This window comes from Ruditapes philippinarum, unplaced genomic scaffold, assembly GCF_026571515.1.
Source record: "Ruditapes philippinarum isolate M1 unplaced genomic scaffold, ASM2657151v2 ctg5232_1_1_1_1, whole genome shotgun sequence".
In the NCBI taxonomy this organism is placed as follows: domain Eukaryota; kingdom Metazoa; phylum Mollusca; class Bivalvia; order Venerida; family Veneridae; genus Ruditapes; species Ruditapes philippinarum.
The window spans coordinates 1-62,891 of NW_026862542.1; the positions used below are offsets into that span (position 1 = coordinate 1).

Genomic DNA, 62,891 nt, shown 5'->3' on the forward strand with positions numbered 1-62,891 from the left:
GACTTGTTAAGGATTAAGCGACAAGACGGAACATGATTCATTTTAATCCTTAAACTGAGAGACTTTTGAAGATTAATTTTGCATAATTATGTCTAAATGACCGAGCTGGACTGATGTTATTTGATTAATTCCCAGATTAATTGAAATACGTATAGAAATGAATAGTTTGACGCAATCAGGGCTGTAATTAAAAGCGTGACGCAACGCAGTTAGACCTGCGTGTATGATTTAATCAACATTGAAAAATACACATAATTAAATTATTAAAGTTTCTATTTGTTTGAAAAGATATGAAGCGATATCAGTTATACGGTGGCACAGAGGTGACATATGTGTGTGTTTTTATTTTTCTCGTGCGCACGAGATACCATGTCATGACCACGAGTCACTAAGTCGTGCGCACGAGATAATTAACTCGTGGGCAGGAGATACTCATGTCACCTCTATGCAACCGTAGTTATGTGTTGATGCGTTATAAAACGCTATATATATAGATCCTAGTTTTTTTATTTAATTGTATTCTTTATATTATTTAAGGACGTGGTACACGTACAGTATACTTCGCATACTGTCTGGGACAAAATGTATATTTTTGTCGCAGATACTGTATATCACATGTAATAACAACTAATGTTGGTTTGTTAGTATCAGCTTATACAATGTGTATAAGCATATTTTAATTTTTTTCAGGGCTGTTGTTTTTTTTTTGCCCGAGCTCAAATATACATCGAAATCCTTAGCTGACATTGTACATTCATTGTAAATAATATTGTAGAAGAACATAAGATATATGATACTTGATACTTTTATTTCCTCAATATTTGGATTGCTAAACATAAAAAATTTACAATTACATGTATATACTTTGTCATATTAACTTTCGTTGGTTGGTTAGTTACTTAATTAGTTAGTTACTTAATTAGTTAGTTAGTTAAAATTAGTTAGTTAGTTAGTTAGTTAGTTAGTTAGTTAGTTAGTTAGTTAGTTAGTTAGTTAGTTAGTTAGTTAGTTAGTTAGTTAGTTAGTTAGTTAGTTTAGTTAGTTAGTTAGTTAAGGAGGCTATTGTTATAATTACGTGCAACAATTCAACATTGCAACAGGTTAGTAATTTAATTCAATTCTAACAGTTTTACACCAAGGATTTATATTACAATCCGTGGTTACACACGCACGCACACACGCACGCACGCACACGCACGCACGCACGCACGCACGCACACGCACGCACGCACGCACGCACGCACACACACACACACACACACACACATTTACTTAATTTAACGCTCCATTATTCATGTACATTTCTGTATTAAAGTAAAAACATCTCAGGAGTTTAGAATATTTAAAAGTTTGACTGGCTGTCCAAGCAAAAAAATCTGTAACTGTATAGATGAGATGTATGTGCTGTACCTGAGATTTTCAATAACACCTTCTCATACTTTTTCACGCGTGTCTAGATTCTTAGGACAGAAGCATACCTGATGTTGCACAAAGTCTTCATATGTCACATGCGCGAGTTTTTTTTTGCAAAGGGAGAGTAATCGAGGGTGTTCATACTCAATATCGTGCAAGGATTATACCCCATTGGTAATATTGGTATTAACACTAGAAACTGCACTGTAATTGCAATAACCAAGTCTCTTTTCTTTGTTTCGATCACATATTATGTAATATTCGTTTCCATGAAGTTTTTGGTGGAAAAATACCGTCTATAACACATGCTCAAAATCGTATATCCGAAGAATACAATAAATGTCAGAAATATTTATCAAAATTTAAGTAGTGAAACAGTCTATTTTTGAATATCTGCTTTGCCAGGAAAGTGTTTGGTAGTCTACAGAGCTCACCTAGGAATTATAGCTTTCTCAGTCCGATAGAAGACTCTAGGGATATCATATCTAACGCACTCAATGCAAAATCAGTGCTAATTTGTCGGAAGAAAAATTAAATTAAGTTTCTTGCACGGTATCTTTCATTGAATTTTCTTCAAAAATAAAATATTATAGATGAGAAACGATCTTCAAAGCAAGTCCCGCCTAGAATTAAATAATATATTCAGACATATACAATGCTATTAGAGAGACATGTATATGGCATTCATTTTCTGATATTATAATTATTAGACAAATGCAAGAGGAAGCGATCGACAATTTGTCGCCCTAAAAACTGAATTGAACCACCTTTAACCAGTATATAGGAGAGATAGATTAAAAACGAACACAAGTTCAAATATCAACAGATGTTTCGCTTTCTTAGATAACATTTAAGTATGCTAATATTTTAAATAACGGATAACTGTAACTGTTTAGAATACAAAACCTTTTTTTTTAATGATGTTGTTGAATTGTTTGTTAAGGATTCAAGAGTGCTGTAAGGGAGAGAACTCTTGCAACACTGTTAAATTTCTTTTGTTTTTGTCACGATTCTTTCTATAAGATTCTATGAATCTACCCTTTTTACATTTAATTGTAATCAATTACTCGGAATATAAAATATGGTTTAACTTGAAATAAGATTGTTTAATTGTTAGATAACAGATATAAAAAAACGATTGTTGTATTGTTCTTATATCATATGTCAAAATGATTTGTTAGCGTTACATTTTACATTAAACAAATAAAGACAGGCGGTCCCTTTGTAATACAGATATGTGTATATCTACTGATTATATTGATACATTACAAAGTGGAAAGGAGAAGTAAATTTTAACACACTTATTTGAGGATGTCTCTTGCTCGTGATCCTCATTGTTTCGATATGCTTTGCTTGTGCGTGGGTGGTATTTTGTTGCAAAGTTCAGTTCGATACAAGTGTTTGCTTAATGAATGCACATACCGGGCTTCATCGCAATTAAAATCAATGATTAAACTTAATACTGCAATATACAACATACGTGTACATTTTTTGTACATTTGTACTTTCAATGGGAGGACTATATCAAGCTTATCGTTCCGTATATATCTTTATAATGTAATACGAGGTGTGTCAATATGTAATGCAATATGGTCAATAAATTTAACAAAAGAGCAAATATTTTACTTTCTTATTTCTTCCCTTCAAAATAATCTACAGATACTCGTATACAAAGTTTCGGAGCGAGTCGTTTAATCCAATTTTTAAATGCTTCAACATTGTCCTCCTTAGGTATACCTTTAAATTACAGCAAAGCCAAGCCCATTTCTACTCTTGTAGCGATGACCTGCAAGATGTTGTTGTTTTCTTTGTTTTTTTTTTCAGTCTAGAAAGAGGAAAAAGTCACAGGGTGCCAAGTCTGGAGAATATGGTGATGTTGAAGGACAGGCAATTGTTATTAACTGCAGTAGCTCCATTGTGTGCAGAAGCGTTGCTATGCAGAAAATACAGGCCTTTCATACATTATACCAATTGAAACTCGAACCTTATAGAACTGAGATGTAACAAAATGGCCTGTCCTTTATGACCAGGAATTCGGACAACAGTTCCACGGGTATTAAAAAAATAACGTACTACATGTAACTTTCAAAACACTTGTCAATCGCTTGACAATGCAAACATTTTCTGGTGGCCCATATTGTTACACTTGCAAACTGGCGTAAAATAGTGAAACTAGCTTTTTCATCACAAGTCACAATATTAGAAAATCGGCAAATGTCATATTTAGGAAACATTTTCAGCAATTTTCGAGAGTATTTAACTCGCTCCTTCTTCTGGTCAGGTGTTAGCAAATAGGTTATCCATCTGTTAGCAAATTAGGTATTCATTTGGCAGTAAATCGCCGATCTTTCAGAAAAAAATATCGTAGAATCGTTAGAGTGGACCCTTTGATATGCCTGCGATGTGGACTGGCTGGGTAAGTGAAAGTCTGGCATCTTTGTCAAGCTTGAATTAATGAATGTTTTTGTCAGTAACAATGAAGCGTTTTCTACCAAACTTACAGGCGTTTTGAGTTTAATAATATTTCATTGTATAAATGTATCATAAGAAACAATTTCACATTTTTACATACATAATGTACGTCCAAAAGGGTTGGCCAAAAGTTGTAACAACATTATCGCGGGCCCTTCAATGAAGCAATTTAGACGTTAAATTTAGTTTGAAGGCTTAGCCTCAATGTCTTGGCACTTACAACTGTCCAAATATTAATGATGAATATTTTTGTTTTTCGTAGCTGGGTGATGATGCAAACGCTACTGTACGTAGGTTGTGGGATTTACATGTTAATGAAAATATGCTTATAAATTAAGTGTGTGAGTGAGTGATTTAGTTTTTTATGTATGTATCTTTCTTTCTTTCTTTTATTATTGTTACAATTCATTCATTCATTCATTCTTCTTTTTATTAATATAATACAACAACTCATCATTATGTTAAATAAACCTTTAATAAGTTAAAACGTAGAAATCATTATCAAACACATTTGAAAAAGACACACATTGTAATATAAAAGCAGATTTTATACAGACCTATTTGGCTAATGAACTAATAATTAAACAATTATATTTCAGATCAGAACAGAACAAATATACAAATATATACATGAAAAAGATATACAATGTAACCCTTTCCCCCCTGTAATTTTATAATCATTGATAAAAAATGAGGCAGAAGTATAAGTAAATGATTACATGTATGTACACATCTGTTCAGATAAGGACTTTTGTATACATATGTATACATCATTGTAAATACTGGGAAGAAATTGTACAGGTCAATCATAAAGCAATTACTAACTGAAAAACAAAGCACAGCGTTTGTTTATAATAGTTAAAGTATAAAAAGCAATTTCAGATCAGCAAACTTAACTGATATGGGATTTTTTAGTTTCGAAAGTTTGATGAATATTCGTTTTTTATTGCTTTCCTTGCTTTTTTCATTGCATTTTTTAAAAATTATAATCGTGCCCAACACGAATCTTCACAGTAGTCCAAGGGACAATGACCGTTTCTGCATCTGTTTAAGCACCATTTATCGGCTGCTTCAGGAACTGGGTTCTTTTCCCGCCAAAATTGTTTTGCTTTACAATCATTATTCATAGAGTTGTTTATTGGAACAAGTGTCGCACCTCCTCTACACGTGTCATCGCAGTAATCCTTTGGACAATATCCATTCATACAGTTCCTCCTACACCAGTCGTCTGCTATCGGGTTATTTGACCTAAATAATGCAGTTGCTTTACAGTCTTTAACAATATCAGGAATAGGTACATGTCCAGTCGGCAAATTATTGCCGCCAAAACTGGGAACAATAGGTTGAAACGAGCCTGGTACCCCGCCGCTTCCACCATTATTAAAGTTAGGTGGGAGTGGCTTCTGTGTTGGGACAGGTTGAACAATCACGGGAGGTTTGTATGGTGAGTTGTTTCCTTTTATAGTTATGTCTGAACAACCATAGAACTGCTCTTGTGGCCCGCATCCCCGACAACAGTTAGACCCGTTACAACGTACGTTACTCGCTGTAATTATACAATGATATTATTATCATAATAATTATTAAATGAAACCACGGATTTATATAAATCCGTGATGAAACCAAGAAGAAAAGAAGCGGACTGTTATGGAAAAAAAGAAAAAAGTTAAAACAAAAAAGACGAATTATATTCATATACAGTAAACAACAGAAATCAGTAATGAGATAGTAAAATTAGGAACATTTACATACATATCTTAAGTGAAAATTATAGCCTATGATTTAGAAATCGAGTAAACGTCAATTAATATACTATTTATCATTCTTAATTTCTTAATCTTATAATATATACATTTAATCATAATTGCTGTTCATAATAAATGTATATAAATCGAGCAACTATTACCTGTGTTCCATTTCCATTGTAGAACACATTGTGAACACGTCAAGTCCTTTGGCAATCTTAGTTTTATCGAAACGATACCGAGCCCTTCCGGTACAATTGTTCTCGTTGAACCATCTAAATGTCGCAACAAGTATTTGTCCAGACATTCCTGTGTCGCTCGTTTCTTCGCGTCATTATTTGGACAGAGTTTAAATTCAAACCAACCGCCATGATTGACGGTGATTTCCACTTGGACCGTGATGACGTCACCTTGGTTATATGCGCGCGCAATAGTTCCTGTTGCGTACAATCCGCCAGCCTCATTTGGGCGATCACTATGGTAAGGATCTCCGCAAATACCGCATTTGCCATTGTTTCTATAAAATTGAACCTGTATATAGAAATGCGAGATTTTGTTAAGCATCATGGTTTACAATTCTATAAAATTGTACACATTAATTGATTTTATAGATCTAATAATTTTCCCTGTTTCCCAGAATTGACATTTTATGCACTAAATATTATGCACTTATTCATTAAATCGGTTTGAAACATTCAAAACATCTTTCATCATCAGACATTGACATTGATAATAATTAATATTCATTAATTTAATTGTTAATTTTCAACGCAGAGTTCGATTTTAACTTTAAAGGTTTATTTGATCTTTTCACTGATATATCTATAAAAAAAAACACACACATTTTCAAAAACAACATCACATTTCTACAATATTTCTGTGACCCTTTCAGTAAAGCTTATTGCACAAGAAGAAAAAAGGCAACAAAGTAAAACAAAAAGTAACTGTCATTAAGGAAATAATAAAAGTATGGCTTAGCATTTACACTTATTGTAAACAATAAGTTATATAAATAACAATATCAGTAATTTACATATCGAAATTTGTTGTGTTTTTTTTTTTGTTTTTTTTCATTGACCTTGCGATTAAAGAAATACACGTAGAATGTATTTTGACTATCAAGATTTAAGGATGAATTTATCAAAACTATTTAGTTTATTATCTTAAAGGTTTAAGTTCGATGAAAAAACAATTATTTGCAGAGGCACAACACGCATAGCTCTTGTTAGCTGCTTAGCTTAATGATATTTGCTTGTAAAAAATTTACCATATTCGAAATATTTACAAATTAGTAAATGCATACACATGATACATCAGAACAGTTGTTAGCTGCCCTTTCGTTTGTTGCCAACAGGTAGGTTTCATATTAACCAGGCAAAGAGGTTTAGCTTAAAATTGAAAAAGAAATATGTGAAATACTCACGCCAAATCCGCCACAAGATAATTGATGATCGTCGGCATTATGGGGAGTAGGGAACCCATACCTCCACATTGTAGAGCGCCCGGGAGGGCTGATCAAACGACCGTGGCCATTTACTTGTATAACCACGGCGTAAAGTATGATACAAAATGTCGAAATATACTCCATCTTCTATACTGAAATTGTAATGATAACATTCTTGTATAAACTCTTTCTTTTTCTTAAAGTCATCAGTGCGCATGCACTTAATTTTTAAAAAAATATATTATTTTTTCTATTCGACGTTTCTCACACAACGACATTTGAAAGATGAAAATGCAAAGCATAATTACCGTTGAAGGTAATCAAATCATCATTTTCTTAGTATTTTTGCATGTAGAAATAAAACCATAAACACCATTCTAAAATCGATGAATCAAATGCTTATAATTTATATTTTCGAATTAATGAGATTTCGATTTTTTGAACTTTTTAAAAAATAAATGCAATTGCTAAATTATTGTACACAATTTTTGTACACATTTTAATTTAAGAGAAAAGACTTCTCGACTTGAAACTGTATCTTTTTAAAGTAATATTAAGTTTTAATTAAGTTATTCTATATTTTCATAAATATTATTGGTACATTATTTCCCATTTAATTTGCTTAGTTTTGCGCAAGAGTGAAATTATTCTTTCGCCAGCACTTGTTTCACAAATATTTTTCATAAAAATTACCACGCAAATAAATTATTTGTAAAAATCCTTCTACTGTTTATTCTTCAGTTACGTTTAAAGCGTGTATATTTTTCTCTCTATGATAAAGTGTTTGCCGACAAGAGTTCCGTTTTTTATTAAGATAACCGGAAGTTTTGAGGGTATTTAAGGCAATCATACCTTTAACTTGTGACGCAGTTACACAATTTCATTGGATTAAATTAATCCAGCCCTTGTTAACAGAAGAAAAAACCGACAATGGAAATAAATGTTACGAATGCGATGTATGAACCCGCAGAACCCAAGGCTAAAGGTGTATGCCCATGTTTTACAGAAATTAACATTTTATGCTATCAAAGAAGAATAAATGTCACAATCGTTGATGAAAGCGTTTTAAATTGTACAGGTTCTTTTATCATTAGCCATTCATTTCTGTTTTGTAATTATTTTTTATAGTTTTTTTCAAAGATCTTTTTTAAATATTTTCCTTAATGTGCGATGTAGCAGGACCGCAACTTATAAAGCAGACTTCTTGAGCCATTTCCACTAATAGATATGACGTCATTACAATAACGTATAACACTTTAATTAATATTAAATATATCCTCGCAAAACAACAATAAAAAAGTTATATTTATAAAATGTCATAACGTAATTTGGTACGCCTGAGAAAACATTGTGCATGCATTATTTATAATTTTACATAAATATCACTTTGAAGTACAATGGGCACATTTTCCAAGAGTAGTTCGAATATTGAGAAATACATCATTTTAATATCAACATTAAATGTTTCTTGAAAACAAAATGTTGATATCTACCTGGAAATAAGTTAAGCACACCCCAGAAATTCAAAATTGGTTGTGATTGAAAGCACTGTCATGAGATGATGACTTATTTGAGCTAACAGATAGTAATTTGATAAGTAGTGATACCAATTTAGTAATCATAAATGAGTTTAGTTTATTCTTTACCAACTTATTGAAGCATAAGCAAATGTGTGGGTTTTTCAACCAAATGTAAGTGTTTATAAGTATGGTTTTGGAGCGTTTACAAAACATTTACTGGTGGATATTTTTGGTAAATGTTGACGATTACGTAACCTAAAATGTCATTATTAAGCCAAGTTTTTAATAACGTGTGTTACCATTACGTCCTCAACCCTTTTATTATACTACAGTAAGGTTTGAGTTCTTGTCCAATTGTTGCAGGTTAACTACAATTTTCCAATAAATTCAAAATTTCCTGTCAAAATCTTCCGTGGTTTGTTTTCATGTATGATAATAAATGCATGTACTAAAAACATAATATCATATTTCTGGTATAACAGATCTTCCATTACAGACCAATTCACTTTAATATATGCTATTTTAAAATTGGCGCCATTTTTGTTCTTCAAAATTTTCTTATGTAACACGAAGACGCTCCGGAATGAAAGTAAACGAATTGTAAAACTATATAACATTATGCTAGTTACACATGCAGACGGCGCAGAAGCAATCATAGTTCTGGCTTCCAAAACTTTATAAGCCGCTTTTTTAACATTTTTGTTTTTCATCAGATGCGGCATTCACGTCATGTCTTATATATAAACGGGTACGCTGAAGACCTTAAGCTAAAGCAATCACAAATGTTGTCTTTATTTATGACATATACCTAACTATATATATACTACGACATATACTATGATTCTCTAATGAACAACTATAGTGGGCATGGTCTACTCTAAACAATATAAAATCATTTGCAATTTAGATAAGAGAAATGACAGAAACGTATTACATATATTGCATTTCGAGATTCACTAATGTAGCGGCCGCTTCTAGATGTGTAAAATATACCTTGAGAAAAAACATTTATTGTTAAAGAATTTAGATAATAAAAATGACAGAAACGTGTTACATAAAATTATATTGCATTTCGAGATTCACTAATGTAGCGGCCGCTTCTAGATGTGTAAAATATACCTTGAAAAAAAAACATTTATTGTTAAAGAAGTGTACAGATATTGGCAATTATTCAGGTGAAACTTTGAATGTGATATGCAAAATATGACCAGATTCACTATTTTTTTCGCCTAAAAATTCTACCCTGTTACTAGTTGGGTAAGAAAAAAATTTCCGCTTTAAGATAAGTTAAATCACTTAATTTGTACATTTAACACCATTTTTACTCGCTAGGACAACGCTGAAGTTTTCATAAATATTAACGCATATCTATATGCTTGCTGCTTTGGTACACACGTAAAATACGTCCAGTGAATTTTAACGTTGTTTACAATAACATTATGTTAAAGAAAAAAACATTTTATTAAACATAAGTAATTGATAAAATATAAATGAAACAAAATAATCTTAATGACACGTTTTCGACGCCGAAAGAAAATGTCACAACCGAAATGAGGCACACACCTTTAATTTGATGCTTTCTTATGTCATTTACTTTCTATGTTGTCAACGCTCCTCGGTTACTGACACGTGTTTCTGTGTAAACATACTCAAAATCCGTCAAAAGCAAAACCTTGAATATCTTTGTTTGTTTCTAACATTACAATATCGTTAACGTCGTTTATTTTGTTAGGTAAACATGCATATGAAAATATGATTATGATTAACTGTCTTATGTATGGTAACCAAAGATTTTATACCAGTATCATTACTCAATAAAACAATGTGGAACACCAAACCTTTAGAACAAGACTTTTACTCGTACCCTTTGTCGTATAATTTCCGGTGCTCATATATTAAAATACATCATATATTTGACAGGATTAACACCACCTACTCACAAAGTAGAATCATATCTGTTTTAATCTTAGTGAATGGAATCTCGCGGTATCCATGATACTTGAAGAAGTGAACAATAATTGAGGGTGTGTGGAAAAAAAACACATGATTTTGCCATGATTTTTTGTTTGTTGTTTTTAGTTGTTGTTTTGTTTTTGTTCTTGTTTTTTTATCGAAAAGGGGATGGGCCCTCGACAATGCTGTTATAACTTTTGGCCCAACCCTTTTGTATATTTACATTAATGTATTTCTGTTTAAATGTGCATGATTGTGAAGTTTTATGTATGCATGTGCATACAATAAAATATGTTTAAACTAAAGCTAAAAGGTAAAGAAAATATCGCCGTAAAGTGACCAAATTAAAATAGCGTCCTTATACTTGCAATATATTAAATATGATCATTTTGAAAGAACAAAAGAAACAAAACGATTCTTTCAGTATATCTAATTATCTTTCTATAGATACAATAAATAATATCAATCGCGTAGCCATTTCATTTTCACATTAACTCCTACATTAACTCCTACAGTTTTCATTGACAGTATTTTGGTATTTGCGATTTATTCATTGGTTTCACTGCTTTTTTTCCCGATGTTTTAAACCTTAGTGCTAGCGTCGATATCATCAGGCCGATGTCTAAACAATACAGTCAGGCCGGCTTGCATGTCCACAAAGTCTGGCCTTGGTCTACGCTCATAGCAATTGTTTTAATATTACAAAGTATATGAGCCGCAACACGACAAAACCAACATTGTGTGTTTGCGACCAGCATGGATCCAGACCAGCCTGCGCGCAGTCTGATCAGGATCTATGCTGTTCGCTATCAGTTTCACTACTTGTAATAGGGTTGGTAAGCGAACAGCATGGACCCTGATCAGACTGCGCGGTTTTGTCGTGACGCGGCTCTTATATTCTAGTTTTTTACTGTAATAACATAGTGGATACGTGTCATATATGTATATATTCGTAAGTATGAATCATTTGAATGTATTGTCAATATAAAATATGCCAGCTTTATCTGCCGAACTTGCTCTTATACTACAAGTGCTTTAGCATAGTAACCCATACCCTGGCAACGAAACTTGCAATGTGGCGCGGCTTGTTAATGCATGTTGATTTGTATGTTTACCCCGACAAGGACACACAAATGAAACATTTTTCACCCGCTTCACAAACGTACGCTTTATTTTTTAATTGCCTATTTACAAATACTGTGCGTGTGACCGACAATTTTTACCATTTTCAAATTTATTTCCAGGTCTAATACAACATCAACTGCAATTTAAATCAAAACAGAATCATTATTGTTAATCTTAGTCCGCTTTCGCACCTTTGTGTAAGTATAATTCTCTTAACACTTCTTCAAAAGCATTAGCTTTTATGATTTAAATATACAATGTAGATCAAAATCTGGTTTCACTTGATGATTCTATATCGTTTGATTATGATGTATTGTAATCTTCTAATGATCATATATCAAATGAAATTCGTAATTACTTTACACTTCTTTGTAGTAATTGCTTCTTATATACGTATATTTAGTACAAATCATATTGATATTAAACAGGAAGAAACAAAACAAAACAAAACAAATGACGGCTTTCTTATTACAAGTCAAAGCAATTTGTATAAAGAGATATCTTATTTACATCTTGCATACCAGTTAGTTGTTGTTGATTTTGTTCTTGTTCAATTCGTCATACAATTATGAAACACATGTAATTGTTGTCTAAATAACATAATGAGATTCCGTTTGACCATTGTAGTCACAAGATATGAGCCGCGTCACGACAAAACCAACGTAATGCGTTGCCAACGTAATGCGTTTGCGACCAGCATGGATCCAGACCAGCCTGCGCATCCGCGCAGTCTGATCAGGATCCATGTTGTTCGCTTACAAACCCTATAACGAGTAGAGAAACTGATAGCGAACAGCATGGATCCTGATCAGGCTGCGCGGATGCGCAGGCTGGTCTAGATCAAGCTGGTCGCAAACCCATTATGTTGGTTTTGTCGTGACGCGGCTCGTATGTGTATTTGGGACGTACTATATGGTATGGCTTTTCGGTCGATCCTTCGTTATAGTCGTGGGTGAAGTTCGATTTAAATCAACTCATTTAAATCAACTGTTATTATTAACAGAGATATGCTTCTTTACATGAACATTTTCTGTCAATATATTTACGTAGGATTTCAACGATTGCATTGATATGTACTTGCAGTGTGGCAATATGCTATATTAAAACATAGGTTAAGTTTGATTTTATAAACTCATATTTGATATAGTTATGCGCCACTTTATCCAAATTTTCTATGAAATTATTTCTAACCTAATATTTTTCAATGTGCCTTTTGAAACATTATACTATGTATCACATGTACACACTGGAGTATTTAACTTAACTTTATTTATGTCATTTTGAGGCACATTTTAATTAAGTAATATATCTGAAATAATTGATTATTTAACAACATAGTTTTTTTATCAAATAATTTCAATCTTCTATTACTTATAAGTATACTATACCGTTTTTTACCTAAAGACACTGTGTGTGCTATTTACAAGTAATAAATTTGCTGTATATCTTTGAAACATACTTTGCTCTATGATTTAGCTGTGGTCTTGTTCAAAATAATCATATCTGAATAAAATGCATCAGTTGAGAGGAAAGGAAAAACATAGACCATACATTTATCAACATTTTGGAAAGTTAAGCGAAAAATCAAATACTTTGCCAGGACTAATTTTCAAGAGTACATATTTTAAGTTCATTACACGTACTATAAAGGTTCAGAATCGGTGATAGTACTTATATTTCTTTCTAATACTTTAAGTAGATACCGTGTAATCCATATAATCAGTATTCAAAGAGATTTTCGCTTAATCCAGCCAGGTGGTCAAGTGGGTGGTAAACTGTGATTTAACTTTTGTGAAGTGTCGAAATTCATAAGATTCACATCGAAAAGAGGTATTATTTGATATAGAAAATTTTTAACCGAGTTAATGGTATGCAAAATGTCTATATTCAACTCGGATCCTGCTGCTGTTTTGTAGAACATATTTATACTGCACTGAATCTGGAAATGTCCTTGTTAATAGTTTCAGGTTTTTTTTGTGATCAAAATTGATTTACTATTAGCATGTTCTCAGATCCGATTTTACAGCCATGCTAGTAGGCAATCTACTACATTAATCGAAAATTACAAATACTATCTAAAAACTGAAGCAGCTAAAATTAATGATATAAAAAGACTACGCGATTGTTATAATTTATTTCATAGATTATTTATTATAATCTATTAATTTTAATTTATTTTAATTCTTTTTTATTTTTAATGGAAAGGTACATATGCTGCTGTTTTCTTGTCTCCTATGATATTTAACTAGTTTCAATTTGTTGTTTTGTTTTAATTCTGCAACACGGCACGAATAGTTAGTTGTACGGGATCGAAGTTATAACTTTGAATGTCTTATATCTTTGAGATAGCTATTCTTGTCAAAGATATCTTTGGATTATAATGAAGATTTCTCAGCATCCATTTCTTTTAAAAAAAATTATATCATATGTCTATATCGTTTTGGAATTTATTCGGAAACCATATAATAATTATGTAAGCCTTTACTTAGGCCCACACCTATTGTATACGTGTCACTTAATTAGCATACATGGACATAGAGATATAGAGTTCAGTGTTTGTAAGTTTTAGGTTCAAAAAGGTGATTAAAGTTTATTCTTATTTTATTGAAACAAAATTAACATATAAATAAACAATTGCATTGTATCGTAAAAGATATAAGACTAGCAAATTTATTATAATGATATCAAAGTGAAAGAAAAATGAGTCCCAAGAAGATTGTGCTGTTTCCTCAGTCCCAAAAAGATTCGCCGTTTTCACAGGCCTACACATTAGTCCCATGAAGATTGTGCTGTTTTTACAGGTCTACGCTTCATCTTCCATGTATTGAGCCATTTAGCAGCTACTAAGCGCCATTTACCGACCCCGAATCCATAGAAAATTTTATCACGTGTATCAGCATTTAAACCTTCAGTATTTTTGTCACCGTTCTCTTGAGCTTTAATGTTGGGATCTGATGAAATCTTAGGCAAACCACCGAACGGTTTTCCCTTACCAAACAACTTCTCAAGATTAGAATCGCTCTGATTTTTGCGCATGCTTTCGTTAGGTTTAACAGCGTTTGTGTCTGCGTTATTTACTGGATCACCTGTCGACAAAAATGGAAATTTCTTTGCTAGCCTGTCCGTTTCAAATACTGGCTCTGGATCTGTAAGGGTCATTCGCTTTGGGGTTTTCATGAGTTCCTTTACAGGTGTTCTAGAACCTTTCCTTTTTTCACTGCTCGAATTGTCTGGTTTGGGATTATTCCACGCTGGTTTATTGACAAACCGTCCTACCGGAGAGCGGATTTGTTTATTGGTACCATTATTTGGCAAGACAATATCAGCATCTGATGTAAAAACGTCATCGTTTTCCTCAGATCCAGTGGATGCATTTACTCCCGAAATAGGGTCTGATTTCAATAAGTTTGACCCAGTTGGTAATCCATTTGTATCCGGATTGTTACCTTCAGAATGTTTTGGTCCATTTGGTAATCCTACCCTTCCTGCATTGCTGCCTCCAGTTTGGTTTGACCCAGCAGGTAATACATTCCTATCTAGATTGTTAGCTCCAAAATCTTTTGGTCTAGTTGGTAGTCCTAACCTACCTGGATTGTTGCCAGCATTGTGGTTATGTCCGTTTGGAAATCCATTACCTGGATTGTTGTCTCCATTTTGATTTTGTCTGTTTGGAAAACCATTTGTCCCTTGACTGTTGCTTCCATTGTTGTTTGTTCCAGAAGATTGCCCCATTTTTCCCGGATTGTTGTTCCCTTTGTAGTTTGGTCCAGCCGGTAATCCATTCATACTTGGGTTATTACCACCATTAAAGTGTGCTTCATTGGGCAATCCATTCGAAATTCGATTGTTTTCTCCATTGAAGTTCGGTCGATTAGGTAACCCATTTGTGACTTGATTACTTCCTCCATTAGAGTTTGGTCCAGCGTGTAGCCCATTTGATCCTGGATTATTGCCGCCATTGTAGGTACGTCCGCCCTGCAATCCGTTTATACTAATATTATTATCTCCATTATTGTTTGGCCCAGAGGGGAATTTATTCGTGTCTGGACCTTTTCCTCTATTATTGTTTCGTCCACTGTGAAATCTATTAATTCCTTGATTGTTCCCTCCACGATAGTTTGGTCCATTTGACAATCCATCCTTGCCTGGACTGTTTCCTCCACTGTTATATGGTCCAGCGGGTAATCCTGCCTTACTTGGATAGGAAACTCCATTGTAGTTTGACTCGGCAGTTATCCCATTTATACCATGATTGCTTCCTCCATTGTTATTTGGTTGATTATGTAAACCATTTGAATCTGAAAAATTGTCTTTTTTATTTCCCATTCCAACAATGTGAGAGTCGTTACTTCTGAAACTCACAAGTTTCTTTGATTTAATTCCGGTGTTCAAATGACTTTCCTCTTCATCAAATGTACCATTTCTATCTGTGTTGAAAGGATTCGAGAAACTATTGGGCTGGTTTGATGCCTGTGCGTGTGTATCTAATCGTTCATTTGGATTTAAAGCATTATTAATCACATTATTTGCATCGTGTGTACTATTTTGGAAAGGGGCAGATAAATTTGTACCTAATTGACCACTTTGTTTTTTACTACCATCTTCATTTGTCGTGTTAAAATTCCTTGACTTATCATTTGCGATATTCTTTCCATATTGTCCTATTTTTGCGTCATACGAATCCTCTGCAGGTACACTAAAATTTACTGATTTGTTTTGTGCTCCAAGTTTTCTATTCTTACTTAAATAATTTCCATTTATATTTTCGTCTAACCTACCGTTATAATGATCATGCAAATTGGTTTCTTCTCCTAAACCGTCTCTTGTGTAATTATTTGAATCTGGATGATTATGGCTAAAAGAATTCCCTGTCAATTTTGCATTTTGCTTTTTTGCAATATCTGACCCACCATGTAGCCCGATTTGATCAGAAATTATTTTGTTTCCCTCCGAATACTTATTTCTATTGGATGGGTTATTTGAACCGCTCGAAGACCCATTCCCTCCAGTTGATGTTGGTATATCAAAATTGTTTCGACCTTGATGAAGGTTATCAGTTGTGTTATTTGTTGAAAATATATCTTCGCCGTCACCGTATTTTTTACTTTGAGATGAAATCCCGCCACTTTGTGTATTGCCATAGTTGTGTGCAGCATTTTGAGTTGCACGGTTAGCTTTAGTTGCCTTTTTTCTTCTTGCGTTCACATTAAAAAGTGCATTGAATTTGCTTCTTTCGTCAGGTTTTGCCTTTTGCATCGTTTGTTCATTGCTACCAGGATGAGGATGAATGCTGGTTGACGCATAGTTTCCACCATATGCGGTTGGATATTGGCTTCCAGAAGACATTGAGTATTGTTTATTATCAGTGTCGGCATGTGTCTCGCTAAAATTGTTAAGATTTGTTGAGGCATGGTCAGCTGGCATAAATTGATCGCCATGTGGAGAAAGAAATTGATTTTGATTAATTCCTTCCCGCCCATGGTTAGCTGCCCCATTTCCATGATGTTGATTCACTGGGTATTGTCCCTTTATTTTATCATGTAAACCTTGTTTGTTGTCATCATACATATTAAAGCCTTTTGCATACGAATGAGAGAATCCGTTGTTGCTATCTTTTTGCACAAAAGCATCATTATCATCATCACTCCCCCAGTCACCGAAATCAGTCGTGGTATTATTATTACCTTTCCAAATACTACTTCTGGTATTATTAATATTTTTAGCAGGACCTGGATAGCCAGAACGTCCGAAACCACTGCCATTTAATCCGGATCTTTGACCCATTTTAGTTCCTTGATAATTTGGCTCATTATCGTCATATTCTTCCTCGCTTTCCCAATCATTCAACCCATTTGTTTTATTTCCTTCTGAAGATTTATTTACTTTTTTATTTTGATTACCCCCAGAAGACATATTCAAATTTCCGAATAGCTTTCCAAAAAATCCTGGCTTTTTATCTTTATTATTTGCTTTCTTAATACGTTTGTCTTTAGCTTGACTTTTGCTACCTTCAATATCATCATCGTCACTATCATTATCATCACTATCATAATCGTCACTATCATAATCGTCACTATCATATTCATCACTGTCGTATTCATCACTATCATAATATTCATCATCACTATCATTATCCTCACTTTCATTTTTGCTGGAATTTTTACTTTTTTTCTTAGAATTCTGACTAGACTTATTGCCGCCATTATCATCGTGCTGTTTCGTTCTGTTCTGTTTTTTATTTGCATTTTTTGTGTCACTTTCATCACCTTTTTGTTTTCGTTTTGCACTTTGGGAATTTTTACTTGTCGTTTCGTTTCCAGATTTCTTCGGTTCTTTATTCTTTCTAACTGATTTTTTGTCTTTACCGTCTTTATCCATTTGATCTGGTGTTTTATTTATATCCTTAACATTTACGCGTGTTACATTTGCATCAGGATTATCTTCTGCATCTGGATTCCAGTCCTCGTAGTAGTCTGTTCCACTTTCATCAGAAAAATCGTCGCTATCACTATATCGATTTCTAACCTTTTTCTTCTGTTTATCTTTTACTGTATTTATTTCTTTTTTATTTGTTTTATGTTCTTTATTGTCTTTTACATTATCAGATTTTTCTTTAGATTGTATTTTGCTGTTCTTCTTGTTTTCAGATTTTATCCTTTTACTGTCATTATTATTTGTTTTTAATGTCTGTTTACTTTTTTCATTGACAGTAGAAAGAATGGCCTTGCCTGCAAGGCTTTTCTTATTTGGCATTTTACTGTTAGAAATTTTTTTCTTTTTCTCGTTAGAAACTGTTCCCTTTTTCTTGTTGTCCTCGTCTTCATTTTCTGTACATTCGTCAGGTTCCGAAAACTCATCAGTGTCATAATCCGATTCTGTTTCTGACACGTCATTGCCATCAGTTTTACTTTGTTTGTTGAGTCTTTTTATCTCTTTTTTCCTTTTCTTTTCAGCATTTTTCTTGTCCTTTTCAGCTTTCTGTGTTTCATTTTTTTCATCTTTTTCTGCTTTTTGTTTTCTTTTTTCTTCGTCTTTAGCTCTTTTTTTCTTTGTCAGTTCTTCATCTTTTTTCGCTTTATTTATTTCTCTTTCCTTGTCCTTTTCGGCTTTCCTTTTTGCTTTGTCTTCTCGTTTTTTATCTTTCAATTCTTTTGCAGCTGCAATAGCAGCTAATTTCTTTTCTTTCTTTGCCAATCTTTCATCCTCATCTAAATCTTCATCGCCTTCACTCGATTCATATTCCTCATCTGGTCCGGTTTCAACCTGAAATGAATTATTTGTACTTAAAATCAGCACAGGAAGCACTTCCGAAATCCATTTATTTCAAAACTTACGTATATTTCATGATTAATAAACACAAAGTAGTTTGCAAAAACAAAATGGTTTTATTCCTAACTTTGACAGAGTTTCAAATTAAGCAATCAAAAGTAAATATACAAGTCTTGCAAAACTGGAGTTTATCAAAGATTCCCAATTAACAAATTTGTCTACAGTTTTCGATTTCATTTTCAACTCATTACACTAGAATTTTTAAAAGCCAAATTTTATAAATGATAGAAGAATTTTGAGTCTGCAAAATCTAGAAAAATTGACCTCAGAAGTTTCATATTCCTTTTCATCTTCAGATTCTTTTTCATCTTCACTTGTCCCATCCCTTGATTCATCTGAACCAGAAGCACCGCCTTTAGCAGCCTCTGCCATCTTCCGTTTCTTCTTAGCTAGTATAGCTGCCTTTGTTGGGTTCCCTTCACTGTCATAGTCATAGTCATCATCATCTTCATCAACAAATTCTTCTTCTTCTTCACTCTCTGTATCTGAAAGACAACCATAATATGTGTTTTGGATACCACAACTAGTTGATCTTTACAGTAACTATTGAGAATTAGAATAACATAACATGTACCTTAACGATTCTTTTTTCATAACAGAACTTTATACATATTCATTTTATTGTAAATTGTCACAAACGTACAAAACATAAACAGGAAGTTAGCATTTCACGTTGAACTCTTGTATCTTTATGTCTAATTACCTTATTAACTTCCATTAATATATAATGTTTACAAGTTGTGAAATGTAAGAAATATATCTGATAGAATAAATACCCATAGCAAGCCAGCAGTTCATTCAAAACAATCGTGAAAACAGGTTTATAACGAGCTACTTACATAACAAGAGCCAAAACAGATACTCTAAAGAATGAAGTCACACTTCGTTTATTTTGCTATTACACAGTTAATCAGAATACATAATCATTGCATCTATAATTCACATATGAAAACAAATTATGGCATGAAACAAAAATGTCTGTTCCTAAGACACACTTTCAGTCAATGTTATACATTGTACAGTTAATAAACAAGCAGAACTTTAGAAATCTCTGTCGAACAAAAATGTTTAAGTTATAAAATATACAGTACACAAAATGTTTGAGTTAGAGTTAATATAGTATACATAATGACGTAGATAACTGTTAACTGGGTGACAATTTTTTTTTGTAATTACAGAACACACAAGTACACAAAACACACAAGCAGGTAAAGTCAAAGCACAACATCTTTTTAAGAACACAACTTTTCACTTTCTTCTTTTTCTACGCTTTGATTTTTTATCTAAAATACCTGTTTCATCATCGTCATAGCCATCATTGTCCCCATTTTCTCCTTGCTCGTTACTGAAATAGGGAAACAGAACAGTACATATAACTGTCTAAGAGCAGTAAGCAAGGAAACATACGTGTATAACATTCTAAGAGCAGAAACCATGGACAATATGCGTGTATAACTGTCTAAGAGTAGTAAGCATGGAAACCATACGTATCATATAACTCTCTAGGAGCAGTAAAGATGTAAACTATGTGTTTATAAATTTCTAAGAGCTGTAAGCTAGGAAACCGTATGAATTATTGTCTAAGAGCAGAAAACTTGGACACTAAACGAGTATAACTTTCTAAGAGCAATAATCATGGACAACATACACATGTTATGAAGTACATTTAATATTTGTATCATTTTATACCGTTTTCTGGTTTGGATTTTTGTTATTGAAGTTATTTTGTTTTCTCTTATTCTCTATAAACTCGAAACGACTTATGATTTATCTATTATTTGCGAGCGTTTGGTATCCATGATTGGCCATGATTCGTTACTCTGAACATTTTCATAGTGCTAGTTTGATGCATTATATCATTTGATAATTCAAGCATAATATGTTGAAGACATTTAGATTATACATTTACATGTAATTTACTTTGATGTTTAAATATATCCAATTGTTTTCTTTCTTGGGGAACATTTGACAAGACTGTGTGATATAAACAGAAATGGTGCTGACACTAGGAAATGGACGAATTTTGAAAACTCGACGGTATGCCATTATTAGTTTTTTTCAAATGATAACGTTTTATCTTTAAAAGGCTTATGACATTCACAATTCATAATGTACGTTGTTGGAAATAGCATTGCAAGTCCCTTGCGTTGTATTTAAAAAGTATAAAAAAGAAGATAAAAATTAGGGTAAGCATGTTTAAAAGGTACTTGAAAGTTTTCAAACTCCTCAATAATCATGTAATTAAAGTGAAAACATTTTCTGTCGTCAGAGAATTTGCTCGTAATTTGTAATTTATAAATGCAGAGTTTGTTTCTGATTGTATCAAACAATCCGTATGTACGGATGAGTCAGGACTTTATGAAGTAGCAAGTTTATGCGTTTCTCACAAGAATACGGGTGCCTTTACGCTTACATTGAAGTTCGTTTCCGTTTCAGGAAGTCAAAACATTCGTGTTAGTGAAAACGTATCCATGCAAGATTAAAAATTATTCAAACTGGATGAAATAATTTCGAACATTTATATCTATTTAAGATGAAAGTCTTGTACAACGAAATAAAACACCTTCGTGTGTCAGTTTACAATATACTAGTATATTTCCATAAGTGCTTAGATAAATATTAATTCATTATATGATCATCAAATGATGTTTTATTATTTATAAAGAAGCCAAATCCTAATGCAAAAATAATGTGATTCACCGCCCCAAACACGCATTAACTCTCATAACCCCGTGGTCTTATGCTAAACTTTAAGTGGGGAGGAGAACGACAGCATAATTCAATTTTAAATATCTTTGTTATTACTTGTATCCTGTAACTTTTGTACATTTCATGCGATTAATTTTTACTATCAAATGGGTCACTGAAATACAGAGAGAATAGTGGACATACTATATATCACACTAAGAAGTAAGAAAATATGGATATTATATTCGTAGTTCGACATAGATATATCAGCCGTAATGTTGTGATACGGATTGTAACACACGGAAAAAAATCCAGATGTTATTGGTCAGAATAAAATTAAACTTTTTTTTTACACGTAACAGCTCAATTAAGATACAAACATAAGATTAGTAACGAAAATAGCATGCTCTCAAACAGAGCAAATGAACTTTACATCACACAATTTAATTTTTAATATCTGTTGAATATGATTCATTGGCCAAAGATTACAGCCCATTAACCTTTCATATACCTTTACTAAATACTTTAATCTGTTTATAATACTTTAATTTCAGTTGGCAGATTGTCATACATTTATTAAACATCAAGCAACAATGTGATGGCTGTAAGTAGAATATAATCGGCTAGTTCAGCGTTATCTTTCATCATAATCCCATTTTGTAACGTAATATTTTCCTTGTTTACTGGAGCTAATGGAATGGTGGAACGTGTAAATCACACAATAATAAGATAATGGCAATGATAATGTGTCAGATACCTCTAAGGAAACACTGAACTTATTTATTATTATTCTTAATAACATTATTGATATAAGGATAAAGTGAAGTTCATAAGGCATTAAACAAATTACAATCAGTGAAAAACCTCTTTTAAGTATTTCCCCCGCAAAAGATAAAGAAAACGTATGTCATGCATTAAAAAGGTAAATAAAAACGCTTGGAAAGGAAAACACTACTACTTTGCTTTTGGTATGTTAGGCCCTACCTATTCCTTCTGTTCTGTTTCAAATAAAACGTTGGTATTTTTTCTAAGTAACCCAAATCAATTTTTAAGTTGAAGACATATATCGACTTTCATGCTTTACTGTTTGAGGAAGACGTCAGATGCCCTTCCGTGCATTAGTTATAGCACGACAAGGCACCTTAGTAGAACCACCAACGTTCTGTGAGCTAGCTGCAAAGGTCCCTCTCATGAATCAATCCAGAGTCCCTTGCGGGATTCGTCCATACAGCGATGAGGGGCATGTGTAAGCTTGTAACTTGAAAAAAGCAATGATTTTATTAATAGTAAACTTACAAGATATTGACAGCAACGTTGCTTTTGTTGTTCTCAGTTTTCTTATTACAGCAACACATACAGCAACAGATCGTCATGAAGATCAGTGAAAGTAGCATGAATACGAGAATTATTCCAACGTAAACAGTACATGGCATCTCCTCCCAGCTCCATACAAGAGTACCCGGGATAGTCTCATAACAAAAGTAACGAGTTTTGTTCTCTGTAATATAATAACATATACTTGATAATTGTGGCTTATTTGTGTCGTGGACAATCTTTCTATGCGGCGGAGCAAAATAAATCCCAAAAAGACATTTGTCATTTTGTGAGGCAAAAATCTTTGGCTTTTTAGTACGAAAGAAGGAACCTATTGAAAACAATGGCCGTGTCGTGGGTTTTTTTCACACCGCAGCACAAAAAAAGTACATTAAACAAATCTAATAAAAAATTGCACTGTACATATAGAATTTGGCATGAGGGAGTCAGTGACATCCTTGAATGATAGGACACTCTACGTGTTTCCTATTAGTTATATTTGCTATAAAATACCATCGGATAAGTAATGACAAATGATCCCGGTCATTGAGTCTTTATGGTCATGTGTCTCTCACAACTGATTAAAAAAACCAATTAGGATAGTCTGTCGGTCGCCTGCGGATTTATTGATAACTTCTTGTTAGTTACCAAGTCGATTTGGTGGTGCGCAAATGACTTCTTATACATGTATATCTTTAACTGTATGACGTCATGTGCATAATCGCAAGAAATAAATAACTCTTGAACATGTTCAGTATGTCAGAAATGAATTTTTCAGACCTTTTGAAAGTAAGGTTATACTTACCAACTGTCACTGGCCAACCTAAAATAGAATAAAATAAAGAGTTTTGTTGGTGTAACACAGCATTAAACAAACATAAACAATATGATACCTACTCTACTCACTCAAAATAACACTTCAAAAAAGAATAACTTACACATTCGGTAACCATCACATTTTATTGTTACATATCAGAGTTGAGATGATGTCACTAAGGCGTGAGAAAACAAGTGTTACTTTTATTCTGAATCCCTTTGTTTGTAATGTTGTAAAGAAAGTAAAGAGTTTTTCTTCGCCCACTCTGAAATACCTAAATGTGATGTGTCATGTTATCAGACTCAGTGACGTCAGCTTTGATATTAATGTCATGAATCTATCAACATTTTCTAATTAATAACCAAATGTGAATACAAAGATCCACAAGGAAGAGCGCTGTTCACATAACCCTGCTCCACTCTCCCATCCCCAACTACACCCCAGTCCCTCCAAACAAGACCACGGAACAAAAAGACTATCTTGTTAAAATGGACATGATGGGGATACTTTAGATATTAGAAATTAAATCTGGGAGCACTTGTATAAATTGTTTGTTCAATAAGTTCGCGTGCGTGATGAAGTCGGCAAATTCATTTTGCCCATGCTAGCAAATTACCTAACAAAGGAAAATATAGCGCAATCCAAGCACAAGCTTATAAAAATGGCAATCAAAACTAGGTGAGAATTGTTTGTGAGTTTTACCTAACGTTTTTGCAGGACTTGAAGTGAACGGGCTCAAGCCAGCATCATTCTGTGTTTGTAACTGGATGACGTACCACGTGTCGAAGTAGAGATTGTTGATGGTGTGGGTCACGATGTTGGTTGACAGATTGACGTACGTGTAAATGTCATTGGTATACCGTAAATATCCTAATATATACCCTGAAAGAAAACAATTGACTCATATTTATGTACCATTTTTATAATAAGAGTTACAGAAACCGAACAAATACAAACAAACGTATTCCATTAAAAAACATATAATGTAACAATGATTCTATAAGAAAGTAAATAAGTGTATGAAATTCAAAAATACAATAAAACCACTTACAAAACAAATATATGACAAACAATGCACATGTTTCTTGACTTTTTTAAGTAACTATATTAAATATCCTATATGAATTAATAAAAGAGGATGGTCAAGACATCTGCCTCTCAAACAAAGGGTCGTGGGTTCGAAATGAATTGGGGTCATGACCATGTTTTTGCATGAACGTCTGTACTGGTTAGATCTAAGATGTACATTCCAGAGCAGTTCAAACAACATAAACCTTTCTTTAATATCGATTTTATAATATTTAAAGATTTCTTATATTTGATATCATTAGATTAAAACAATGTGCACAGTTGTTCATAATTACTTGTGCTCAATGGTAAAACCTTCAAGCTTTCCTTTCATTTTGATATTATTCATAAAACATAATTGTTTGCGAAATTTTAGTCCCCGTAAAAATAATATATGGAATACGTACCTACTGGGTTCCCGTTCCAATAGACTGTGTCCAGGGTGTCCCATTTGCACGTGATTTCTGACGTAGAGATTCCAACGCACGAGAAGTTAAAGTTAGACGCATCTGGTACTGTATGAAAAATATGCCAATGTATATTAATGTCATACATTTGTAACCTTAGCAATTGCATGTATAGATTATATCTGCCAATATGATGTACCATTAACATGATTATATCTGGCGACATTCGCACAATTAATTAGGCAATGTACATCTTCTGACATTGTACATCTTCTGACAATACCTATTGTTAGTAGATAACAATATTCATGCCTGGCGATAAGTTGATTGTTCATTTTTCATTTTGTGCGTAACATTTGCACAAATTACCAACACATTAGCATCGTAATATCTTATGACATTCACACATATTTAAGTTTTACATTTCACATATTGACATATATAAGAAATAATTTGTTGAAAGTAAGAAAGACTTGTTGAAAAAACTTACTATCTGAGCTTGTTTGGCAAGTAATGACGTAATCAGTACCGTTGCTACCAGAACTAAAGTACGAATGAATGGTGATATTATAGGTGGCAAACTTTCCCAGGCCATAATACGTGTAGGTCTCATAGGTCTTGTCATTCAGTACTATTGACTGAAAATATAAAAAAGTTTGTTAACAAATATTTTTTTTAAAAAAACGCTATGCTCAACAAACTAAATTAGAATCACAAAGAAACGAGCACATCATCACTTTGGAATTGAAATAAACAAATACTACCACAAGATAAAATTAAATTGGTCTTAGGAACAACTTCATGCATGTATATACTCATAATATTATATAGCAAAAAAACATATTTAAAATTATATGTTTACTTTGAAAACTTCAGTATTTGCAAAAAAAGGATCAAATGAGGCAGTAGAATATTGTTGTGTAAACACTACAAACTGTCTCACGTAAATATATAAAAACCATGAACCAACTTTGTAAACTAAGAGATCCTTACCGGTAATCCGTATTCTATTTTGAGCCCATCCACTCGTTCTATATCAAGGTGGTATCCGTCAACTGTTGCACTTGCTGTCTGTGTCCATGTCACCCTCATCGTTGTTGCGTTTACAGCCGTGCAAGCAAAATTTGTTGGATCTGTTCCTGAAAAAGAAATCGCCAAAAAACGTAAAAAGCAATTATGTTATAGTAACATATTTGAGCCGTACCATGACAAAAACCAACATAATGGGTTTGCGACCAGCATGGATCCAGACCAGCCTGCGCATCCGCGCAGTCTGATCAGGATCCATGTTGTTCGCTGTCAGTTTCTCCACTTGTAATAGAGTTGGTAAGCGAACTCTCTTTCACTGGTAGAAAGTCTTCCTAGCTCTATTCAAGAATTATATTTCCCTTTTCTTCAATGCTTTTTGTTATTAAAATACCCAGCACTGAGAAAGTTGTGAGTGCTGTCCGGAGACAGATCGTGTTAATTTCAAATTCCATTTTGTAGAACTAATCAGTACTGGTGTCATATATGAGGAAACATCGTCATGACTCTGTAAGAATTTGAACTATTTTGGTTTAGAGGCAGATACTTTAACCACTAGACGTCGTTCCCTCTATCAAAAAGATTATTTAAGTGAACGAATTGAAAGCGCATATGACATTTGAAGAACGAAAAAGCTTGCAATACACAAAATAAATCAGTCCAATAATTTTTACTCATTTATTTATTTTTTTACTTTTTTGGGGGATGGGGGTGGGGAGGGTGTTGACCAATAAAGATGTTGACTTATCAGGACAGCTCCATAATATTTCATTTTGATACACGTGGTACTTACATATTACAATATATTTTCTAAAAATGGTCTTAGAAAAGACACATCTCTGGGGGTATTCTATTGGATCATTAAACTCATAAATATCAAGTGATATATCAAATAAGAATCATATACTAGTAAATAAAATGATATAGTTACCTGTGGAGTATGCTAGAATACTGAAAAATACAACAACGAACAAATATTCCAATGAATCGTTGTTGACCTTTTTGAATTTAAGGTTTTTGGGCTTTTTGTACATTTTCATCTCTGTATTTTCACATTTTATCTTACTTATGTTTTATTACACATCTTTGTGTCACTAAGACGTATTACAGAATCTCACATAAATGATATAATAATTTTGTACTTTAAGACATTAGACTAAATTATATAAAGAATTAGGCTTGCGACAGATTAAAAGATTTTAAGTTCAATAGATTAATGTTTTAAGGACAAACATATTCATTGCTACATTAATTGGTTATTCGATCGGACGTTTCGACAAATAATAGTGAGCGGTATTGTTGTGTATATATACATGTAATGGGTAGACGACAAATTGTATTGCAGCACAGAATCATTAAGTAAAGAAGTCGGAAGTATATATACATGTAATAGGTTCCGAAACGGATGAGATCAATCAAATGGTGATCCATGGGCATGTTAATTCTTACTTTCATTTAAACATTTCTTTCGTATCACTCGAATCCAGATATGTTTTAAAGGGACTCCCTCCACTGAGGTTTCTTTACATGACGGGACTGGAAACATTTTTTGCAAGGCTTGTATACCATCTGATGTAGTTCTGGACCAATAATGTGTGTGTGGTTATTTTCAGTACATTCCCTCACCACATTTTTCCAGAATATTCATTCTTATTGTGCAAAAATGGCACCAAAATGAAACGCGTTGCAACGCTTTTTGCTCAAATCGGGATAAGAACTGCTCAAAGTCGGTTTTTTTATTTCATCTTTAGTATATTTCTATAGTATCATTCGTTGTTGTCTCTATTTAAGTTCTTCATTTAAAATATGTAAGAATTTCAATTTTTTTTATGTTTTTAGACTTTATGGCCTCGATAGCGCTCCTTTAAAGTTACTTACCTTATTTTTAATTCATGTATTATTTGTAAGTTAACCTCATTTATTTGTGCATTGATTGTTTGATAAAATCTTTAAATCTCGAGGAAACACATAAGTAATTAATGTGTCCGTAGTTGAATACTTTTGCAATATTCAGTAACTTTTATAACGCAAGACTTTGTATAATAATTGGCTTAATACGATCACTGTTCGGTTAAAAGTGTGATAGTACTTTAAGAGAGAATGTTCCGGGGCCTCACTGAAGAAAACCTTTAATGAAATATAGTCGCTCTAATGTAATTGATTGATTGGTAGGATGGTAGGTTGATTGGTAGGTTTGAAGTTGGATGGTTGATTGTTCGGTTGATAAATTGATTGATTGATTGTCCGGTTGATTGATTGATTGATTGAAAAGGCAAATAATATTAAATTATAAGACTTCTCTCTTCCTTAATGCAAAGACTTACTAAATTAGTTTGATCATAGACGAGTGTACAAAAATAAATGCACATTTGTTTCTAAAGATGAAATTAAATTCCAACTTTTGCTAAATTTATGAATCTCAATATTGAACATTAAACAATGTACAGCCTGGTCATACAATCTAAATGTGCGGACATGCAACAGTATAGAACCTGGTCAAACTTTCAAGATGAGTGTATTGTCCTCACTATTTACTGGCATCACCGGCCTGATTTTATTCAAAGAGGGCGGACAATGTTCAATCATTTTTAATACTACTTAAACGCTAATTTCATTGGATAATTAGATATCATTAGAAATGTGTGTGTTTTATATAACAATCACTTAACCGGTAACAAAGTACACTAAAGGTAGGTCAAAAAGTGATTCGAATTTTTGGATTATAACAGATTATGAGTTGAACCGTTTAGTAAAACAGAAACTTGGCAATCCTACATAAAAAGTATTCGGCTAATGTCTGTTCATTTATATATTACGATACATGAGGTGTTGACAACTGATGTATATATACATGTAAATCTTGTTATATTGTATACATGACTTTGTTGTGAAGGTGTGATTTATGTATATGCGCATGCATCATGTCCAATCAGATTACGTTATTATTGGTTTTTGTGATTGGAATTAATATTTCTTCAGGTATTTCACTTTTCAGTTGTTGCTTTTTCTAAAGCGGGCGGTGTAAATCTAATTAGTTAAAATATACAAGTATTTCTATAAAAATTTAATATCAATAATAAAAATTATGTTGTTTTACTTTGTTTTTTATCATTAATCAGTTTATATCATTCTTGATAAAAAAATAATTGACTGTTTAATAAGAAAAGACATTTTTTATATTTTAGAAAATTTTCTAGTTAAAAAAACATAAACTGAGTGTCCAAAATTAAAAGGACGGGCGGATTTAGCCAGTTCGCTGCCAGACTATAATTGTATTTCTATTGTTTATTTGGCGCGGATAAACAGAATTTTATTCCTGAAGTTTGATACTTCTTTTCACTTAATGTACATTGAGTATATAAAACCTTTTAAGGAAGAAAAGAAATAAAAAAGGCCGAAAATTCGTTTTAAAAATAGTAATAAAATGCAATATTTAAAAAAAAAAACAATGAATTAAATAAATCAAATCCCATATTCACTTTCTCTCCGGGACTTAATTCGTTTTTACCAAATATTAATTCGTAATTACAAAATATTAATTCGTTTTTACGGAATATTAATTCGTTTTTACGAAATAATAATTCGTTTTTATAAAAAAAAGTAATTCGTAATTACGAGATATCAATTCGTTTTTTACGAAATATCAATTCGTTTTTACGAAATAATAATTCGTTTCTACGAAATATTAATTCGTAATTATGAAATAGTAGTTTGTTTTTACGAAGTAACTTCATTCATAGGAAATATTAATTCGTAATTACGAAATATTAATTCATTTTTACGAAACATGAAGTCGTTCCTACGAAATATTAAATCGTTATTACGAAATATTAATTCGTTCGTTTTTACAAAATCTTATTTCGTTTTTATAAAACACTATTTTGTTTACACGAACATGAACAATCACGATACATTCAATCGGTAATGAGGATAGCAAGCAAAATCATATACTTAAGTAAATGGCATGACATGACATAGAGTTTGAATTGAAGGTGATTATGAGCTTGACATAGAACTTTCTAACCTCACAATCAAAAGGGGTCATTTACAAGCCTGGATCAACCTTGCCACCAAATATAACGATTATAAGCCTAATGACTCTAAAGTTATTATATTTGAGTGAACAGTGTTTTTGAATGAGAAGTCATTTGCAATCCAAAATATCCTCTTTTTCCCATTTTCAAAAACATATTCCCAGAGATAATTCTGAGATAATTATTTTTTTTTCTGACAAGCTACTTTTAAAAAAAAGTAACACGCTATATTATTTTTCTTTAATCATACCCATTAAGGGACGGGCTCGTATTTTCTTAAAATTTATGTATTGGCTCCATGCGATCATAAAAAGATGATATTTAGTTTCAAAACTCAATAAAATCGACAAAACGAAACAGAAAATTTTTTTTTGTCCACGTCTTCACTTGAACCCCTGAACCAACACATTTTTCCCAGCGCCTGTACTCAACCAACGGCGAGGTATAAGTCTTAGGAAGAAAAAATAATCACTTGTTATACGTACTGTGTTTACCTGACTAATATTTAGTCAGGACCTTAGATAGATAATACCAAAACTCTTAAGTACGAGAAAAAAAAAATTATTCTTTCATCTGGCGGTCATTCCCTTTAAAATTCATCTGTAAGGTAGTTTTTATTTTACTTTTTGAAAATTTCTCAATTTCACAAAACACCAAATTATTTTCCAAAATTTTAACAAGGGGCCTTTTCCCAAAATAGCTGGAAATGCCCTGCATGATTTTTAAAATCAAGTTCATTGTGGTCTTGACCTGCGACGACTGACCAAAAATAAATATGGGTTATCTACTGGCCAGTACCTCACTGGCCTCTTCCCTCAATAAATATAAGGATAGTAAATGTCATAGGTATCAAGTTATTGAGTCGACAAGAAAGAGACTGTTGTGCCTATTGTGTTTCTGATTAATCACAAAATTTATTTTGTAAAATCGAAACATTAATTCGTAATTACGAAATAATATTTTGTGCTTACGAATTAATATTTCTTAATTACGAAGTAATGTTTCGTAAAACCGAATTAATTGCGAATTAATATTTCGTAAAAAGAGTCATTATTTCGTAAAAACGAATAATTATTTCGTAAAAACGAATTAAAGGGTTCAAAACTGAGGTTCGAAAGCCTAAAAACAAAACATTTGAATTTCTTACATAAATGAGCAGGGACACTTTAAACAGAAATATATGCAAAGATAGTTAAGAAATATACTTTGAAAATCGTATTTTTATGCTTTTCTTAGCCCGACTTGAGTGAAAAGCGTTTCAATTGTTGAAAACGTTCTGAAATTTGGCACAATTATATAGAATATACGTTTTCCTTCAGATGCAGAAATAAATAACTTTTTACATTTTGTCTCATTTTAAAAAAGGTTACAATAAATTATAACTCTTGATTTATCTTAGCACAAACTGACCCCAGTAACATAGCTTGTGCGGCATTGAACTCCACCACCCTATCGTTGTCATGGACACAAGCCACTGATGTCAGTGTGCAAGGCTATTTTCTATATATAGAACGAGTTGATGGACTGAGAATTGAACCAGATATACCGGTAACCTATCTTCTTATTTCATATACTTTTTAGGAAAAAAATCATTGAAGTCTTTCATACAACAAATTAATTCAGTTTAGTGGACACATTCTAAGATATGTCCGAGTATCTCCTGTGTCTATTCTTCGAAATATATATGTATTCTTTGGTATAATTTGGTACTCTTCAGTACAATTCGATATTTTTCTAGACAGATTTAGGCAGAAACGCTCAAATAAAGAGTTTATAAAAATCGAAGGAAATTAAAAATTATAATACAAAAACTATATATAATTACGGACCAAATCCTTTAATCGTCCTTATGGACGAGGATATAGTTGTTTGGCTCATAGGTCAATACCTTTCCAATGACTGTAACTGTGTGCCGTGTTTAGCGAGGTAAGCGTTTTAATTAGAGTTCACACAATTCTACACTGTTATTCACTCAGCAAACAATGAACTTTTTGCAATGTAATTGAATTGACTTGAAATCGGTCTTTTGTGGGCGATTTTAGGAAATGTAATTATAAGCTACAACATTTATATTTAATTCAGCACAGCAAAATGTTTTTACATGTATTTTCAGTCAGTGAATTTGAACTCAAAGACATATGACACCTACCAGTTTTACGGTCTGGGTAAATATGGCACTTACAACATTACCATACATTCTTACACCAGTGTGACAAACCTCACTAGCTACGTCACAACGTGTACAACTGCTGAAGATGGTAGGCCTTTCATATAATTGAGCCGCGTCACGACAAAACCAACGTAATACGTTTGCGACCAGCATGGATCCAGACCAGACTGCGCATTCGCGCAGTCTGATCAGGATCCATGCTGTTTACTTACAAACACTATTAGAAGAAGAGAAGCTGATAGGGAACATCATGGATCCTGATCTGACTGCGCGGATGCGCAGGCTGGTCTGGATCCATGCTGGTCGTAAACGCATTACGTTAGTTTTGTCGTGACGCGGCTCATATAAATATCATTATTTTGGCATTGCGAAAAAAATGTAAATATGTTCAATGAAAGTAGAACTAATAGTACTTAAATTCTATTTATGAAAAATGTACAATGTTCACATGCTTTCAAACCTAAGCAAAGTAAAATTCTAAACCAGATTTTATTATGTTTCATTAAATATTTCAAATGCTTTTATTTAATTTTTAAATTTCAACAGCCAGATAAGAGAGAGACAGACACAGAAAAGAACAAGTGCGATTTATTTATGACAATGTATAGTCTGGAGTCATTTTTATCAGAAATGGTTATAATGAATTTGACATATGTATAATCCATTCTGTGACAAGAAAGCACCCCGTATCTTTATTCTAAACATTATTATTATCATTATAATTATAATTATTATTATTATCAACATTATTATTATTACTTTTATTACTATTACTATTATTATAATAATAATAATAATAATTATTATTATTATTATCATTATTATTATTATCGTTATTTTTAATATTATTATTATTATCATTATAATTATTATTATTATTATTATAGTTCCTAATAGTGCTCCTTTGACATTTTACTGCACGGGAATATCGACGTCCTCGGTGAGATGCACGTGGAGTAGCCTGGATCAAGTATATTGGAACGGTGTACCTATTGGTATGTCTATTAGATTTAACCCTTAACCCCGCTAAATAACTTAAATAGACTTGTCCATCTTTATATCTGGACGAAACCATTCATTAGTTGTGGTGAAATTTGACTGAATAGCAAACAGTTCAGACTTTGATGAGACGGTAGGGATGCAGTTTGGTTAAAATCAGCTCCTAAATAATGCTATGTAAACATAAGAAGATCTGAAATGTTGTAAGATTGGCACGGATGTCCCGGTTATCTTGGTCTACGGGTAGAATATGTTACCACCAGATTAAAGGTTAAGATCGCGTGGTATATAGTACATTTGTATACTAGCATTTCGTTTAACATTTTGACATTTAAACATCGAGCATATTCAAAATTACATAAGGTCAATTCCATCAATTCCATCATATTCCATCAAATACATTATAGCAGGGTTAACAATGGCGAACTTGAGGTGCTGTTCTCACATAACATTATAATGACAAAGTACAGTTAAGTAATGTTTTGTAACAATATAAGGATATATACCTCTAATCATTGTGCAATAAGGAAGAACAAATTCAGTGACGTTTTCAAGTAGGTTATATGTTTATATAACATGTATCAAAGGTGTTTAATTGAGGTAAGTTTTTTTTCTCCTTTGAGATTACTCTCCTATGTTCTTTCCTGAATTTCGCTCCCCTTTTTACTTTGAATTTTTCTTTGGGTTAGGTTTTACGTTACACCAACACTGTAAAGGTCATAGATTACCCATATGGAGACTTTCCAGCTTTACTGGTGGAGAAAGACCAACGGTGTCCCTCAATGCATTATTTCAGACAGGGAACCACCGAAGTTACGTAAGCCAGCTTAATAGCTTCCTCACATAAAGTATCCAAATTCCTTGCGGGATTCGAACGCAGTGATAAGGGACAAGTGGTCGTAGCATTGCTACTTTTATATAAGTGTCTATGTTAAAGGAAGGAATGAAGAAATGAAGGAGGGAAGGGCGTTCTTTACTGACCAGGTCTGAGAGTTCCGCTTTAAAAACATTGGTGTATTTTGTTGTATTTAAAACTATATTTGTATCTATTGGTATGGTCTTAAATTCATCGGCCATTTATAATGTTATAGTCACTTAGTTGATCACAGAAGTATTATCCAAGAAAAAGTATAATATACTTCTAATTTTAACCGTTGTGTATTTGTTTGTATTTCAGGTTTTAGATTACAATGGTTGAGCTCCAATTTATCCTCACTCTTCGAGACGACCGTGAGTTCAAATCTCACAACGACCCTCGTGACTGGACTCAACTTCGGTACATTATACTATCTTATGTTAAACCCATATACAAGCATCGGTCAGGGCACACTGTACTCAACCACAAGCGCCTACACATTAGGTACATCCTTATTTATGTTTTTAAATACGTTTGTCGCGCGATTACCTCAAGCTAGGTAAAGGTCAAGGTCTATTGATCCCTGGCCTAATTTCATGGCGTGAAAAGTATTTTCTGTTCGTCATGAAAATCAGTTGACTTCTTCTGGTTAGAAACATTTTGTGCAATATTAGATATTCAAAATTAACTTCCATGGCTCTAATAAGTACTGGTTAAATAATACAGTGTCATTTTCTACTGATATAACTGGAACTATTGGTAAAGTCCAATATTAATAGTTTCCACCATCACTTCAAGTGATACAACAGACCGATGAAAAATGAACTAAATGAAATATTTTCAGTATTCGATGTTATCTTATAAAATAAATAAAGATTACACAATGTTATCTTATGTAATTCTATGTTTATATTTCAGGATTTTCGGAACCAGTTGTAGGTAAGTCAAGTCATTATGTGATGCTGTAAACACTAACTAAACCATAGAAAACCCTTTAAAGGGACTCGACTGCGGGTTTTTGGCATTACGGGAAAGGAAATAATATTTCGATATTAAAGTTTTATTTGAATAGGTCAGGACCAATAACATGTGCATGTGATTCGCTCACTATACATTTTTCCAGAGTAATTATTCTTATTAACGCTTTTCACCCTAATCCGGCTAAGAATGGCACAAATAACAATATATTAAATAGTATGTTTCTTATTTATGTTTTGCATTTCTTTCTGTTTAAAGTACCTATGTAAGGAATTCAAAATTATGTTTTAGGCTTTAGGACAGCATTGGAGTTCCTTTAATTCAGGACTTGTATTGTAAAGATTGTTGTTTATTGCTAATTAATGTAGCCTGACTGAAATCCACATGACTGGTTGTATTGATTCAGTATATTGATGATACAATGTTGATGCATTTTACGCCACATATGACTAGATATTAAATATGTATAAAGATTTTGAAAGTGTTATTAGAGAAAGGGATACAATCTAATTCATCATTTTCTGTTTTATATTAACACACAATGACGTCCCTTTATTGCCTACCTAAAGACAACCTAGTAATATTTTCAAACCTATCTTTAGAAGATTAAAACCTAAATAATTATTGCATGTTTTAGTACAATTTTACCGATGTATCGGTCTTCTATACTTTAATTATTCACAAGACTCCCTTTTTGAAAGCGTAGAATGCCGCGCTAACCAAAAACCCAATTTGAAATATGCACTTAAAGTTTATAACAGCAGTATGTAACTTGTATTTTCTACTGCTGTTACTGACAGTAACTATCAGCAATATAGCAGCAATACTGCTGTATCTAGTAGAATTTTCTATCAGCAGTGGTAGCATTTATATTCTCTTTCCTACCTATATTTGATAATTTCATATTCATTTTTGGAATAAATCGGAAGATATTTTTATAGATTAACATGTTTGTAACATAATATTGTGTCGGTAGCAATATTTGTAAGATATTAACTTTGTAAGATATATATCACTTAAAAATCAAATATTATAATTCCTTCCATAGAAAATGTGACAAGATATTACTGTAATGAAGCTGTACCGGGATTTCTGGTGTTTGGTTGGGAGGAGATGCCGTGTACGATATACACGGGGACAATCAGTGCACTGTTTGTGGTGTGTGGCCTGTTTATTGGTGTAATCGCGTGCATGTCGTGTTGCAGCAAGACAGCGTCTAATGATATCAGCCTCAACTTTTTGTTAGTAAATTTAACTATTTCACATGTTAATTATTATAAGGTTCGAGCGAAAAGAAAATGGTTTCCATATACAAGTGTTTCAGCCAATTCCGGTTAAAATAAAGACGTTTTTATTGGTTCATAAATTTTTTTTTAAACGTTTCTAACTGATTTAACTTTTCATCAATAATAAAAAAAGTTTCGTCAAAAATCACAAAAGTTTTGAAAAGCCCATTTCAATAGTTTATTTTATTATTTAAAGTGTTTAAAGTTTGATCACATTTTGATACCGATATTAAATTTATTACACGCTAATCAACAGGCATACTTTGTTTCCAAATTTTAAAAATAAAACAAAATGAATGCCAAATAAAAACATGGTATGTAAGAGCAATTGTTTCTGTCACCAATAGGCAGTCTTCAGGTGGTAAAAGAAGAAGACGTCGTGATGATGATGATGATAGTGACGGTGGTGATACCGACAATGATGCCGAAAAGGACGAGGACATGACTGATGATGAAGAGCACGGTGAATATGACGATGATGATGGCTATGAAAATAAAGGTTACAGGTTAGTGTAGACATTATATAAAACAAATACTAGTACGTTGAGTGGATCAATCGAAATATCAACTGTAAGTAAATAACTGGTTTCTAAAGCTCTAATATACATTGTATAACCTAAATTTATAGAGAAATTTTAAACCTTAAAGAACTCCCAAAGATACACTCAATTATTAATTTATTAACAGAACCATTTTGGATTGTAAAAAAAACAACAACAAAAAAACAAACAAAAAAAACATGTTGACTACATTGAATCTCTCTCTACCTATCCCATTTCGACATAACTCATTAAATATTATCAAAGTTCACGAAACATGTTATCTGAATCTGATTCAGGTCAGATGAAGATCCACGAAGTCCCGAGAGTAGAAAGACATGCTCCCCTGACGATGAAACTAATTCTCAAGGAGGTTCACCAGACCTTGCACCTAGTAGACAGTCAGGGATGATGGGCGGGGCAGGTATATAATCTTTTATTTCTATCATGCAACGTTTGAATATATTGATTGCAAAATTACAGTCACTGGCTCATTATCAGCAGTTCGTGTAATGAAAGTCTTACATATTGGTTTCAAATCAAACTATTATGACACTAGTATGGGTCAATTTCATGTATATGTATATATTTCGCTTAATCTATTTAATTACCATTTTGTGAGATTTGTGCTATACATTTTATTATATTGCAATAAAGAATCACAGAAAATGGAGCTAGAAAGGCAGTTAACAGCTAGAGATGTTGAACTAGAAGCCATAAGCGAGGATGAAGATGTTGTGTCTGACAGTGACTATGACACGCAGTCTGAATATGAAGATACCGATGAAGCTGAACAAGAAAACGATGGTAATGATGCAAGCGCCGCAGGTGTATCTGTATTTGCAAGTAAAGATGTAAAGGCCAAAGGGAAGAAAAACGTAAAGGAAATCAAGGCAATTGGAAAGGCAAAGTCAACAACTTTATTGAACAAAGACGCTAACAAAAAAATCAATGCTACAGTAGCTTTAGTGCATACAGAAGATCCATGTAGTGATAAAATTGCAAATAATAATGAAAATAATGATCGAGATTACAACAAAAGTGCAAATGGAGATGTAGCTCCCGATGATGATTGGGGCGAAGACAATAAAACGGTTCACTTTGGTATAAAAAATGGTAAATTCATCAAAGGTGCACAACCAAATATGAAGTCTAAACAACAGCCTTTACAATCAACAAATGGCACAAGAAAAAGCATGGTAAAAATAGATAATGATTGGGATGATGACTTAAGTAGCTCAATTAATGACCCAACCAGCAATACAGATGCAATGGCAAGAGTAGAAGTTGATGACTGGGGCAGCCCAATTGATGACAAAACTAAAAATACAAATATGCGTGCAGTGTCAAAAGGTAAGTCAAACATGTATACAAAGACAAATGTTCCAATAACAGCAACAGACGAAAATAACTGGGACGATGTCGTAACAGAAGAAATATTTACTCTTAAAGGAAGTAAAACAATTTTGCCAACAAGGAGCAAGCAAAATTCAACCAGGACAAACGAATATGAACTTAAGTCTTTAAATTTAAAAGCGAGTCGAAGTAGTAGTTATGATGACAAAGCTTTGAACAAAGAGCTCTACAATGGCGATCCACTTAAAAGAATAAAAGGAATAAAAACACCAATTAACGAGTTGGAAGATGATGATGACTGGGGCACAGATGTAACTACAGAAAATATCAAAGGACCTATCAGTGTCTCCGCAAAAGCAACACATCTAGGCAAAATGCCAAGTAAATTCAAAACGACCGTCTTACAAACACAAAATAAAAATGAAAGTCACGAGATTTTGAAGTATAATTATAAAAGCAAGGGTGAAGCATTTAATGGTACAGAGAACAAAACAGAACATGGTGGTAGAGAAACAAGATTCATCAACAATGCTTCAAATATTGGACAGCACACAAGAACTACATCACGAAAAGTTCAAGAAATAGCTCACAATCCTCAGATAACAGAAAATCAGTCAAAAAGCAATAAAGCTAAGACTCAAGAGAAAGAAAAAGGAATTACAAATACAAAAGGTCAATCAGGCAATCAATTTAGCAACTTCAATCGAGATACAAATCAAAGCCTAGTTGTCCCTAAAAAGGAAATGGGAAGAAATCAACAGTCTCTTCAAGATCAACATATTATAGGGTCACAACAAAACACTTTAAATGTTAAAACTGGTAATGCTGAACAGAAGACCAGGTTCTTCATTGAAGATGAAATCGATGATGTTAAATTACCAAATGACAATATTCAACGTCCAGACAGCGAACCACCAGGGAAGAAAATCTCAACAAAGGCATGGTTACCACAGCCAAACAATGATGGCATAAAATCTGGGAGAAAAACTCCAGTGAAAGCTTTTCCAAAAGTACAAAGCTGGACAGCTATAGAAATTGAACCAGTCCTTGGTTCAGACAGACTTGAAAAGAAATTTCCATTTCTCAGTATTGATAATATCAATGCTGAAAAGACAAGACAAATTGGCTCATCATCCAGTAACCACCTCGATAAGAATGTTAGTGACAGTGAGCTTACAAAACCATCTTTTAATGAAAGTACCAGCTATCCATCTGTACCTAAAAGAATCAGCGAAGGGGATGTGCTCTCAAATCTTGTAAAAACAAAAATTGAGCCTCAAGATAAAATATTTTATGGTTTCGGAACGGGTCGATTTCGAAATATGGCTGCTGCATGGATTAGTAAATTTCGGTCCAAGAAGAATCCAGTAAAAACAGCTAATGTTGCATGGTAAAAATGGAAACTTCTGTACATTATTATTTTGTTATTCATACAATATTTACAAAATACACATATATTGATAAAAGAAAATTAATGAAATTCAGAAAGATTTATGAAAAATGTTAATTTGATTTTTTATTGTAATATTCACAGGTTTGACTGCAAGCTTAGAAACTTAAATTGCACAATTAAAGCAAACTTTAACTAGAAATGTGTCCATAGGACACGGATGCCCCCACACACCACTGTTCTGTCAATCTTATGACTCTAGGCCAAATATTTTTTGGACTACATGTGCCACAAGTTGAAAACTAAAAATAAACAAAGGGCCATAATTCTGTTAAATTTGGTCGCAGCAAAAATTCCTACCTTTACTACCATCTACACATTAAGGTTGTTAATCCCTGGAAGTTTAAGCAAAATCTGCCATCCGGTTTAAGAGGAGTTGCGTTCACAAAATTTCTACATAGTATATAATGAAAAAAACAACAAAGGGCCATAATTCTGTTAAATTAGGTTGCAGCAAAAATTCCTTCCTTTACTGCCATCTACACATAAAGGTTGTTCATCCTTGGAAGTTTAAGCAAAATCTGCCATCCGGTTTAAGAGGAGTTGCATTCACAAAATTTCTATTTAGTATATAGTGAAAAAATCAACAAAGGGCCATAATTCTGTAAAGTTTGGTCGCAGCGAAAATTCCTTCCTTTACTACCATCTTCACCTTAAGGTTGTTCATCCCTGTAAGTTTAAACAAAATCTTGCCATGCGGTTTAAGAGGAGTTGCGTTCACAAAATTTCTACATAGTATATAGTGAAAAAATCAACAAAGGGCCATAATTCTGTAAAATTTGGTCGCAGCAAAAATTCCTTCCTTTACTACCATCTACCCATTAAGGTTGTTCATCCCTGTAAGTTTGAGCAAAATCTGCCATGCGGTTTAAGAGGAGTTGCGTTCACAAAATTTCTTCATAGTATCTAGTGAAAAAATCAACAAAGGGCCATAATTCTGTTAAATTTGGTCGCAGCGAAAATTCCTTCCTTTACTACCATCTACACATTAAGGTTGTTCATCCCTGTAAGTTTAAGCAAAATCTGCCATCCGGTTTAAGAGGAGTTGCGTTCACAAGATTTCGGGACGTACGGACGGACTGACGGACGGACGGACGGACGTTCTAACAGGAGAGTAATAATGTGGCTACTCTATTGTTCTCTCTATTGTTCTTTTTAGCCACACAAAAGAAAATAGCCACATAAAAGCATTACGGAATGAATGACATCAAAGAGAAAGAACAGTTACCTATTGTCCCTCTAGCCACATAATTACTCTCCTGTGAGTGCGGACTGACGGACGGACTGACACTCGGACGGACAAGTGCAACGCTATATGCTCCCACTCTGTGGGGGCATAAAAAGTTGGTGTGACTGCTTGAAAGACCCTAAGCCTGTTAAGCTACTATCCCACATATTGCAGTTTGGGCGTTTTTCAAATAAAATATCACCAAAAGATAAAATTTGAAGAAATAAATAAAAAAGTAAAAGTTTTTCTATGTTTATGATGCTGTAATTTCAAACCGTTGCAACGTTTTATTTTGTAAATATTGACTTAAATTATACACATCCATTATTATTTTTATCCTGCAATGGATTGCTGCACAATACATGTATATCATAGAAAAATATGTCTTTAAAAAGAGACACAAAAGAAGAACATAAATCGGTCATCTGGTGTAAAACTGGCATTTATATACATTGTAGTTAGTTCTACCTACTGTACATAAAGATAAACTACATGCAACATGTTCACGGGTGTGATAAAATGGATATAAACAGTGTCAAGTGAAACATAACAACCATTAGGTCACAGTTATGCAAATTTTACTTCTATGCATATCAAATAACAGTAAACAAATATGTTGATGGTTTTTGTACCCGTTTTGTGTGGGAGAGTAGCTTTAAAGCCATAGGAAATGCAATGATTATACAACAATCAATTGATGTGAAATAGGTAGCGTTAAATTATCTTCCACAGTTAACCCTTCCAATTGCTGGCAATGACAATGACTTTCCTAGGCCAGACTACACATACACTCTAGTAAAATCTGATCAGATTTTACCTTACTGACAGCTGAATCTTTATTGTCTTAAAGATAAAAAATTCACAGATCCAAATTCGAAGCATGACACTTCTATCACACAAGATTAGTATTGTAAAGTATTCATAAGTTCACAATACATTGACGCTTATAACAATCCTTCTTTTGTTGATGTGTGCAGTAATGTCAGGGGACATTGTGACATAAACAACAATAGCATTGCATCAAGTACAAGGTAGAATCTTGAACATCAGAGGACATTACTTGTAATTTAACAGAATAAAAGCAGCTCATTTTCAGTAATAAATATTAGTTGTTGTAGTACATCTTACTGATAGTACATGTATTTCATCAGGAAGTGTCTTTTTCGATAAAAGTATCACAGAATTGCCAAAAGTTCATTATTTTCCCAACTCCAACTTCTGGGTCCATGCTTATAAAGTCCTTTATATTGTTTGTAGCATCTGAAAATATAAAATGTAACATAACTCTTACATTACAATTCACATTGATACAAATGATACAAAGATTTCTAGAGTTTATTTTATTTTTATGCTAGGAATATGGTCAGCATTTTATAAATTTGACATTTTGCCTGTTGTGTCACATGATTAGGTAACTTTATGCACACCGATTTCAAAGTGTCACATGGTTAGGCAACTTTATGCACACCGATTTCAAAGTGTCACATGGTTAGGCAAATTTATGCACACCGATTTCAAAGGGAGATCAGGTTAAAAGTTCACTCCCAACACTGTCAAAAAGCTTATCTAGTTTCAAGTACAAAAAAATGTTTGTTTCAAGTACAAAGAATATTTGTTTCAAGTACAAAGAATATTGTTTTCAAGTACAAAGAATATTTGTTTCAAGTACAAAGAATATTTGTTTCAAGTACAAAGAATATTTTTTTCAAGTACAAAGAATATTTTTTTCAAGTACAAAGAATATTTGTTTCAAGTACAAAGAATATTTATTTCAAGTACAAAGAATATTTATACTGACATGAGTTTCTCACATTATGTTTCATTTTACAATTGTTTTTAAATTAGATACATGAACTAGGTAGATAGGGTAGTATCAGATTAAGGTAAAAAAAAAAGCAAATGTTTTAGGTCTTAGAATATACCTTTTGTTTGTATACATGGATAGGATGGTGCAGGCTTCAACCATTTACCATCCTCGTCTAACATATGAGATCTATCTGATGCAAATGTTGATAAAAATTCATCAGCTGGAATCACTCGAAACTGCCTGAAAATATCCCGATTGTTAAAGCAGACAAACATTATAAGTGTTCAAATCATAGTGCAGACAATGTTAATAAAGTCAGACATAACCTTATAAACAGTCATAACCCCATTTCTTCATTACTTTTTAAACAGTACCAACAGTAATGGACTAGAGTGGGGGGTGAAATCATAAAGATTATCATAGTCTTAACCTTCTGAAATTGTGTTTTAGAATTAGAAATGTCAATTAAATGTTTAAGAGATTTCAATATCAAAATATGCAAATTGAGCAACAAACAGTATCGAGCCACAGGCTGGTCAAACTACATGGATGTACATGGTCTCGCTCTTTATCCTGTCACTTGTCTCAATTTCGGCCCGATAACAAGGTGCCGTATATTTTTACTGATCTACGGCACTTGATCACGTGGTGTGCATGTTTGCCGGACTACTTTTCAAGAAAAAATATAAAAACTGTCGTTAAATCTTCTGTGTGTAGAATAACGAATTTTGGAAACGTTGATAAAACTTTGTTTGTTTATTTTATTTCACTCTATAATTTTTCAAGCGAAATAAAAAATTATTTAAAGTGAAATAAATGTAAAACTTAACTGTTTGCGACATTTTAGAATAGCGTACTTGATTTGATTGTTTTGCACGTGCTGTTTGGCGCTACATTGTGACGTCACGTAAACAATACTTTAAACGTCTGAACAGCGTTAACGACTGAATAAAAGATATTGGTATTCAAATTCATTTTCTTAGTTAGACCATTTTCTTTCATTCTAGATAGTTTTCACAACAAAATTCGACAAAAAATTGTTTTTATTTATCACATTTTTCAAACAAATGGCGCCCTCAATGTGAAAATACACGGGGAGATAATAAGAACGGCGAGTGCATTGGTGTAGAAAAATTAGGGCCTTCTTTGTTTATATAGAAACATTTCCGATAGTGTGATTAAAGGTTGTTTGCCTAATAAAATTCTTTAAAAAACGGTGACAGGATAAATAGAATAATAGATTGGTGTCGTGGATGGAGAAAGTTTATCTGGCTCTGCTCCGGAATTTATTGGGTTCGCCTTCGGCTCACCCAATAAATTCCTCCGCCTCGACAGATAAACTTTCTCAATCCACGGCACCAACCTATTATTCTCTATATACTGGCGGCACAGGCACAATGTATACCAGCAGGTTAAGTATTGACTACTTATTTTACAAAAATAGAAACACTGTTATTTTAATATTAAAATTTGTTGTTAATGTGCTTTGATATGTTTCTGATATAACTATGAGTATACAATTTAAATACAAAACAAGAACTGTCGGAGGACAGCAACGCTCGACTATACGAAAAAGTTGTCACAAGGGTGTTTCATTGAGTATAATAATGCTTACCGGTACCTATATGAATTCATAAAATTGTCCGAAAATGTACAAAGGCCTGTTATAAAGATGTTATATTGAGTAAATCACTGCTTGATTATTTATGAATCACAAAAAGGCACAAACCCTTCATATTTGAACTTGACCTAGAAATCATCAAAACAAACTTTCAGATCAATTTCCAGGATATTTGGATCAAAAAAGTAGCCACTAGAGTGTGAACAAGATTTTTCTATTTCTAGCTCCTTTAACCTAATGACCTAATTTTTCATCCGCAATGACCCATGTTGGAACTCATCATAGAAATTACCTAGACAAGCATCCTGACCAAGTCTGATGACAATTGAGTCAAAAAAGTGACCACTACAGTGTTAAAAGGTTTCTCCATATTTGGGCGGTGTGACCTAGTTTTTGACCCCAGGTGATCCATATTCAAAAATGACCTAGAAATCATCAAAACAAGCTTTCAGACCAATTTCCAGGACATTTTGATCAACATAGTAGCCACTAGAGTGTCAACAAGACTTTCCTATTTTAAGCTCCTATGACCTAGTTTTTAATCTGAAATGACCAATGTTCAAACTCATTCAAGCAATTACCAAGACAAGCATCCTGACCAAGTTTGATGACAATTGAGTCAAAACTGTGACCACCAGAGTGTTAACAAGGTTTTTCCACAGTTTTTCCATCAGAAATTACCAATGTTCTGACTCATCCAAGCAATTACCTAGACAAGCATCCTGACCAAGTCTGATGACAATTGAGTCACAAGGTTTTTCCATATTTGGGCGGTGTGACCTCGTTTTTGACCCAGGTGACCTAAATTCGTACTTGACCTAGAAAGAATTAAAACAAACTTTCAGACTAATTTCAAGGATATTAGGATCAAAACAGCCACTAGAGTGTTAACAAGAGTTTTCTATTTTTAGCTCCTGCGACCTAATTTTTCATCCGAAATGGCTAATGTACAAACTCATTCGCGCAATTACCTAGACAAGCATCCTGACCAAGTTTGATTGAGGCAAAAATGTGACCACTAGAGTGTTAAACAAAGTTTTTCCATATTTGGGCGGTGTGACTTGGTTTTTGACTTAAGGTGACCCATATTCGAACTTGACCTAGAAATCATCAAAACAAACTTTCAGACCTATCCACGATATTTGGATCAAAACAGGAGCCACTAGAGTGTTAACAAGATTTTTCTATTTTTAGTTCCTGTGACCTAGTTTTTCATCTGACATGACCCATGTTCAAACGCATCAGAGCAATTACCTAGACAAGCATCCTGACCAAGTTTGATGATAATGAGTCAAAAATGTGACCACTAGTCTGTTAACAAGGTTTTTCCATATTTGGGCAGTGTGACCTAGTTTTTGACCCCATGTAACCCATATTCGAACTTGACCTAGAAGTTATCAAAACAAACTTTCAGACCAATACCCAGGATATTTGGATCAAAACAGTAGCCACTAGAGTGCTAACAAGATTTTTCTATTTTTAGTTCCTGTGACCTTATTTTTCATCCGAGATGACCCATGTTTTAAGGCATCCGAGCAATTACCTAGACAAACATCCTGAAAAAGATTGATGAAAATTTAGTCAAAAATGTGACCACTAGACTGTTAACAAGATTTTTCCATATTTGGGTAATGTGACCTAGTTTTTGACCCAGGTGACCCATATTCAAACTTGACCTAGAAATCTTTGACCCAGGTGACCCATATTCGAAATTGATCTAGGAATCATCAAAACAAACTTTCAGACCAATTTATTTTTAGCCCCTGTGACCTAGTTTTTCATCTGAGATGACCCATGTTCGAACTCATCAATTACCTAGACAAGCATACTGACAAAGTTTGATGATGATTGAGGCAAAAATGTGACCGCTAGAGTGTAAACAAACAAATGAGGACAGATGACAGACATTCAACGATCCTAAAAGCTTACTCTAAGCAAGCTCAGGTGAGCTAATAAAAAATCTCTGAGCTTGTCACACATTCACTCAATAGTCTGGTATGCATATTTTATTTTGTTCCTTGTCTTATTGTTATGTAAAAAACATTTAAATATAGATATTAGGTTAACGACACATATTAATTGAAGAACAGTCCAAAATAGACACAATTCTATAGAATAAAGAAACAAATATATTATAAGAAATACAAGTCCTCAAATTTACCTGTGATACTCCTTTTTGAACTTATCACATGACTGTATTCCTCTATCAATATAATGACTAAACATACAAGGAAAATCAAGTTTTGTGTCTAAATCATAAACATAGCTGCCATCTTGTGTCTTGTGTAAAAATATAACATGGTAGTCCTGCAACGAGACAGTGAAAATTCTATGTCATTTTTTTTTTCATTCTAAAATACAAACATGTACAATGATTATTTGGGTTTGCTTTGATAATAATGAAATAAACTACAAATGTTTCTATAAGACACAGAAACCCTAATACTTCAATATTTTGTCAGTCTATGAATGGATAGCATGACAGCAGGATGGGCAAATTTTCAGTGAGGGTATAAAAAGCAAGAAAAACTGATGTTATAATAAATCCAATGCCAATAAAATGAAACAGAAGCTTTTGTAATAACTTTTTAACATTTTTGGCTATGCCTCCCCAATGTTAATATCATCTGTCAAATCTTACTGCCGCGGTAATCAGGTCAAAAAATAGTACCTTGATTTTTCCTAAGCTGACTGATCACTCATCACAGACATTTACAATATGAAAATATTTTCATTCTTTTATTTCATATCTGCAATTTGTAAAGATAATAATTCTCTGAAAAATTCTTGATTTTTGTTTGTTATTTTTTCAAAATCACTACTCCGTGACATCATACTGCCGCGGTAATCAGGTTTAGGCATACGTTCGTTGGTAATAAATAGTTCTGGTATGAAAACCCTTCTGTATAATAACTTTATCAATATTTTTTAAACAAAAAGCATAGATGAAAATTTATAGGTAAATGCTTTAACTAGGTGGCAAATATTCTTTATTATTTTTGATAACAATTTTCCAATTACTACGCAGCGACCAGCTGTTTATGACGGGTCATTAACTAGAACGTTGCAACACCGTAGTCTCAATATCATGCATGTTCTTTTGTTGTTATAAACCATTAATAGTCCTTAATATTTTTTTAAAGACAAATAATGGTAAACTGTCGATTACATCAGAGACATGGATCATGCTTGCGTGATAACAAAGGAAAACTAACTTATTAGTACACCTTAGGAGGCTGTACGCGGAAAACGCTCATAAACCGCTTTATCATATAGCTGTTAGTAAATATTTTGCATACATTTAACTAAAAATTCACTAATGGTGATGAACATATAGTTTGAAAACATTATATTAAACCATGTATCGCCGGAAAAAAACTATTTAACTACAAAATCCGTAAGGACCCTCCGACAAAATTTCACCACAAGATTACATTTAATATTAGCAAAATAAAAAAAAGCAATACTTATATTTTCATCTTACATAATTCATTAATCAAACTTTTAACATAACATGAAAGAAATTTATAGATATACAGTAAGCAATAGTTTGACTGATGTAAATAATTGGGCTCAAAATGTAAAATCCATATTAAATGAATTTGGCTTTTCTTATGTGTGGGACAACCCAATAAATATCAAAAGTAGTTTCTTTTTATCTGAATTTAAGCAAAGAGTTATTGATTGTTTTAGGCAAAAATGGCATTCAGACATAGAAAACAATATCGTACTAAACACTTTGTATAATTATATCAAAAAAGACTTTTGTTTGGAACCTTATTTAAGAAATATTTATTGTAAAGGTATACGTATGAATATTTGTAGAATTAGAATATCTGCTCATAACTTAAGGATTGAAACAGGTAGATACGGACGTAATAGAACAAAGGAAATGAAAGATTATGCCAATTATGTAACTTACCAAATTGAAGATGAATATCATTTTATTTTAGTTTGTCCATGTTATAAGATATTCGAAGAAGATTTATCAAGCGTTATTACTATATTAGACCTTCTATGTATAAATTAGTAGATTTACTCCAATCAGATAATAATTTAAAAGCTATACTTGTAAATTTAGGAAAATATATAGATGTAGCTAATAAAAAGCGACAAGAATTGTTACTACCCGTTGTTAATTCATAACACATTTTGAAATGTTAATTGGTTCAACTTATAATCCTTTTTATCGTTAAAAAGATACATGTAATACTATACTTTTGATGCTGTTATTGTCATGTCTTTTCTGTTTTTTGGTGTTTTTCTTCTTACTGGAACTTTTTATTTTTATGAATGATAATGAAATTGTGATGTTCTTTGTTTCTTTATTTGCAGCTGTCTGTTATCCGTTAGAGTGTCATCAGTTAAAACTTTTTATGTTCTTCTGATTATTTTTTTCTTTGCTTTTGTCAATGTGACCACAGAATTATTATATTTGTAATTATTGTATGTAACGTGATACTGTAAATGTATAAGTTACCGAAATAACTATTTCTTCTTCTCTTATCTTTTAAAAATATGTCTGGCAATTGACAGATCCCTACTCTGATCTTTTATTTGTAAAGGAATAAATTTAAACATGTGCTCTTTTGTTTAGGAATATATTGTAGTGAAAGTCTTAATATATCCACTAATCTCATAATTAGAATTAGACAGGTCAGGGATTTATACAACCAGTTGTTTAGTTATCTACGCTCATTATAATCCCAATAGAAACATTCAAATATTTGGGGTAAAAAACATGACCAAAGTACCTAGTAGTCGTTTACCCGGTGGTGATCCCATTAAACTGATTATAGATTCGAATAGAAAACACAAATAGAAACATGTGTTTCGGTACAACAAAAATCAGAAGTAAAGTGAACAGTTAAATGACAGAAATATGTGGTCAAATATGTTTTAGCAAGGAAATAATTATTTCAGAGAAAGACGCAAAGATCAGTCTTCAATCAAATGAATGACCCCGTATTGTGTAATTAGAAAGTTTATTCAATTCTAGGGCAAAGAATCATAATTTGATAGTCCATGTGTAGTAAAAACACGCATATATATACGAATGACTTACAGTCGAGCATCGGAAATTCATCAACATATCTTACGAAATTTTAATTTGAAAACGATATTTGCGCGCACTGAAGTGATTAATGTTTATTTGAATAAATCCAATTAAAAGAACTTATATGTTTGTGTTCTAAAAATAATTGGCGGCATAAGACGAATTTCGTTTTAATTTTACAACACTTGAAAAATTACTACAGAAAATATGTTGTGTTTTTTTGTTTTTTTTTTCAACAAGAGTGTGTGTTTCAAGTTCATTTATTCTCGGCACCGGAATAACCATATGTCCGAGATTATAGCATCGGGGACGTCTTTTTCCAGCAGAACCTTCCTGGTAGCCCATTCTTTGTTCGTTAGTGGTAAAGGAGACGACAGTACTGTCAAGGCATCAACTTCCTGACTGACGACAACAAAAACGGCATTCATTAGCGCCAAACCTCCAGAGTAAGTTACGACAGGTCAACCAATCACCTCTGGTACTTGAGATGACTTGACCTCGACCTGCCGTGTGCCTTCTCCGCGACGTGCATACCTCTGGAGGGATTTGGAGAAGTTTCGACAAAAACCTCTAAACACGCTATTTATAACACCATTCATAGCACTGACGCTTCGATGTTCTCATCTATTTGCAGGAAATGGTCGATAAGGAAAACCCTACGTAATAACCACACACCCTGTTAACAACAGATTTTCCGCAGTATATATTTCAAGCTAGTGAGTTTTAAAATCTATCGATTAACTACCATAAGTTGGTTGAGTGTTGGCTGTAAAAAAGAAGATAGAACTTCCTGATCAATTTTCACTTAGGTTGATTCAAATTTGAATAAGCTTTGCAGATATGTATTTTTTCAAGAAATATTTAGCTTTAATATTATCCGAAGCCGTCAAAGTCAGCGACGAGTAATGAAATTGGAATAATTTTCTGAAACGTGATTTTATTCGAGATTTGCTTCGGAAGGAGACAACTTTCTGTCCGTAGAGCATGTATAATAATACTCATCACAAGACAGTGTCTCATTGATCTCAATTATGGTACTTGTAAATATGTATAATTTTTATGTTCAATTAAATTGTTGCTTAACTTGCAGTTCTTATTATCATTCAATGATATTAAAATGACATAAATTATTTATGATGAACAGTCCTAGAATATTTTGATAAGGAACCGTCAGTTGTAAAATGGTATTATGATCTTATAATGAACAGTCGCCATACCTGCTGGTATGTCATTTATAAATGGTTTTTAGGTTTTTCAAAATTTGCATGATTAACAATCCGAATGTAGACCTCAATGAAATGTTCTGGAATATTAACAAAATGAATAGTCAACCATATTAACCATATATATGAATGGCTGAACGATAAATGGCGCAATGTGCATAATAATTATCTTCTTATTTAACAGCACATTTTAAGCAAAAGGAAAGAAACTATAAGTCTGTTACATTCTGTCATAGCCTCCCTATCAGTACATTCAGTGCTTTGATTATGTTTTGTAACTAACTTAACATTTCTTATTGATACATATAATAATAAATCTAGTATTATTCACTTCAACAATGGGACAGTCTATCAAATTTAATAAATTGAGTACAGTTCAGTTTATAATCTCTCAATTATACATACCCAAATCACCAATCCATCTTCTCTTTTACTGGCTGCCTGTTCCCAAAGTGGTATCTGTGATTACATATTAAAAAGGAGTACAATTAAATTGCATTCTTTCATGATATCACTAACAGATCTTGTAAACTGAACTTATATCGAATATTTTCCCCTTTTAATAGCTAGGTTTTCAGTCACATCTACAATATAAAGGTGATATACTGACTTTTAAGGTAAACTCTTTGAGATATTCTTAATGTAATGCTCTGTGCATTTATATATATCTGGCATGTAATAGTGCTGGGAGATCCAATTATATATACATGTATGTGACGTTAACTAACACACAGTGTGTGAGATGTAATAGTACATAATTCCAATGCTTTTGTATGTAATTATTAGTAGTTTTGAATAGATATATAAACCAAACACATTAAAATGTTGTCAAGAGTAAGAGCACATCCTAGCCGATAAGCAAGCACCTAAGTAAAACCAGCAACCTTCCGCAAGCTTGCTGGATATATAGCTTCCTGACATGAAAGAATCTCAACTTTAAACAAACAGCAGTGAAGGACAACTGATTTAAAGTTGGTTCACCTTAACCATTTGTCTCTATACATGTACATGGTAGATGATGGTACATGGTAGATACATCAGTTGATGATATTAATATTGACATTCACAGACAATATATATATGTAAAACTGATTACAAATTTTTTTTTAAATCAGCACTTGCAATAAAATCTTTCTTAAAGACTAGATTAATATGGTATATACATGATGCACTAGTAAAAAGAAACTTTTGACAGTAACAGAAAATTAAAAATAACAATTAACAAAATCCACTATTGTGACAGTCTACACTAGCTTATAGAAAAACAGGATTGATTATGTGCCTAATAACCAAAATAAAGGTATCATTACTTACAGCTTGAGATTCATTTGATATAAATACACAGAAACAATTTCCAAGTTCCCCGCTATACTTTTCTTTTACTTCATTGGCGAGCTTCCAAACATTTTCCTCACTAAAACAAGAGCGAAATTAATATTGAAATTTAAAAAAAAAAATGCAATTTAGTTTTTGATGAAAAAAAGTTTGGATTTATACACACTTCACACAGACTCTAAATAAAAAGTATTAAGGTGATTTATCAACATTAATTTGGTAACTGTGTAAAAAATTAGATCATAAAAATGCATATTCATAATTGTCTGGTGCAGGACAATGATAAAATACTTGTGATTGTTAAATTTATTAATATATTTGGTAAGGTAAATATCTCAAAGCAATGTCATAAACATGACAATTATTTTCAATATTTTGACTGCAATACCGACCAATTTTTCAACATGATATTACATAGATGCCAGTATTTAGGGTGACTGTAGTATATAAAAAGCCCTGGTATTTGAACATTGTTTTAAAAATTAAAACAAGAGGGCCATGATGGCCCTGAGGTCGCTCACCTGTATATAGGCCCCCCCACCCCCAAACGTTATAGGGCCAATTTAACCTAAGGGCTTTTATTTGCACAAACTTGGTAGACACCCATAAGAAGATGTTTCATGCTAAACATCTAAGCTGAGTAGCTCATTGGGCTTTTTAAAAGAAGATTTTTTTAAAGTTTTTACTATACACATATACAATGTAGTTAAAAACAATGACACCCCTGGGGCCGGGCCAGTTTTGACCCAAGGACTTTTATTTGAACAAACTTTGTAGACACTTACTAGAAGATGTTTCATGCTTAATATCTAAACTCTAGTTATTTGGGTTTTTTCAAAGAAGATTTTAAGTTTTTTGCTATACACATATAAAGAAAATCAATGACCCCCGGGGCGGGGCCAATTTTGAACCCAGGTCTTTTATTTGAACAAACTTTGTAGACACTCACTAAAAGATGTTTCATGCTTAATATCTTAACTCTAGCTATTTGGGTTTTAAGTTTTTGCTATACACATATAAGGAAAATCAATGACCCCCGGGGCGGTGCCAATTTTGACCCCAGGGCTTTTATTTGAACAAACTTGGTAGACACTTATTAGAACATGTTTGATGCTAAATATCTTAGCCATAGCTTTTTGAGTTCTTTAAAAGAAGATTTTTTAAGTTTTTACTATATGCATATAGGGAAAATCAATGACCCCCCGGGGCGGGGCCAATATTGACCCCAGGGCTTTTATTTGAACAAACTTGGTAGACACTTATTAGAACATGTTTCATGCTAAATATCTTAGCTCTAACTCTTTTGGTTCTTTAAAAGAAGATTTTTTAAGTTTTTACTATATGCATATAGGGAAAATCAATGACCCCCTGGGGCGGGGCCAATTTTGACCCCAGGGCTTTTATTTGAACAAACTTGGTAGACACCTATTAGAACATGTTTGATGCTCAATATCTTAGCCATAGCTCTTTGAGTTCTTTAAAAGAAGATTTTTTAAGTTTTTACTATATGCATATAGGGCAAATCAATGACCCCCCGGGGCGGGGCCATTTTTGACCCCAGGGCTTTTATTTGAACAAACTTGGTAGACACCAATTAGAACATGTTTCATGCTAAATATCTTAGCTCTAGCTTTTTGGGTTCTTTAAAAGAAGATTTTTTAAGTTTTTACTATATGCATATAGGGAAAATCAATGACCCCCCCCGGGGCGGGGCCAATTTTGACCCCAGGGCTTTTATTTGAACAAACTTGGTAGACACTCAATAGAAGATGTTTCATGCTAAATATCTTAGCTCTAGCTCTTTGGGTTCTTTAAAAGAAGATTTTTTAAGTTTTTACTATATGCATATAGGGAAAATCAATGACCCCCCGGGGCGGGGCCAATTTTGACCCCAGGGCTTTTATTTGAACAAACTTGGTAGACACTCACTAGAAGATGTTTCATGCCAAATATCTAAGCTCTAGCTCTTATGTTTTTTTAAAAGAAGATATTTAAAGTTTTTTCTTTCGGTTGCCATGTCAACCAGAGTTCTGCATGGAATTAAATTCTTTGAACAATTTTTAAAGGTGACCACCAAAGGAACATTCCTGTGAAATTTGGATGACAAAAAAAATGGCAACCAGAGTTCTGCATGGAATTAAATTCTTTGAACAATTTTTAAAGGTGACCACCAAAGGAACATTCCTGTGAAATTTGGATGAAATTGGCTTAGTGGTTTATGAGGTGATGTCATTTAAAGTAAAAGTTTACAGACAGACGCCGGACGGAGGGACGCAAACAGACGACGGACGGACGAAAAGCGATCACAAAAGCTCACCCTGTCACTTTGTGACAGGTGAGCTAAAAATTAAAGGGCCATAACTCTGAAAAAAAATCATTGAACCATAAAATGGCGATAATATACACAACTAGACTTGGTACTGATCATTCCTGTAAAGATTGGGTGATATTGCACCAAGTAGTCCGGACAAGTTTTGTGAGGCCATCCTTAAAAAAATGTTGGTTTGCAGTAACGCGACCGACTCACAAAATTTGCCCCTACTCAAAAGTTTTTTTCATGGTCTGGATAAAAAAAAAAATTTTTTGAATAAGAAAATTATGCCTTGTACTTTGTTTTTGTTCTTTTAAAGGTTAATAGATCTACAAGAAATAAAATGTAGGTATTATTTGATTAGAATTCATTTATCAATTTATTAATTGTTACCAGGTTATCAAAGCATATATTGTCCAGCATTTTGAAATTCCATGTTTATTTGGGAGTACTGGTACAGTTCAATAAAAAAAAAAAAATCGACCTACCTACCCACCTTGAAAATTCTGGGTCGGGTTACTGCAAACAAACATTTTTTAAGGATGGCCTGACGGACAGACAGACAGTCACACTACCCCGGACAGACACTACCTTGTACAGGCAACACAAAAATGAAAAATTATTTTAACTGACTTTACCGTCCATAGGCTTTACCTAATTTCATATCATCAGTCATGCAGTCGATATTCAGGTAGACTTACAACTGTCACAATAAAATAAAACTCACCAATAGCAACTTGTGTAAATACAATCTTTTTTAGATTTAAACAAAGTCGTTCTTGCAAAATCAGCACTGTCTGGAACGCCAGTCATAATTTCTTTATGCCTTAGGTTTAATTAAAACTAACTGACATATTTGACTTGGTCTAAAAACTTTAAATGAAACACTAAGGCGTCTCTATTTTCATTTTCTTTACATGGGCGCAGACATATTGAAACGCTTGATTTTTAAACAAATATTAATAATGACTGCACTGCATATTCTAATCGATTTCTATATTTAAAGTCTGTTTTCCGGACACAAAGAATTGGTATTTGTTTTTCAATATATTTAAAATCATTTCCTTTTGTGAACATAGAACTATTCAAGCCAGAAAATCGCAACATGCAACATATATTTAAGATTGAATTTTGGTTTCAATCAAGTATGACCTTAAATCATGTGACTGTTCAAAATGGCTGCCACTAGAAAGCTTGGAAACATTGTTGCTGGTAAATCGGTTTTCTTCTGCTGTGATATGCAGGAGAAATTTCGTCCTGCAATTCAATATTTCTCTGATATAGTTACGTGTGCAAGTAGACTGGTATGTATTTTTTGAACTGTCATTCCTTTGAAAAACATTTTTATTTGATTCTTTTAAAAACACACAAAATACATGTAGAAAAACTGGAAAAGGTTAAGAAGGTTGCATAGACAATACATTTAAAACCACAGGAGTAATATGAAATTAGGCAAAGCCTATAAACGGGGAAGTCGGTAAAAATCCTTTCATTTTTCCGTTTTAAAGGTGTCATTCGGTATTATATGTACCCACTTCCGTTTTCACTCGGAACACTAGACGATTATTATTAATCCGAAAAGTTGAGATTTGTTCCGATATCGGAATACACCGCCTTTTATCATTGAGTTACATTGTAAATGGCGGCGCCTAACTAGAACTGACACTGAAAATTTCATTGATAGGTATAGAATTCTATATATTTTTTAATTGTTTTTTATTTGAATTTTCTTTTAGATTAAATATACACATGTAGTCTATAGCCGGGCAAGCCAAAGCCCGGGCCCGCTTCGCGGGCCCGGACTTTGACTTCCCCGTATAATGCTGTTCAATTATTTGGCACCACTGACAGAAGAAATTCTTTCCTCTAAGGTTTTTCTATAACAACTACATGTATTCATTGGGGCCTACTAATCTTTGGACTTCAACTGTGCCCATATTATACACCCATAAACACCAATTTTCCATTTGTTTTGAAAATATTTTATTTTGCTCATTTCGTTACACTTTAATCAAGGTAATAAATATATTATTTTAAAACACAGACTGCGGCAATTTAAAGAAAACACTGTCACTGTTTGTAACTTGGTATTCAGCGAAAATGGACTTTACTGAGTTTGATGGAAGCAAAATTTATTTCACCAGTGTCCAGTGCTTATTCAATCTTGACTTAAAAAAATCAAGGTTGTGGCTTCAACAATGTCAGGACCTACTTTAAGTCCGCGGGACCTCTTTCTGTGCAACATCTCCATATTTGGGACAGACATGCATGGGCAAGCTGATGACGTGTGACCTTTACTGTTGTGACCTGTGGCTGTGCAACCTTACCAAATTTGACATGTCAGTACTGAGCATATCCAAAAATAACCTACACTATTGACTTAGAATGTCTAAAAGTATACAATACTCTAGTAGGAGACTCAAGTTACAACAATACATTTTATACAAAATATAACAAATTTGTAATGTTAAATTCCTGTATCATTATATAAAGTATAAGATCTTTACCTATTTACAGCTTCAGGCAGCAAAGATTTTAGATATTCCAGTTATAGCAACGGAACAGGTTGGTATAATTATTTTATATTTTAAAATGAATCATGGTTACTAAATTAAGTGAAATTAAATATGATAACCTCATAGCATGAAACTGTAAAAAGAAGTACAATGTAGTTAAACTTATAAAAAGTAATTATTGTTATCTGTTTTTTTAGCTCTCCTATTTAAAGAAGCAATCAATAAACTTGTTCTTGTGATCAGTACTGTTGTTCAAAAACTTTTATGTAGTCCATAGTTAAAACATTTTAAGCGGTTTCAGCACAAAATTGGAATACTTTGTTATTATGACAAGATGAAGTTGTAAGACAAATGGTACAATTCTAAACATTTTTGAGTTATGCCCCTTTATAACTTAAACTTTATGTTGCGATTGCCTATAATGTAGAATTATTTTATAACTATGAATGGTATCAACATGAAACTTTTACGTCAAGGCACAGTTGTTAGACACGGACATTATTCTGAAAGCTACATTTTGGAGTTATTCACTTTCTTATACGCCCAAAAAATATTTGTCATAAAAATGTTATGCACACAGCAGTCTGTCTTTCTGTAAGCAGATTTGTGTCAGATTCACTCTGTATGTTTTTCACAGATTGTAGGAAATTGAAAAATCTTAGAGGAAAAATTAAAAGTCCTAATCAAGACAATGGGCAGAGTGCAGGTTTGGGCTTCCTCAAGCCAACAACAAGTACACAATTAGTCATCCTATATAAATTTTAAAACTTTGAGTCAGCTCTATATCTTTTGAATTGATAAAAGGAAATTAAAACTATTTGGCAGAAATTAAGACAATGTACAGAGGCTATAGCACAGGTTTTGGGCTTTCTCGGGTCTAGGTCAATTTAGTCACACTGACTCATTCTTTTTCTTAAAAAAGATACATGTATCAAAGGTAGATTACAGTGTATGTATTATGTTATTAGTATGTTACCTCTTTTTATGTTCCAAAATATAATACTTTTATAATACAAAATTTAGATTATAATGATTGTGGAGTTTATTTCTAGGTGTCAAAATTGCTTATAAGATATTAACATGAAACTTGGAATACATGATTAACATTGTAAGAAAAGGGTATTTACTATTATCTTGAAAGCAGTAATTTTTAATAGGCCAGTCATAATAGAAATTAAGGTAAAACTAATTCCTTCACAAATGTTTTCACGATCAAATAAAAGATAAACATTATCTACATTTTGAGAAAAAAGTCCTCAAAAAATCTCCTTGCAGAATCCTGAAAAATCGATCATAAAGATTTAGTAAAAATCGATATTTAAATGTGTCTCTTAAATTACACCATACTTTAAATTTATGCACGTGCGGTGACGTCACGTTTATTATATTTTCGTTGAAAGATCTGAAGTTACTTCAATTCCAGCATTCCTAGTGCAAAGGTGAGTATTTTTAGTCATTTTTATATTCTTCTGTATAAATTAGGGAAAAATATGTCAGCAGATAGATATAATTGACCACCAATCAATCGATTATGCAGATGACAAAATGTGTCATATAATTTCGCGATTTTAAACGCAATTTTGAATGAAGTTATCATTAAAAGAGAGTTTATCTTTATTCGCTGTTCTACATTGTTTCCTTTTGTACAATTATCTAAAATGACAAAGAATTAACCACACATCTTACCTATCTTAGTATTTAAAAAAATGTGTATGCACAAGTTATGTAAATTTTTCTTTCTACGGAAGCGTGCTGTGACCAAAATCACGAAAATCTAGGGATATTTTTAAAATGTTAAGTTTGACTTACTTCAAAGAGTTGGCATGTTTTATGAATTGTGGAAATCATTATTAAAACAAATAATATGTTAACTTGATGTAAACAAATGTATTTCGTAATACATAATGCATTTCTATGCGAAATGATAATATTCCAGCATGTTATATGAAAAATAGACAGCGTATCCAATAGGGTGTAATCAAGCTAAAACTATTACCTATTAATGAGGAAGTTGTTACTGGAACTTTATACATTACTTTTACTTCTTAACAGAAGACATGGATTTAAAACCCAAATTATTTGATTTTTTTGTAGGCTTAATCATATCATATGCATCTGAGAGTATGGGGTTATAGCAAATCAAAAGATAATTGAGCGCATTCACTTGAAATATTGTAAAATAATTTTAAATGTTAGAGCCAATACAAGCAATGTTCGTATATACGGCGAACTTGGCCGTTACCCATTGTATATAAATCGATATGTAAGAATACTTAAGTTTTGGTGCAAACTGATAAATACTGACAATATAATTTTACGGAAAACATATGAATTAAGTTTATCTGATTGTTATAAAGGTAAAAATCTGGGTATCAAATGTTAAAGAAATGCTAGATATAAATGGTTTATTCGAATACACTTTTTTTGAAAAAATATCGTAGATAGTAAATTATTTCCAAAATATTTAAACAACCAATTATTGATAATCATATACAAATATGGCATTCATCTGTAGAAAATAATTCTGTTTTACAACTTTGTGTAGCTTGACAATCTACCACCGTGATACCTCAGCGCCAGTTGTATGTATATTTTAAGTAATGTTTTCCATGTTGTTGTCAGCATTTTATAGAACAGTTGATGTATAATTAGTTAGAAGATGGATAGACACGTGACTTCTATACAAGGGGTAATGGGATGTGAGAGAAAAATGACTTTTTACGTAGATATATCTTATTGAATAAATGAAAACAAAACAATTGGTGTCTGTTTCAGGTTTGTTAATACAACAGAAATTGATACATCAACACACAAATTTACATCATTGTTTTACAGCATGATTATAATAAATGCACATACAAAAGAGTTTGCTCATACCAACATCTTCTAAGGCGTTTCCTATTATATCATTTCAATACTATTTCTTTGAATATCTTTTTGATAAATGTTTTTATGGACTTTATATATATCTTATTTTCAGAGGAAGGGCTAAACATTAGTATGGGATGGTTTGATTGCAGAAGACAATATTTAGCGAGAGTCCAGCCTGTTATTATTTTGGCGAACAATCCGTTGATTGGATGTGGCAAGAGTTTTCCATATTTCAAGTTAAGGAGAGGCTAAAATGGGTTTGTTTGAAAAGATCCAGCATTTTTGAAAAGTAATTAACAGGTAAATCAAAGAAAAACCTTCTATATTTTAATACACAGTATGTGTACCAGATTCAATTTTGTGTGCTACTGCATATATAACTTTTCTAAAGGGAATTCACATTTGTAAAGTTAAATGGTTTTCTTTTAAAAGTGTTTTATTTTTAGTGTCCAAAACTGCAGTTTTCTTACATTCTCGGAATTACTAACATCAGAGATTTGTTTGTTGTTTTTATTGTCACATCAACACTTAAATACGGGTCATATAATAACTTTCAATCTTTACTGGTGAAGGAAAAAGTGTGACATACTCATGATAGGTATTATTTTTAACGCGTAGAACCACCAATATTCTATAAGTTAGTTTGGGATAGCTATGTCAGATAAGAGATTCCAAAACCCAGGCAGGACTCGAACCTACATCGTTAACACCGTAAGAAGCAAGTGTTTTGAAGTCAGTAAAACACTCGACCAAAACTTCCAATTTAGTTATATGTATGAAAGTATAGGTGCTGTTTTGGTCAGTATTTCTTACTTATATGGCACATTAATGATGTTTCACAGTCAGCGCTTATTTTCAGCCGATAGCAATTTACACGCTTTATATTTGTTATAACAATATAACATGAAAACATATTTTCTAAAGAAGAAAGCTGAAGGCACGTTTTTTGCTGAGGCTAAACGTGCCTCATTAATGTATGAATTATTTGAAGATAATTCAATTAAAAAATATAAATCTAAAAGCACAATCCTATCTTGCTTTTCATAGTACCTATATTTTCAGTTTGACATACAATTGTTTTATTTTAAAAGCAGAATGCAAAGTTCGCATTTTTATTTATCATGTTCTGTTGTAACAATTTTACAGATGCGAAACAATGTGTCTCTGTGAAAAGGGCAAGCTAAAAGTTTCAACAGCACCGGCCGAAAAAGTGGAGATGTAATTTCAGCATTGAACAAGGGCAGGGCAATATGTATGTGTAGCGTTGTCAGACTATATGGATAGTCGGGCCTCGGTGACAGAAATGATGAAATAACATTGTGTTTTTCAGTGTCTTAACATTCAGAAGATTCATTTTTATTTTAAAATGTCTTTTACATTAATTTGTTTTACAAAACTCCCATGGTAAAGTAAGTGCAATTAAGCATTGATAAGATATTTACTTGAATGATTTTTGATTTTCAGAACAGAAATACAATGCATATAAATAATAATTATTCGTGTAAAATGTATTTGCAATTTTGATTAATAATTATTAATTTAGATAGATTATACAACTTTCATTCTTGGTAGAGCTAACTTGTAAGAATATTTTAATGGAATCTGACTTAAAGTAAAAAAAAAATAATTTTATCATTAGTGGTGGGGTAATGTTTTATACCAGTCTAAATGATGATATATGATTATGCAGTGTGCGACTTTTTTAATGTATCAACATTGTTAAGTGTTTTTAGATTAAATAAAGCATGTTTGTGATAAAGTGTTACTTTGTTAATGATCATATTTGGCGTAGAATAATCTGGGTTATTTAATATTCACAGATTTTTCGAATTGAAACACATGATATTCAAACATGATTTTTTGCATTTATATACTTCGAATTTTTTTGAAAGGACTTTTTTCCTGTAGCAACACTCATATAGTAGATAACAAAACATAATAAGCAAATATCTTTTCATGAAGGAATTTGTTTGAGTTGGGTCTTATTTTTGGCTAAAATGCCCTAAGCCAATAAGGAATAAGGTGCTTTTTAAACTTACGAATATTTTATAAAAATTGGGTGATAAAGTAGGTAACATAAACAGATGAAAGGTTTTCACTGCTTTTTGGTGCTCTTTGTTATGTATTTTTTAGAAAATTTATGAACTATAAATATTTTACAAAATATTATCAATAGATGTTGTCTGAGGTAAAAAGGAAGTGGAGTCACATTTGCTCATCCCAAAAATGTTTATTTTATGAAAATGTTTAAACAGAATAATAATGTTTCAGCCACCAAAATACTAGTAATTTGATTATAAAGGTAAAGATTCATAATTTTGCGACCCAAAGTTGTTTTGATAAAAAATTTGGTTTAGTCATTTCTCCTAAAATTGCTCAGTGCATGGGGTTTTGGCTTGAAAGTGTTTTGGTGTCAAGATATGAATTCAGAAATTCATTTTTTAATTTCTTTTCTTTTTTTTTTTAATAATATTTCTCCACTATCAAAGTTGATTTATAGTAATTATATATTTTCCAGTATTCCCAGGGCTAATTTAAGACTGTAAACAGAGTTCTGGAGTTTATAAACCAATGCAAGTTTTTGGGGTTTTTGGTGGTTTAATGGAATAAGAAAAGTTCAGCCAATGGTTACACCGGAGGTTGAGGAGAAGAATGAAGGAAATTATTGTGCAGGAAAAATGTTTAGGCCCTGTTGTATTTTTTTTGGTTTGGGTAGATTACTTTTACAACACACTTCCATGTGGTTTTTTGAAAAAATTGTTACTTTTTCCTCTGTTCCCTTGCTGGGTGGTTTTAAAAATATCCCTTTTAAATTTTCCCAACAAAAACCCAATTTTTTTCCCAAAAAATTAATTTTAGGATTATGCTGTTAAAATTGTGAAAACATCTAAAAGTGTTTTACAAAAAAACACTGTCTTTTAAACTTGCCCCCGT

The 62,891-nt window shown here is 32.6% G+C and overlaps 4 protein-coding genes across 5 annotated transcripts; 1 reads left to right on the forward strand and 3 right to left on the reverse strand.

Annotated features, from left to right (window-relative positions):
- Window positions 1–4,865: 4,865 nt before the first annotated feature.
- On the reverse strand, window positions 4,866–8,028 carry LOC132719405 (uncharacterized). 2 transcript variants are annotated; one of them, XM_060703172.1, is made up of 4 exons: window positions 7,927–8,028; window positions 7,054–7,226; window positions 5,792–6,161; window positions 4,866–5,431 (listed from the first exon to the last, which is right to left on the reverse strand). In XM_060703172.1, the coding sequence occupies exons 2-4, from the start codon at window positions 7,216–7,218 to the stop codon at window positions 4,869–4,871; spliced, it is 1,098 nt and encodes a 365-aa protein (XP_060559155.1). In that variant the 5' UTR covers window positions 7,219–7,226; window positions 7,927–8,028; the 3' UTR covers window positions 4,866–4,868. The 2 variants fall into 2 exon arrangements, with proteins under 2 accessions (XP_060559155.1, XP_060559154.1); XM_060703171.1 differs by lacking the exon at window positions 7,927–8,028 and adding an exon at window positions 7,768–7,883.
- A 6,357-nt stretch (window positions 8,029–14,385) lies between these two features.
- On the reverse strand, window positions 14,386–26,428 carry LOC132719406 (putative uncharacterized protein DDB_G0282133). Its single transcript, XM_060703173.1, has 9 exons — window positions 26,289–26,428; window positions 25,786–25,933; window positions 25,296–25,403; window positions 24,523–24,702; window positions 23,809–23,826; window positions 22,986–23,187; window positions 20,294–20,346; window positions 19,266–19,486; window positions 14,386–18,935 (listed from the first exon to the last, which is right to left on the reverse strand). Exons 1-9 carry the CDS (start codon window positions 26,385–26,387, stop codon window positions 14,442–14,444), a joined length of 5,523 nt encoding a protein of 1,840 aa, XP_060559156.1. The 5' UTR covers window positions 26,388–26,428; the 3' UTR covers window positions 14,386–14,441.
- A 10,997-nt stretch (window positions 26,429–37,425) lies between these two features.
- Window positions 37,426–39,949, forward strand: LOC132719407 (uncharacterized). Its single transcript, XM_060703175.1, has 2 exons — window positions 37,426–37,607; window positions 37,841–39,949. Exons 1-2 carry the CDS (start codon window positions 37,592–37,594, stop codon window positions 39,931–39,933), a joined length of 2,109 nt encoding a protein of 702 aa, XP_060559158.1. The 5' UTR covers window positions 37,426–37,591; the 3' UTR covers window positions 39,934–39,949.
- Window positions 39,944–55,518, reverse strand: LOC132719408 (protein N-terminal glutamine amidohydrolase-like). The gene is made up of 6 exons (XM_060703176.1): window positions 55,298–55,518; window positions 52,239–52,338; window positions 51,330–51,383; window positions 46,807–46,952; window positions 43,140–43,264; window positions 39,944–42,477 (listed from the first exon to the last, which is right to left on the reverse strand). The coding sequence occupies exons 1-6, from the start codon at window positions 55,381–55,383 to the stop codon at window positions 42,365–42,367; spliced, it is 624 nt and encodes a 207-aa protein (XP_060559159.1). The 5' UTR covers window positions 55,384–55,518; the 3' UTR covers window positions 39,944–42,364.
- Window positions 55,519–62,891: the final 7,373 nt, after the last annotated feature.

Bases quoted from the DNA above. Each gene is read 5' to 3' on its own strand.
- LOC132719405 (XM_060703172.1), bottom strand. From the start codon at position 7,218: ATGGAGTATATTTCGACATTTTGTATCATACTTTACGCCGTGGTTATA. The intron at 6,162-7,053 runs GTGAGTATTTCA...TTCTATATACAG, and splicing joins TATCTTGTGGCGGATTTGGC to GTTCAATTTTATAGAAACAA. The intron at 5,432-5,791 runs GTAATAGTTGCT...GTATAATTACAG, and splicing joins ACAATGGAAATGGAACACAG to CGAGTAACGTACGTTGTAAC.
- LOC132719406 (XM_060703173.1), bottom strand. From the start codon at position 26,387: ATGAGGGTGACATGGACACAGACAGCAAGTGCAACAGTTGACGGATAC. The intron at 19,487-20,293 runs GTATTTTAGATA...GTTGTCTTTCAG, and splicing joins CTATGACGATGATGAAACAG to ATACAGAGAGTGAAGAAGAA. The intron at 18,936-19,265 runs GTCAATTTTTCT...AATTCATTTCAG, and splicing joins AGGAATATGAAACTTCTGAG to GTTGAAACCGGACCAGATGA.
- LOC132719408 (XM_060703176.1), bottom strand. From the start codon at position 55,383: ATGACTGGCGTTCCAGACAGTGCTGATTTTGCAAGAACGACTTTGTTT. The intron at 52,339-55,297 runs GTGAGTTTTATT...CTCTTGTTTTAG, and splicing joins ATTTACACAAGTTGCTATTG to TGAGGAAAATGTTTGGAAGC. The intron at 51,384-52,238 runs GTAAGTAATGAT...ATGTAATCACAG, and splicing joins TATCAAATGAATCTCAAGCT to ATACCACTTTGGGAACAGGC.